The 60948-nt window shown below is 35.4% G+C and overlaps 2 protein-coding genes across 2 annotated transcripts in view; both read left to right on the top strand.

Annotated features, from left to right (window-relative positions):
• Window positions 1–1027: 1027 nt before the first annotated feature.
• On the top strand, window positions 1028–43156 carry LOC137386771 (glutarate-semialdehyde dehydrogenase-like). Its single transcript, XM_068072911.1, has 12 exons — window positions 1028–1141; window positions 4841–4940; window positions 7482–7603; window positions 10463–10546; window positions 11691–11861; window positions 12360–12476; window positions 15166–15309; window positions 20178–20358; window positions 39418–39536; window positions 39649–39821; window positions 41889–41947; window positions 42835–43156. Exons 1-12 carry the CDS (start codon window positions 1067–1069, stop codon window positions 43038–43040), a joined length of 1551 nt encoding a protein of 516 aa, XP_067929012.1. The 5' UTR covers window positions 1028–1066; the 3' UTR covers window positions 43041–43156.
• A 2147-nt stretch (window positions 43157–45303) lies between these two features.
• LOC137388440 (glutarate-semialdehyde dehydrogenase-like) overlaps window positions 45304–60948 on the top strand; it is a 20579-nt gene continuing 4934 nt past the window's right edge. Inside the window, exons 1-8 of the mRNA XM_068074926.1 lie at window positions 45304–45322; window positions 47280–47393; window positions 48763–48862; window positions 51564–51685; window positions 52929–53012; window positions 57378–57548; window positions 58045–58161; window positions 59179–59322. Of these exons, the coding sequence (XP_067931027.1) occupies window positions 47319–47393; window positions 48763–48862; window positions 51564–51685; window positions 52929–53012; window positions 57378–57548; window positions 58045–58161; window positions 59179–59322 (813 nt within the window). The 5' untranslated portion in view covers window positions 45304–45322; window positions 47280–47318. The remainder of the gene's footprint in view (window positions 45323–47279; window positions 47394–48762; window positions 48863–51563; window positions 51686–52928; window positions 53013–57377; window positions 57549–58044; window positions 58162–59178; window positions 59323–60948) is intronic.

Raw genomic sequence — 60948 nt, 5'->3', positions numbered from 1 at the left:
TACCTGTTATTACAAGCTTCTACCACTGTCTACTAGCGCTGTCTACTAGCGCTGTCTACTATCACTATTTTCTCTCACTCCCATCATCGCAATCTGCTCTCACTAACTGCCGCTAGCTTATTGTTGGTGGCTAATAGTGCCGATTACACGCAAAATTGTTGTTGATTATCACCAGGGCTGTCGGCGTTTTTGCTCTTGCTAAATATTTGTCGTTTGTGATATGAAACGATCACTAAATGGGACTTATTCAGGATAGTTTAAATTCACTTAAAGTACCGCTTGTCTGTTCGCCTGGATGTTTATTTATGACAGCTCTCTGCAGGTGCTCTATCTGACACGTAGAGGTGGATTTATCAGGAAACGAATACTTAAACTTTTTAGGTTTTTTGCAGACATGTCAATCATGTACCGGTATATTCGGAAGACAAACTTCTATAAATAGCCCCTTTTCTGGCTATGAAATTTTTTGTTACCAAAATAAACATTCTGTGCGACTGGTTTTGGTGTCTTCTACGATAGCACATTCGTTTGATTAAAAAGTTTTGAGTATTACAATGCATCAGTGTAAACTTTTTTATTATTACGTTTACCAAAGCAAGCTATCGCCATCATTTGTTACCATATACTGTATTTAGCTTGATGGTTGATAAAATTATCTATATGAGTAACCATGCTTGTAATAGGTGCAAAAACAATCATATTTCTTGCTATTATCTCACAAATCTCTATCATTAGAAAAAGTAGGAAGTTTTTTTATTGCCATCATGACCATTTATATTACAATAAACTAGTTAAACCATTTAAGAAAATCCCATTAAGGTCACTCCCCTATAAGTCTACCCTATAAGGTCACTGGTAATATCCACCCCTGAAATGATCTGCAGTCGCTGAAACCCTCCTTCCGACTTTAAAAACTGGAAAGAATTAGACAGTCGCCTGTACTGTTTTGATTGTTTACGAGACCTTTTAACCTATTTTGATAAATAGTCATGCACCCTGGCTATATTTTAATCACTGTCACTTGCAGAGCGACACGACTAGATTGCCTGCTGATTGAGCCGGGCATATGGCACTGGCTAGGTTAGTGTCGAAAGCTGTGTCTGCTTGTCGTGTGCAGTATCTATACTCTTCTTCACACCAGGTAAGTGCAGTAAGGATATATACTAGTGCTCACACGTGTATGCATAAGGGATATGCTTACTTGTATGGTTGTATAACTTATTATTTGCCTTGGTAATTATCAACAAAATTATGCTTTTCATTACATGCTAAAAGATGGAAAAAATAGAAAAACAGAAATCAAGACTTATTGAGTTAGTTGAACAAACGTGTTTCAAAAGTTGGTAATCTAATAGTACTGCGGAGGAGTTGAGATGGTGAATTGTAGGTTGTAGTAACAGAAAGTTCATAAACTGAAACATACGATGGTGGATATAGTATGTTGGTGTCACAAGATAGAAAATGATGCTTGTCATGTTTGTGGAAGGATAAATCCAAATATTTAAGGCTTAGTTTATGCAGGATTTGGAGTAGTGCTGTACGATATGACACCCTATGCTAAAACGATATATTGGCCCTGTAAGCTATCTATATCGTTCAGTATCGAAACTTTGGAGTTATGCTCTCTCGATATAGATTATTGGGACGTTTCACCAAAAAACAGAAATAAAAGGGCGATAATCGTGTCCAAACACAAAAAATAGGAGTTGTTTTTTCTCTCTAACTTTATTTAAGAAACTTTCTGTCTACTTCGCCGGTCCATTTTTAGAGGATTCTCAAAGATAAAGGAAATCCGCAGGCTCGCAAATAAGTTTTTAGGAACTAATGCTATGCTGATATTGAGTCGCGAAAGCCGGCGATAACCGATGTTGGTTCTGGCAATTAAACACATATTTATCGTCTTGATATGGTATCGAAAATGTGAATGTACCCGATTACAGAATCGACCTACAAATTGCCCCAAAATGAAATCGTCCTACACAAAATCGACACCTATCGTGCAATATCGTTTTATCGTGCAGCACTAATTTGGAGACCTGTAACATAAATTATTCAGAAATGAGCAAATTTGGTATAAGGTAATATGTTCAAAGATATTGTGATGTGAAGGGTGGAATGGCATACCGTGTTGTTTTATGTTAAAGAGTGTGAGATGCATACCAAATTAATGCAAATATTTCACAGATGCATTTTTATTAATATGCTGACATTTGCAAACATGAGAGTATGCTTACTAGTGTGAACTTGAGGTGTTCTTATATGTGTGATCCACTCAATATGCCTACTCGCTAGTAGGGGTGTACAAGGTAACTCAGGGATGTGTATTTGTATGTATTTAGACACCAGTTAGGGACACTTGTGTGTATGTAGGCATGTATGCTGATGAGAATATATAGCATGATTTGCTGCAAGATCCTTGCAGCAATCTTAACCAGCGAAAGTTAGTGATTGTGATGTGATTGCGATGTTATGCTCACATAACCTTGCCGATGTGCCAATAATCGCCCGGCTAGGATGCTGTGAATACCAGTGTCACTTTGAAAAATTTACTCTCAACAAAAGATTGGAGTTATTGTCCTCATGACTACTACGTGTGTTACGAAAGACACCACTGCCTTTTGCAACACGTCCGTAGTATCTGCGGTTCCCTTATATGTTGTAATGTCATGCAAATAAACACGGCATTGACTTGCACTAGTATAATTAATTTTGAAAAGACTTTCTGTGGCTCAGCAAAATTTGCAGTCGGCACAAACTGCCAGCAGTGGCAGGTACCCTATTGGTGGCACCCTGGGTGTAAGTTCCTGTTTCATCAAGATATTGTGGCACACCTCTTGCTGGTTGCTGCCTATATTTGTTATCAACAGGTATTATGCAACAGTCCTACTGTGACTTGGCGCTAGTAATCATGTACATTACCGCAACCTATAATAGCTGTTCTGTTTGTAATCAGCAGTTTCCTTTGATTATGCTCTTCAGTCCTTATGTATGTTGCTTTCTCTCCCAAGTGCAGCGCTTTCTCTCTCCCAAGTGCGGCGCTTTCTCTCTCCCAAGTGCGTTTTCTCTCTCCAAGTGCGGCGCTTTCTCTCTCCCAAGTGCGGCGCTTTCTCTCTCCCAAGTGCGGCGCTTTCTCTCTCCCAAGTGCGGCGCTCTCTTTCTCCCAAGTGTGGCGCTTTCTCTCTCCCAAGTGCGGCGCTGTCTCTCTCCCAAGTGCGGCGCTTTCTCTCTCCCAAGTGCGGCGCTTTCTCTCTCCCAAGTGCGGCGCTTTCTCTCTCCCAAGTTCGGCGCTTTCTCTCCCAAGTGCGGCGCTTTCTCTCTCCCAAGTGCGGCGTTTTCTCTCTCCCAAGTGCGGCGTTTTCTCTCTCTCAAGTGCGGTGCTTTCTCTCTCCCAAGTGCGGCGCTTGCTCTCCCAAGTGCGGCGCTTTCTCTCCCAAGTGCGGCGCTTTCTCTCTCCCAAGTGCGGCGCTTTCGCTCTCCCAAGTGCAGCGGTTTCTCTCTCCCAAATGCGGCGCTTTCTCTCTCCCAAGTGCAGCGTTTTCTCTCTCCCAAGTGCGGCGTTTTCTCTCTCCCAAGTGCGGCGCTTTCTCTCTCCCAAGTGCGGCGCTTTCTCTCTCCCAAGTGCGGCGCTTTCTCTCCTAAGTGCGGCGCTTTCTCTCCCAAGTGCGGCGCTTTCTCTCCCAAGTGCGGCGCTTTCTCATCCAAGTGCGGCAAGAGAACCAATTATATTTTTAGGGCTAACTGGGATTCTTGTTATTCAATTCAAGTTTAAGAACTTACACCGACTTGGTGTTTTACATTATATGGAATTGTTTACGTAATATGAGGGAAAGCTCTTTCAGCTTCCATTTTCTTGTTGCTGAAAGGATAGCGCTAGGTTGGATTTATCAGTTTGGTAACATTACAAAAAGCAAAATTATGACTATTGCTGACAGTATTAACCAGGATATCTAAGTAATGTTTAATGCACAAGCACATTGGAACAGCATAGCGGATCACCTGTGGGTGCCATTGGAGGTGTTAAAAATAAACTTGCATAAAATCTTCATGGATTTTATCAGAAAATTTTTTTTCTATCATTCGCGATCGTATATGATGTTCGGAGTGGTCTGGCTGCCATGATGTTTCAAGATTAAGATCAATAAAACTTGATCGCGCTCGGAAAAAGTTCAGATGAAGCGAAAGTGCGCTAATGGCGTGTATAGTGGTAAAGAGATCAACAGATCAGAGATGCAGAGCGCCGCAACTTGAACGCAATAGATGATATTAACTATAGCAACGATATCAACTAAAGACATCATTGCACACATATTTTTCTTTTGAGTTTTTGAAACGCAATCAAGTTTTGTCGGTTCTAATCTAGAAACATCCTGGCAGTCAGATCACCTCAAATATCAGAAACAATCGCAAATAATAAAAAATACTGATACTTTCTGATAAAATCTACTTAAAGTTTACACACATTTATCTTAAAGTATGGTGTATGAATACTCAACCTGCATGCATCTGGCCAATCCAAGTGCATTCAAGGCATGCAGCACTCAACTAATATGTTGCTAGGAGATTGAAAGGACATAGGTAACTGTAGGTTTTCATAGGTAACTGTAGGTTTTCATAGGTAACTGTAGAGTTTTTTTGCGTAGTTGGCAGCTCTCATACTGATAAAATATTTCAGCATTTGCAGATTTGTTTATACCGGAGATGACCTCGTAACCTCAGATAGAGAAAGGTGAGTTTTCAGTGATCAACTGTGCATATTTGCTGATGCAGGCGATGACCTGACAACCTCAGATAGGGAAAGGTTAGTTGTCAGCGATCAGCTGTATTCACTCTTGTTTTTCAGTGTCAACTGAGATCGCTTGCCAGTATGCCTGGTCTATTCAAATCAGGGTCCTACGTGAATGGGGAGTTTGTGACGAGTTGTTCTGGAAAAACATTTAAAGGTACGCAAGCTAAGCGCAAATAGCGCAATCATTTTTTATCATGGAGTTCTCCTAGATGATTGGATGCGCTTCTTGCAAACCGATTTAGTTGTTATCAAAGACACCTTCCAATTCTCTTCATGTACTTTGAGGGATGCGTGTAAAAGTGTTGGAAATGGATTTATTGTGAAATAGGATATGCTATAAGCATTCATTTACTCTTATGTATATTCATAAATTTGGAGTTGTCTTCTTGTGCATATCCATAAACAATATTGGTTTTTGTCTTCTCATGCCACGAATCGTAATATTTTACCCATTCGATATATCTCAGACTAGTTTTTAGTCAGTACAATATTCGAACTAGAAAACGCTTACTAGTGACATAATCTGATCATGTAATAAAGTATCTCCCAACCTCACAAACATTGTTATATTATTATTATATTATATTAAACAATGCCATTAATGCAATGACTGTTGAATGAATCCAATAGAAAATTTTATCATGTACCAAAAGCTTTTTTTAAAAGGAAAGGGCTGAGTTATTGTAGTCCATAACCATTAAAGTATTTATAAAGATCTCAGTCTGTGGCTCTTAATTATGCATTGGCAGTAATTAGCTTCATGGATGACCTTTGAACTCGTATGCAGTCTACGTATATAACAATGATGTTTACCCATTGATCATGCCCTTTAGATGGTATTAACAACTAAGACAGAATTCGCAATGGTAAACACGGGCAGCATCTTTGAATTTTGCGAAATTCATTTTTAGAAAAACAAATTAATTCTAATCAGGGGTAGTTTTTTTCTGGAACAATTTTTAATCATTCAACATGCTTGTGCACGAGCAGCAGCGCTGCTCAGTGTTAAACATGAATTCTCGCTGTTTCAGCAAGAATTGGTAGTAAGTAAGGTAGTAGGACTATCAGCTTGGCAAATAAGAGAACCAAAACAGCTTAAATCTATGTCTGATTATTACTGTCATTTTCTTGCTTAAGGCTTTTGTAGGACTTCGTTTGAGATGATCTAAGCGTTTTGATGAAAACCATTTTACTACAGTGTGATTGTTGGTATGGTGCTATTGTAACCAATAGCTTGATTGTGCAAAGTATTTAGGTTTGTTTACTAGTTGTTTACTAATATTGCTGAGGTGTGTATTGCGTTTGTGAAATTGTGTATTGCTAAGGTAGTTTGGTTATTGCGCGCTGCTGCCTGTCAATATGAGCAAGATTCTATCATTATTGCAATAAATTAAATATCAGCAAGTTTTAATTTGTGTTAAACTAATTTCAATATTACACAAAACAATTTCTCATCTTTGGCTGTTCTTGAAAAATCAAAATATCCTATTTAAAATATTTTTAGTATATATGCTGAGATGTATATGTATGCTCACATGTACTATTGCTTAGGTAGCGGTCCAAATGCATAGCGGCAGCATGTGAACATAATGGCAGTCTGAGGTAGAGAAGTCTTAAATTGGTCTTGACAAAAAACAGATTTGCAACAGTTTTTGCTATACACTAGCCCCAGCCATTCAACATTACTATACAATTGACCCGACATACGACAGACATACGACATTAATTCGTTTCGGTGTTGACATCGTGAGTCATATAGAGGGGTACAGAAACTCATAGTAATTGTTTAATGCAAACAATTCCTGAATAAAAAACAAAATTTTCTATACATACTGTACATATTAAAAATTAGTAACAAAATACCATATTAACTTAAGTAACTATTGTTACCTACAGTAATTTTAGTGTATTTAGTGGTTATGATCTGCTTATGGCTATGGTTGTGACCCACGGCTAATGAGTTAAAGTTAAATATGTAGTTATATAGTTATATGCGTATAATGAGTTAAAGATTATAGCAATTATAACATAATACGCTAAAATGCACAATAAGTTTTCACTTTCCTTTACTTTTTTATTAATTTTCATTTCACTCACGCAATATCAAGCATTTATGAAACGCGAAGAATGCTGAACTGAGAGAGAGTATTGTATTTCTTTTAGGCATTGTGGGAGGATTTTTGTGAATAGCAGTTTTGGTGGCAGTTGATTAGCTTCCCATCACACTAACGTAATACAACCCCAGTGTGACTATCTATCTTATCTATGAGTAACTGGTTGCATTAACTCACTTACTTAACACTATCTATTCAGTGCCTTTGCAAGTCATGTAGGTATGGAATTGCTTTAAATAATAAGCATATATTAGAGTAATAAACTATAATCATCATTTCTTTAATATGAGCATTAATTACCATCTTAACTGTGAAAATTCATGATCCTTGTTTAACTATTCTCATGGCTGATGTTATTGATCTAGTCAATCACTACGATTGACTAGCACAAAAAGGGGCGTGGCCTAAACGCTCCTTGGTGGCACCGGAAACGCTTGTGTAGTTATCACTCTAGGGGGAGATAACTCTATGGTCGTAACCCAAAGGTGTGTAATGATTATGAACTTCTCCAGTCATGTGAAAGTCTCTGCAAAGTTTTGCATTTTATAAACCCGATTTAACCTTGACTGTTTTTTCTGTAGTTTACAACCCAGCTAATGGAAATGAGATTGGAGAGGTGAGTGATATGAATGTCGAGGATACAAAGCTTGCTATTGAAGCTGCACACAAAGCGTTTCCTGAATGGAGTCGAAAGACAGGAAAGGTAAAGGCTTAATCTTTCAAATTCTGAGAATAAAACACTTTGGGTTGTTTATTCTTTTTCAAACTGTGAGTTCCTCAAAAAGGCTATATTTGTAAGTCATTTATCTGTTCCTAGATGCGAGCTATACACTCATGCCCTACTTTTCACGGTTAATGTGGACCGGCGTCTCCTGCGATAAGTGGAAATCCCGAAATGGAAACTATTTTTTCAAAATATACGTATGAGTCAAATTTTAACACCAGAAAATTTAAACTGCTCTTTAAACATGTTGTACTTATTTCCTATATAAGTAAATAAATTGAAGTTATCTTGATTGACTTTCAGTTTATATTTCAACCGCAGTCCCAGTATTTCAAGCCAGAGATTGAATACACCTACATAGTACGGACATAGTTCCGACTTCATCTGGTCTAAATATTCATACTTGTGATTAACTAATTTTGTTGTGAGAAGGAAGTCAAACGTTTATATAATCTAACTAACTGTGCTACCCGGCGTTGCCAGGGTAATAAAAAAGTCTGGACAGAAAGTTGATTTGTATTTAACATATAGCAACATTTACTATTCTAACTTTCAAACTACATATCATGAGAGAAGTGTTTTGAGTAGTTTAAATAAATTAAGAGAAAAATGAAATCAACTGTAAGGGTTTTAAAACTTTGTTCAACAACTGTAACTTTCAAGCTGTTAGACTGGCACATTGCCAATGGAAAATTGTAGTAAGCTGCTAGGCTTCTAATGACGGTACGCCATGACATTGCATCAGCATTGTTGTCAAGCTGCAGTTATTCTAATAATAGCTATAGCCGGAATGCAGACAGACATACGACATACACACGGACATACCTTGAGAAATATATATATATATATATTTCAACTATGTACATTTATGTATTTTTCAATGCTTTTTATTTTCAACCATCAAGTACTGAAACTGCGAAAATGGGTCGCGAAGTAGCGAGGGACTACTGAGTGTTTGGAAAATCAAATGAGGCATCTAGTGGGGTTATCAGTGCCTTTTTATGAACAGGCTTTATTAGGGTGGTGAAGATCTTACCTATTATATGACTAACTACAATAAGCAAAAGACCAAACGTTCTGTATTAAAAGGGAGACAAAGTCCAATTGACCGTTTTATGTGCAATAGAAGAGGAGTTATGAGCGTCAATCCATTGTAAGCCGAGTTAAAGGTTTACTTGCAACAAAACTCACATTACAGTTATTTGGTATCAAAACGTTCACCATGTCTTACTCTGCTGTGTTGTAGGTGCAAAATATGTACAAATGTGATTACAAGCTCTTTAAAAGCTCAAAAACGAACAGTTAATCGCAGCCATCATGAAAGCGAAAGCGCTGTGGATTGGAATCCCATTTATTTCGATGATGTACTCAAACATTTTAATTATTGATTTTGATCATGTGAAGTTAAGGGCCAATAATAGGTGCAACATAAAACAGCTCGTAGCACTAGTTTATGACAGACACTTCGGGTTCTACTGGAAATCCCTTAGTTCACATTACAGTTATTTGGTATCAAAAGATTCACCATGTCTTACTCTGCTGTGTTGTAGGTGCAAAATATGTGGAAATGTGATTACAAGCTCTTAAAAGCTCAAAAACGAACAGTTAATCGCAGCCAAAACGAAAAAGCTGTAGGTTGGAATCTCTTTATTTCGATGACGTACTCAACTCAAAGTGATTATTGTCTTGTCACGTATGTTCTCACGTGAATTGAAAGGCCAATAAAAGGCTCAATATAAAATGTCTTGTAGCACTAATTTATGACAAACATCTCGGGTTCTACCGGAAAGCTCGTATCAAATATAGATGCTCGCTACTTTTCAGTTCCGTTTCAGCTTGGTCTAATCATCTAGTCGTAATCTGATCATGTGACCCATACTTCCTGCCAAATGCCGCGAACATATTCTGCAGCATTTTTCAGCTATCACAGGAGACCAACAGGCTCCTCCTGTTCATCAGAGGATGATCTGCACTCCTTCGAGCTAAATTTAAAAAAATTAAATGAGTTTTTACGGTAGGTTTAGAGATATCAGTGCTCAAAGTGACAGCATTACAACGATGATGATGCATGAAGTATATTTGTGAAAATATTTTTACGATTGAGGTTGCATGTAAGTGTAAACAAGAGCACATCTGTTCAACTACATCCCGTTTGAGCCAATTTTGAGAGATTCCAACCTACGGCGTTTGCGTGATGGCTGCAATTAACTGTTTGTTTTCTGAGCTTTTAAGAGCTTGTAATCACATTTCCACATATTTTGCACCTACAACACAACCGAGTAAGACATGGTGAATCTTCTGATACCAAATAACTGTAATGTAAATTTTGTTGCAAGTCAACCTTTAACTATTTATTGGCTAGGTTTTGTAAAGAATTCTAGCGTATGTGGAACTAAGGCTACATATAGTTGAAAAAAATCATCGATTTCACAAATGGCTAAAATGTATAGCTAAACGTGTGCTCATTAGATGATGAGTAACTTACTGCCAGACAGATGGAGCCAACATTGATCATCAGCAACTTTGGTATAAAGTGAATTGATATGAACATCTAACCAAATTAAAAATCAGGGTTGGAAGGAAGCGTTTCGAATATGCTTTGGAGCCTAACTAGCAAGGTTGTTTATCAATGAGCAGAGCTGGTGATAATAGTTTAGGTTATTGCATTAGCAATAACCTAGGCTATAACCTTACAAACTTAACAGATAATGTGCTGTCTTGAGGAACACATGCTATTTTGTTATTTTTAGGCGAATAGTAGAATTTTTGCATTTCTTTGTCTTATTTTTGAATTGTGATGATAGATCTAATGTATGTATGCCTCTATTGGATGCCTAGGAACGTGGGGCTTATCTTCGGAAATGGTTTGAGTTGATGATGGAGAATGCAGCAGAAATGGGAGACCTGCTTACTTCGGAAAATGTATGTAACAGTTTTGTTTTTTGCTGTCATTACTGTTATTACACTCACCTTCACATTTCATTTGTCTTTACATTGCAATTCCCCTTCACATTGCATTCATTTTCACATTGCACACAGTTTCACATCGCATTCCCATTACATTCATTTTCACATTGCATTCTCCTTCACATTGCACTCATCACATTGCACTCATCACATTGCACTCTCCTTCACATTGCGCTCTCCTTCACATTGCACTCATCACATTGCACTCATCACATTGCACTCATCACATTGCACTCATCACATTGCACTCATCTCATTGCACTCATCTCATTGCACTCATCACATTGCACTCATCACATTGCACTCATCTCATTGCACTCATCTCATTGCACTCATCTCATTGCACTCATCACATTGCACTCATTCTTCACACAGTGCACTCATTCTTCACATAGTGCACTCATTCTTCACATAGTGCACTCATTCTTCACATAGTGCACTCATTCTTCACATAGTGCACTCATTCTTCACATAGTGCGCTCATTCTTCACATAGTGCGCTCATTCTTCACATAGTGCACTCATTCTTCACATAGTGCGCTCATTCTTCACATAGTGCGCTCATTCTTCACATAGTGCACTCATTCTTCACATAGTGCGCTCATTCTTCACATAGTGCACTCATTCTTCACACATTGCACTCATTCTTCACATAGTGCACTCATTCTTCACATAGTGCACTCATTCTTCACATAGTGCACTCATTCTTCACATAGTGCACTCATTCTTCACATAGTGCACTCATTCTTCACATAGTGCACTCATTCTTCACATAGTGCACTCATTCTTCACATAGTGCACTCATTCTTCACATAGTGCACTCATTCTTCACATAGTGCACTCATCTTCACATAGTGCACTCAGTTTCACATAGTGCACTTCTCCTTTAGTTTTCTTACATTGGTTTTTGCAAACTTGCAATTTGTCTACTGAATTCTTCTTATGTGAAATATGCCTTTAGGTCAAAATATACACTTTTGCTCATTAGTACATTCAAAGCTTAGTGATCTCATTTTGTCTGATCAAATGTCACTGTTGTTGCAGTGCTAATGGTATAGTCATATGCATTGAACGCGCTTGGACTTGTCTCATTTGTTCAGGGTAAACCTTTGGCTGAGGCTCGTGGGGAAGTGATGTATGCTGCTTCCTTCATGGAGTTTTTTGCCGAAGAGGCAAAGAGAGTCTATGGAGAGACAATTCCTGCCAGTCCAGCAAACAAGCGTGCTGTCGTAATGAAACAACCAGTTGGAGTTGCAGGCCTGATCATACCAGTGGGTATTCTCATAGACTCGTTGAGTTGAACATGTTCTGTACTAGAATACAGCTTGCAGTTGGGCTTATTTGTAACAACTAAACATGCAGACAGGTTCTGACTAGTAATCCTTAGACAAATAATAACTGTAACGTTCGCTATTCTTTTTATTGGCAATGTTATAATATTTTTTTAGCAAACAATTAAAAAAGATTTCATGTGTGTGTAAGTTTCAGTAATGCAAGTGCATATACATTTAGTTGTTGCTCTGTATTTTTTACTTTGTTTTCCACTCAGTAGGGTTTATTGTATTTATTCTATAGATCCACATATTTAATTCTATGAAATGCTATTTAATACGCACCATAGAATAAAATTTAGGCTGAATCTGTGTTCATTTGAAAATTTGTCTGCTATCACTGTCAAGGACATCAACTTAACGATTTGGCAGAAATATTTGGCCTAGATAAGACGATCAACTCCAATCTTGTATGCCACTTTTGTTGTTTACGTTTAGTGGAATTTTCCGCCAGCTATGTTGGCTCGCAAGGCAGCTCCAGCTCTTGCTGTCGGCTGCACTGTGGTTGTTAAGACTCCAGAAGACACCCCTTATACACCAATGGCCATGGCTGAGGTTAGTTGCTACACTGTTCCATTGATTCACATTTGCATGCAAATCCTTTTCACAGAAACATAGAAGTACCAACTTGGCTTGCAAGACAAACCATCGATGGATCTTTGCATGCATTTTTTTAATTTCTGTTTGATCTCATTGTGTTTCAACGATAAAAATCGTTTGAATGATAGGAAGGCTTTTGTTACTGAATTACTGTCTAAAAAAGTTACTGAAGTGTTTTGTTCATTGTTAGAGAGATCATATTAGGAAGATTATTTTAATATACTAAGCAATTTGCCTCTAAACAACCTCAATTCAACGTAGCCTGGTGACAGCTGCAGGCCTGTATTCCCTAGTTTCAAGTTGGGGCGGCCAATGTTAGGCAGCTAGTTATGAACATCTGGGGGTTTGGAGGGGGCGGTGTAAGCTCCCCTCAACAGGTTTCTTTCATGTACGGCCTCAACCGAGCCTCTAATGTAAAGTTTTAAAAAATTTTATCGAAAAGTATAAATATTTTCTATTACCGGTATTTGAGATTTGTCTGTTTTAGGCGATGTGACTGCCAGGTTGTTTTCAGATTAAAATATGCTAAACTTCACCGCAGTTAAAACGCTCAGAAAAAAACATATTTTTCTTTTGAGCGTTTCAACAAAAATCAATTTTGCCGATTTTATTTTAAGTTCATCCGAAGGTTTCCACACTTTCGGCCATTGCCAAGCGGCTTTTTGGTAAAACTTCACTTTTTGCAAACCTTTATAAAAGTCATTAACAAGAATATTTTGCCAATGATTATAATAATGAAGCCTAAGAACTACTAAAAGTTGATGTTTATCTCCATGGCTTGGAATGAAGTGATAGTCTACAGCGATAAAAACCATCTCCGTAGTCGTTTAGTTGGGCATATAACTGTATGAGTTAATGATGTTGAGGTCGAGTTATCTAAAGCAATTTATCATTGCTTGGGAATGGACCAAACAAATCCGTTCGAGTTAGTCATGTGTTCGAGATAAAATTTTACATTTTATTCGAGGGCGAGTTATTCGAGTTTGACTGTACTTGACCGCCGAAAAATCCTAAAAAGTTGGGGTGGCTCAGCCTGCCAGCCGCCTTAGGGAATATGGGCCTGGACAACTGCAAGCGATATTTCAGCTAAAATCATTCGAGACCACAGGTATACAATTGTCAAAGAAGAAAAGACTTCTTGTTAAACTTTAGTCTTGACTTTTTTAATCATGCTGATGGCTGGTGGTGGACATGGTTAAAAGTGTTTTATGTAGCTCTCAAACCAGCATACAGTCATACCACAACATAGGAGCTTAATGCTTTCAGGGACCGAGCTCGTATGTCAGTTCTCTCGTATCGCAAAACTAATACAATATAATTCTTGTACCTAATAACTAAATACAAATTAATCTGTTTCCACCCTCTGTAACGCCACCTAAAAACAGGATATTACGATGGAAAAATGTGTTTTCGGTTGTTTTAATTCACCACCTATGCACAAAAATAACAATTACCTATCTAGCGATTATGGTCTGCAGTAAAATGTAACATTATTATGCGTGTACACTACTGCATAGAGTTCTTACCTTAGAGACCAACAGTAGCCGCTAAAGGAGGTCTGAGAGAGACTTGAAGTCACACTTTTGTGACGCTACCCTAGGACACTTATATTTCGCTAGTATTTAGTTTCGTGAGTAGCATACAGAATAAAATTTTGCTGCAACTTAATTTCGCAGCTCTGATAAGTGCGAAAATATAGTGATGTGAAAGTAAATGCAGTGGAGCAAACATAAGTAGATTCCTTAGGTTCGGTTCACCGGTAAGAAAATTTTTTTCAAATTGGGACTAGTTTGTAATTGTAAACCGTAGGTAGAATTGTGTGGCCGAAATCGATAATGCAATTTGATTGCTTGCTGCCATTTGTTTCTTGGACTATCAATGAACAAAGCTATTTAATTCCGCGTTTTCGCTCGTTCGTTATGATAGTTTAGTTTCGCACATGAAATTTTCGCGAGAGGATGACTCGGCGAAAACGCGAAAGTTAGATGAGGCGAATACATAAGTGTCCTAGGGTATGTAACATAACACAAAGATTAAATTTAATTGAAATGAATTTAGCTTACTAAGCTAAATTTACTTACATTTGAAAAAAATTGGTCTTTATGTTACACTAAACTTCATTCTAATTTTGTGTTCTATTATTATTATTATATATTATTATTATATCATTATTATTATATATTATTATTATATATTATTATATTATTAATATGTTTATGTTTTATTATTTTCCAGTTGACACTTTTTGCTTCGTATTCAGACTCACTTTCACCTTAACCTTTGGCCTGTTTTTTTAAACTTTTTCAAACTGATTCGACGAGATGGACCGAGTGATGCTGTTCTCACACCTGTTCTCCTTTCGCACACTTGACCACTTAGCGGCCATCTCGAGAACCGTTTTGTATGCTTGTATCTTAAATTTGTATCGTTTCCGCCAAAGAAAATTCTGCTCGCAGTTGTTGTTGTATCTCCAGTTTCTCGTAGGTTAGGACACGCATATGTTGAGGTATGACGGTATTGAAATTTTTCTGTGGCTGGATATTTAAAAATAAACCCTGTTTTGTTTTGGAATTTTGCAACATCAAGTGTGATGCTGTTTAGCCCGGAAGAGATCATTTGTTTAACCAGATAATTATGCCTGCAGTTGGCTGACAGAGCCGGTATACCCAAGGGAGTCGTCAATGTCATATCCTGCAGCCGAAAGAATGTGGCTGATATTGGTTCTCTATTTTGCTCTGACCCGCGAGTCTCCACAATATCGCTCACTGGGTCTACTGAAGTTGGTCGGGTAGGTTGTTTTCTTGCTTGTGAACTTGAAGCCCTCAGTGGTTAGGCAGTTTATATTTGAATCTTTTTAATTCCTGAAATTTGAATAATTTTAAGCTGATGGGATCAAAAGTGTACAGTGTCATTCATACTCATGAATAAGATAGGTTGGGAGTAGATCAAGTTTGTATATATGTTAGCAAACTAGGTTTGAACAGTCAGTGGGTAAACTTAAATTGTATTTAGGACAACTTTCCTTTTGGTCAAATTATACTTAGGACAACAAGGACAGCTTGCTGGCCGAGTTGTATTTAGGACAACGAGGACAGCCTGCTGGTCAAGTTGTATATAGGACAACGAGGACAGCTTGCTGGTCGAGTTGTATTTAGGACAACGAGGACAGCTTGCTGGCCGAGTTGTATTTAGAACAACGAGGACAGCTTGGTGGCTGAGTTGTATTTAGGGCAATGAGGACAGTTTGCTGGCCGAGTTGTATTTAGGACAACGAGGACAGCTTACTTGAAAGCCAAGTGTATTTAGGACAAATCATCGTAGTATTTTCTACTGTTCAAAAGTAAAATGTATCGTGTATTAGGATTATGAAAAATTGAATTGAATGTAGCAAATGTAGATTTTCAACATATCCAAGCTGTGTATTTCAAAACAAACTTGTTTTAAAAGGCCTTGCAACATCTAAACTTGAGTAAAAATTTAGTTTTCTATAAGTAAGCACTGGTATAAAGACTGTCTATATGATATCATAATACATGTATATAAACAGCTATATGAAGACTGCCTATATCAGGGGTGTCCAAACTTTTTGCAAAGGGGGCCAGATTTGGCGTGTTAAAAATGTAGGGGGCCAACCTTGGCCGACATTTTTTACATATAACAGCAACTAATTTGAATAAATTTTACTCAGCCAATCTGTGTTTCATATTTGCTTTTTTATTTTAATTTCAGCTATCTCAAGCATGCGTTTTGGTTCGTTTGAAACATGCATATCAAAATTGCATGAACATCATAATTGAAATTTAATAATCACTTAACTTCACTTTTTAACACCAACTGTTTGTAACAGTTGAACAGAAGTAATTGTACTTTTGGGTACAAACTACATTTGAAACGTTAAACAATATCTCACTATGGCAGTTTAATATTTATAGAAGTTTCAAACACAATTACAGAAAAATGAACAAGTAATAGGCATATCAACAAGTGCAGGGCTTATTAAAATATGACAGTAACTATAAATGTTGAGTGGATTTTTAAATGTTTAACACGCAGGTAACAGCGCTTTTGCCCAATTTATTAACCCTTTGAACCCTGGTCGTTTTTTTTCAGTAGTGCCAGTAACCCTAAGCAATCTGTCCAACGATTCTACGTTTTTAAACTTTTATTAAATTTAACTAAAAATGCTCATAATACAATAATATTTGGTATTAGTAAAAAGGTTGAGCAACCCACATCAAATGTTATCAAACAGAAAAAAACAGTGCGGCCCCATTATTCGGGCCAAAACTATAACAGTTTGCATGATTTAAAAAAAGCTCGTAAAAACATTTACAGTAGCATCATATCCATTGAGCACATGTTCGTCAACATTTTATGACTCAAAATATAGAGGAAAATTATAGTTAGTATCATAAATTCTTTATTTGCATAACAATCATCCATGACTTACCAACAAACGAGTCGTATCAATTTTTTCGCGATACTGTTCTAATAAAATTTGTCATTAACTCGAAGGAAATGAAGATATTTGAAAACTGTTACAAATGGATGAGACATTTCTGATCAAACATCCTGTACAAGAATTAATCTAGTTGGTTTACACTGTTACTTAAAAACTGCTTTTGTAAAAAAAGTCATGTGAATGCCAGAATTCCAGCCGTTAGGAATTTTGACACACTCTACGCAATGCTGCAAAATCGGCCGTTTGGGTTCAAAGGGTTGATTCTACAGGCGGGCAAAACGTGATTGATTTTATGACAGAAACTGCGGGCTGGATAAAAATTGACCCTGGGCCGCATTTGGCCCGCGGACCGGACATTGGACATGTCTGGTCTATATGATATCATAATATCTAGATAGTAATATGAAGACTGTCTATATGATATCATAATATCTAGATAGTGATATGAAGACTGTCTATATGATATCATAATATCTAGATAGTGATATGAAGACTGTCTATATGGTATCATAATATCTAGATAGTGATATGAAGACTGTCTATATGGTATCATAATATCTAGATAGTGATATGAAGACTGTCCATATGATACCATAATATCTAGACAGTGATATGAAGACTGTCTATATGATATCATAATATCTAAATAGTGATATGAAGACTGTCTATATGGTATTATAATATCTAGATAGTGATATGAAGACTGTCTATATGGTATCATAATATCTAGATAGTGATATGAAGACTGTCCATATGATATCATAATTTCTAGATAGTAATATGAAGACTGTCTATATGATATCATAATATCTAGATAGTGATATGAAGACTGTCTATATGATATCATAATATCTAGATAGTGATATGAAGACTGTCTATATGGTATCATAATATCTAGATAGTGATATGAAGACTGTCTATATGATATCATAATATATAGATAGTGATATGAAGACTGTCCATATGATATCATAATATCTAGATAGTGATATGAAGACTGTCTATATGATATCATAATATCTAGATAGTGATATGAAGACTGTCTATATGATATCATAATATCTAGATAGTGATATGAAGACTGTCTATATAATATCATAATATCTAGATAGTGATATGAAGACTGTCTATATGGTATCATAATATCTAGATAGTGATATGAAGACTGTCTATATGGTATCATAATATCTAGATAGTGATATGAAGACTGTCCATATGATACCATAATATCTAGACAGTGATATGAAGACTGTCTATATGATATCATAATATCTAAATAGTGATATGAAGACTGTCTATATGGTATCATAATATCTAGATAGTGATATGAAGACTGTCTATATGGTATCATAATATCTAGATAGTGATATGAAGACTGTCCATATGATATCATAATTTCTAGATAGTAATATGAAGACTGTCTATATGATATCATAATATCTAGATAGTGATATGAAGACTGTCTATATGATATCATAATATCTAGATAGTGATATGAAGACTGTCTATATGATATCATAATATATAGATAGTGATATGAAGACTGTCCATATGATATCATAATATCTAGATAGTGATATGAAGACTGTCTATATGATATCATAATATCTAGATAGTGATATGAAGACTGTCTATATGATATCATAATATCTAGATAGTGATATGAAGACTGTCTATATGATATCATAATATCTAGATAGTGATATGAAGACTGTCTATATGGTATCATAATATCTAGATAGTGATATGAAGACTGTCTATATGGTATCATAATATCTAGATAGTGATATGAAGACTGTCCATATGATACCATAATATCTAGATAGTGATATGAAGACTGTCTATATGATATCATAATATCTAAATAGTGATATGAAGACTGTCTATATGGTATCATAATATCTAGATAGTGATATGAAGACTGTCTATATGGTATCATAATATCTAGATAGTGATATGAAGACTGTCCATATGATATCATAATTTCTAGATAGTAATATGAAGACTGTCTATATGATATCATAATATCTAGATAGTGATATGAAGACTGTCTATATGGTATCATAATATCTAGATAGTGATATGAAGACTGTCTATATGATATCATAATATATAGATAGTGATATGAAGACTGTCCATATGATATCATAATATCTAGATAGTGATATGAAGACTGTCTATATGATATCATAATATCTAGATAGTGATATGAAGACTGTCCATATGGTATCATAATATATAGATAGTGATATGAAGACTGTCTATATGATATTATAATATCTAGATAGTGATATGAAGACTGTATATATGATATTATAATATCTAGATAGTGATATGAAGACTGTCCATATGATATCATAATATCTAGATAATGATATGAAGACTGTCTATATGATATTATAATATCTAGATAGTGATATGAAGACTGTCCATATGATATCATAATATCTAGATAGTGATATGAAGACTGTCCATATGATATAATATCTAGATAGTGATATGAAGACTGTCCATATGATATAATATCTAGATAGTGATATGAAGACTGTTCATATGATATAATATCTAGATAGTGATATGAAGACTGTCTATATGATATTATAATATCTAGATAGTGATATGAAGACTGTCCATATGATATCATAATATCTAGATAGTGATATGAAGACTGTCCATATGATATAATATCTAGATAGTGATATGAAGACTGTCCATATGATATAATATCTAGATAGTGATATGAAGACTGTCCATATGATATAATATCTAGATAGTGATATGAAGACTGTCTATACTATAACCCTAACCTTTTTTTAATAGTTTATTCAATTTTGTATATTGACCAATACAGTATATAATTCACCTAATGAGTGCCAGGGAGATGTTTTCCCTGTTTACATAGAAAATATATAATAGTGAACAAAAATATTACAACAGTAATATTACCTATATATAATATATAGGTAATATATAACATTACCTTTCCATATAAATTTAATTCTCGTATTCATGCTAGAGTTTTCTATTTTTTTGTTATTGATCCCATCACTGATAAGTTCAGAGTAAAGAAATTTGTTTAACTTTATTACATTTTGACATATTTATAGTAGTTGTTGTGTTTTTGTCAGCTAATAAGTATATATTTTGTGATTATGTGATCTTCGTGTGATGGACTATTCACTATTATATTGCAGATACTGATGAAAGACTGTGCTCCTCAGATAAAAAAATTAAGTCTAGAACTCGGAGGTCTTGCTCCTCTCATACTCTTTGACTCTGCTAACCTCAAAAAGGCTATACCGGATATCAAAGGCTGCAAGTTTAGAAATGCTGGTCAAGCCTGTATCAGTGCTCAGAACTTTTTAATTCAGGAAGGTATGGGAGTTGTCTAGTCATGTTATTAACTAATCAAGTAGTTGTCTGTTCATTGTGAAACATTTACTTGACAATGTTGATAGGATACATATTTAGGCATAATTTTCAATAAAAATATTAACAACTAGAATTTCCACTGTCATACAGCCCACGACCAAAGTGATAATGGAAAAAGAAAGAGTACTGCTGGGTGAGAAATGCAATATTAGCAGTCAAATGGCACTGCAGTGCAGTAGGAGAACTGCAATGGTAGCTGCAATGGTAGCTGTAATGTACTGGGTGATATTATGTACAACAAACAGCAACAATGAAAGGAAAAGATGGTATGTTTATCTCTCCCTGCAATAGGAGAAATGCAATATTAGAAGTAAAATGGCAAGCTGCTGTGTAATATACATATATATACATATATACATACATATATACATACATGTACATGTATATATATATATGTATATATATATATCTATATATATATATATATCTATATATATATATATATATATATATATATATATATATATATATATATATATATATATATATAGAACTATATTTCCCAACTAGGAGGCTTCTATCAATATATAATCCATGTTAGGAGGCTCTGAAAAATTAGGAGGCGTCCAGGGAGCCTCCTAATTCTAGCAGTGTTTATAGTGCTTAACAACCCTATAGAAGTATTTTAAACATGATTCCCATAATTGCCTTATATATCTATATTCATATATATGGAAAAGAGGAGACAACTCCAACAAAAATGTGTAATTTTCTATCAATAAATTACAAACTCTAGGAGGCTCTTATATATGGAACTAGGAGGCATATATCAATTTTAAAATATTCTTACTTTTAAGTGTTTTGGTATCGTTTCAGTTAATAGCACAATCTATTTAAAAACATATTGCAATAAGCTTATGACTAATCATCAGCCAATACAAGGAATTAGCAGCTATGTCGGATACAGTCAGTTTTGCTAATATTCATGATAGCTTTATTAGATTTGGGAAATAAAGTTGTATATTAACAAACTACAATATATTACAATTTATTTGCTGACCCTCTTTATGGTTTTCAAGACTGTCATTTAAGCACTCCCTTTTTTTGCACGGTTTCTCATTGATCTGCTCTTTTTTGTGAAAATTCACAATAATTGCACATTATGGTTTCCACTGATGTTTAAGCATGGCTGTAGTAAAAGTTTAAATAAGTGTATAATCAGTACAATTCATATTTTTGCTGCCGTTGCATCCAGCCACAAAATAAATCTTTTTTTGAAACTTTTCATCCGAATGCAATACCTGAGAGATGGTTTTTTAGTCGAAGAATTGATTTTTTAAATTTATTGAAATAAAGTGGCAAAAGTATAACCACAGTATATAACAGCTAGCGAGATGTGGCTGTTATAATGTTGCTGTGGCTGTTAGGACTATTAGTTCTTCACCCATGTAGTCTACTAGAGCTTGGTAGCAGCGGAATAACTACATGTAAGGGAGCACGTCACATTTGGTAAGTTGTTCATGTTATTTTAGTCAATTTACAGTTTATTTACTTGAAACATACAGTTGTAGAAAAGCAGTATAAATTTTATTTAATAAAGAAATAGGACTAGCGTGAAAAAAGTATGTTTCAATTATTATAATTTTTAAGGAATGTAGCATAAAACACGTTTGATATATATTTTTTTACTCCTGTTTATGTCATCCAACTGCTGATATTGTTCTGCATAGAAAAGTCAAGAAAGTTCAGCATTATAATACCATAAAGGAGAATATCGAAACTTTTTGTAAAATCCTAATTTTGGACTTTATTATTGTTACACGAATGTTCGGTTTTGTAACATCAACACAGACACGCCAGCTGACAATCAATAGTTATTTTAGTGAATCAGTTAATTCTCTAACATTAATCTATTTTCAGTTATTAATATAATAATTTTTGATGCTTTTTTTATAATGATAAGTAAAGTTATTAATGTGGTTCTACCAACAGTCAAAACTGTTGTTAGAATATCATGATCATTATGTAATTGTATTATTGTTATCATGAATAGTGAGAGTTTGCGTATTTCAGTTATGATTTTGTAAGTAATAGTAGTACATGCATAGGCATAAGCAAGTAAGTGGTGTATATGCGGCCTTTGAATTTTAAAACTTTTAGTATTTAGTTTGAATCTTGTGTAGTAATTGTGTAGTAATTAAGAGCTTAGCTGTTTTATAGAGCTTCAGTAGTAGGAGGCAGACATTCAAGTTTGCCAAAAAACCTAACCAGTGAACTAAAATGTGTATTTTGCATTCATTTTGGTTTGTATATCTGTTTATGCTATTTGAATTATCTATTCATTTTTTTAGAAACTTGGTAAGCATTAATGCCAGTATATTCATCAGATGGCAGAGAGTATTAGACAAAGTTGGATGTTCTTTTCTAGAAAAGGTATGTTGCTAATTACACGTTGGTTTGCATAAAAAATATGTCAAAATAATCAAGGTTTCATCTACCGAATTTTATAATATTTTTTAACATGTACATAAGTATAGATTACAAACTATAAAACATTATATCAGTATGGTTGTATTTTGAAATGTAGTAATGTTTGACGTTTTGGCAAAGTTACTATGATAAGCAAAACTTTAAATTCACCAACACAAAATATACTGTACAAAGTTTTACTGTAACTAGCAAATGTATACCTGACGTAAGAATGTAACAGCATGCCCAAAATTAGTTTTTCTTTGTATAGTTGCAAATAATCAATGACGCTTCATAATCAAATTAATCAATTAGTTATAGATAACTGCTGGCTGAGAAGCATTGATGGCCCACACCAAAGACTGATTTGCAGACATAAAATTAAAGGTATGCGATATTGCAATAAGTTGCTGTCAACTAGCACATTATACATGGGAGCCAAAAATTAGTGTGATAATTTGATATAGCCATAGCTTCAGTAAGAAAAGTTGTCAATTTTTACAGGCATTGTATTATTTCAAACGCTTACATAAACCATTATGCCACTTTTGTGTTCTATTAATCTATTATTGGCAGATTACATAATACAAATAGCGCAAACCAATCAAAGGAATGTAGCATAGCAAAGAGATTTAGTATTGCTCTTCTTAGTTTTTATGAGTCATGGTTGCAATTGCTGAGCACTTGCATAATTATATAAAATGAATAGTTTTCCATGGTTACTCATTACCACTTTTAGTTACTCAGTCAACACTGAGAGTAATTATCAGATTTGAGATATCATGTTTAGAGGCAGGAGATTGACAAATATTTTGTTGGTTTTTACTCTTACCCTACCGTATGCAAATTTATGCTAAATCTATCAGCAACTGCCGTATGCACATTTTTGCGAATTTTCCAACAATTGCGTGGTCACCTAATTTTATTATCCGTTAAAAACATAACGGATGATTTTAAAACTTTGATGGTATTGTCAGTGTGGTTCGAATATTTCTCTAATAGATTAGTCTAAGATAACAAAGCAGTTTCAAATTTTTTATTGAGAATTTCCAAAATAAAAATGGACATTTTTGTGTAAGTTTTGTTAAGTATCGCGCAAGTCAGAAAACATATAATTACTTACATGTATGTTGATGACACTATAGCCAATTCAAATTCAGATTTTTGTGATTACACAGATAATTAAAGTAGCAGCAGTGACTCTGATGATAGTGAAAATAATAGTTTTTTAAGTGTAAGGGACATTGTAGAGCATCGTTTTAGCTTCGTAGCGATTGTAGCTTCACATAGCTTTAGCAATGCACAAAGTGAAGGTACATTGATTTTTGCATAGCACTATATGTTAACTTTTTAGCAAAATAAAATATATTACAAAAAGTTTCTAGATAAACTTTGAAGTTGAAACAAAATTGTATACATGCTTCATGTACATATCATGAAGCTAAATTGGCAATTTTCGGTGAAATGGCTGGCGGTAGGCCGGTAGCTTAGTTTGTACATGGGTGGCAGTAAAAGGGTAAAGCTATAACAGAATTAGAGATAAAAGTGTATGTATTTCCTTTTGAATGATTTAGTGAACTTTGATGATTCAAGACAATGAGTTTGGCAAATGATATATATGTATAAGATGCTGCTGAAGTTGCGCAATTCAACTCATGGCTTTTAAATATTACCTCAAAATGTTGAAAACACGCAATAGGAAGGGCCAGAACACTACTAAAACTCATAGTTACTCAAACCTGAAATACAGTAGGTTTTATACAAATTGCTATACAATAACAAAACTGCAAAACTATTGGTTAAAATATAAATAGCAATACATATTATTATTTTTGGCCTTCGGTATCGGGCAGCATGTATGCAGTTTGTTTGCTGATGTTAACAAAAGTTTTACTAATAAGCTACATAATTTGCTCAATTATTTGTGTCAACTTTAAAATTGAAAACAAATGTAGTGTTAGCACTTTTAGAATATACTACAAACAACTCAGGAACTTTTTGTGGCATCTGACTTGAATTTAAAAGTTCTCTGAAAATGCAACTTGTATTTGCCCATTTTAATACTTTAAAATGTCAAAGGGAGCTCATAATGAAAGCAACTTTAATATAATTTTAAGATGCTCAAAGCGGTACGGATGTTATGTTGACAAACATTAAACGGTCACTCTGTACTATGGCTAGTAAGTATTTACATGTATTTAGATTTTGCATTGATGCTTTCAATTAGGTAGTGTAGGAAATCTATTTACATTAGCTAAATTACCAGCATGTGCAATACCCAGCTTTGTTTCCTATCCATCCCAAACATTTTGCCAATGCTTATAATAATTCATTGCTCTTTTCAAATCTAATTTCTGAACCAAAGGTAGTTTTAGCAGTATAAGAACATATACTTCTCTTCCTATGGGTCTACTCACTTTTCTGCAGCAGCAAAGGCCATTGTTTTTAAAAGGTCTGTAAGAATTATATTACTTATTTTGACTTCCATTGGTGCTCGTAGCAAATATAATTTCAGTACAATTTGCATCAATAAAGTTATTATTACTTGTTTGTAAAGTATTTGGAGCAAAACAATATTTTATGTGCACAGCAAACATTTTTGCTGCAAGCTTACCAAAACAAAATAAAACGTTTATTTTTATGTTACATTTTAATTAAACATCATGTTCTATTCAGTTATTGCTGTCAGTACTATGCAGTTATTGCTGTCAATGTTCTTTGTGCATTCTTGGCACACTTTTATGTTAAACTTCCAATGCATTAAACACTTTAGAAATAAAGTGTCCAAACAAGGATGCATAACATGAGATTTGTCACTGGCTTGTTTTGACCTATAGCTAGCACTCTTTAGCCAAAGGTGTCTAGCTTTACTAAAAAATTTGGTAGTGAAATTGTACATAAATTCATTGCCTGCATACACGTCAATCATGATGCCTATGCTCTTATTATGTGTGTTCTACTATTGCCTGCTTAGCTAATTCACTTTCTACTTCTCAATAGCCTCAGCCTCCGAATGAAAGCTATTGTTGTTATTCCTATTCTTTGTAACTTTATAATGAAGGAGGTTGTGGTTGGGCAGCTCATTTGCTTTTCACTCTATTAGAAGTATTGCAGCACAAGTATAACTGCAGTAATAAAATCTTCACAGAATTGCATAATGTGGTCTTATTCTCCAAGGTCTTCTCACTAGCAGAAATGACCTATGTACTTATGCTATTGTGGTTTGTGCTTAAAGTGACTCATTCTCCTAATGTGGCATGGCTTGCTATCTTCTTGCATGCTAGTCAATTGATTAAATAGATTGTAAGAAACAAGCCAACCTCTCACTCCTACACAACCTAAAGACTTATCACATAAGTTCAACCTTCTAGCGAGATTGTAGCCGCTAAACATTTTGCTTTTTTCACGCGTCTAGCCATTTAGGGTTTTGCAGCAGCAGAAGAACAGACGAATCATGTCACAATTGGTATATTTGTTTGTCACAATTGTTTTATATTACTTTTGCCAATTTTGTCATTGAATTAATTGTACCATATTATGGTGAAAAAGCATCATGAAAAATGATTTTACTTCGCCTCAATACCAATGCAAAAGGTTAGACCGGTAGTGACCATTTTTGACCTGTAGGGCGAGCCACTTTAAATACTATATCAAAGCAACTTACTCATGTCATCAAATTGCGACGGCAAACAACAATGCATAGGTTTTCGCAGCTAATTTGGATTTGGATTTTACTGCCTTAATTGCAAGATCGTAATATTGTCAAGTTAAAAAGGTCAAGAAACCCCAACTTTATAATGCTAAAAGAATGAAATTATTACTAATTTTCATAAAATGATAACTTTGTAATTATACACGAGGGTAGCTTTGTGAGATTAACCGAAACACATTAAAATAGTTATGGTAACATATAGCACGGTAGCCAGCAATTGATGAATATCTGTGACTCTGTCGATGCTCCTAACTTTTGTAACTTTTTAAAAAGCATTAAAATAATTATGGATGCTTTTTATTCTGATTAGTAGTGTTAGCTGATTGATAGCACCAAACAGGCAGAATTATTAGTAGCCTATACTTCACTGCCCTGAGCAAGCAAAACGCTGTATCTTGATATTTGTAAATTGTTCAGCACAAGCACAAACGCGTTTTGGTCGAGCCTGGCATCAGTATTAGCAGTATTTTAGTTGTTTTTTTATTTATTATGGTGAGATATCCAACAATCTTTACCGAATTTTTTTTTCGTGAAACTTTAAAATCAAAGGAGTTATTTCACTTAGGGCATTTTGTTTGCTTAAATTGACAATTTACTAAGCTGGCACTAGGCAATCAAAACGCATTATCACTGCAGATAGGGCCTTTTGATTGCATAATTGGACTGGTTTCTCATTGTTAGTTTGCCACAAGACCATTTGCCATGACTGGATTATCAAAGGATTACAAGTTTAAATTCTGATATTAACCCGCAATTAGTCAACAAAATGATATATGTTGCAATTCCCATTACTCATCCAGTCAACACATGGATTAAAGCCCTGTAATAGCCATATTTAGCTCAAAAGTTAAGAGATGATCAAAGATCTAGGTATCCTTCAAACCTGATGTCATGAAATGAAAGGAGTAAGTAAAATAGTAGTTTAAAAAAGATCAAACGCTTTTATTGAAAATAATTTAGAGCAAACAACTGAGTGCAATAATGTCAGTATTTTAAAAAAGCAAAACCTTCCAATGGACATGTAATTAAAACAAATTTTTCATCAAATCTCTGAGTCGGATCTTTAAATCGAGACTTTTGTCACTTAGATATCGTCCTGTCATAATAAATATATTATGATAAAAAATATAGCAATAAGATGAGCACTTAGAAGTGCACTAGCTTGTATGAGCTGCCTTAAAACAACCAAATATATATGCTTCAGTTTCGCTTCCTTTGTTTATATACTCTTTGACTACATAATGCTGCTCATAATGTCCAACTTTGTGTATGTTCAGGCCAATCAAAACGCTGTATCTGCAGATAGAGATCTTTGATTGCCACTTTATATGTGGTAAATGTGGATAGGGCGTTTTGCACATTGTGAAAAGTGCTATTTCTGGTGGTCTCAGACATATGAAATTTTGAGACATGTTAGATCTCAACCTAAATTACATATAAGCACAAAAAAGTGAATTTTGAAAAACTTGTCAGATAGGGCGTTTTGCTTGCTTAGGGCAGTATAAAGTTATGATAATGTATTATTTTCATTGTAATTAACAAGTTGATGCATTTTAGTCGTAATTTGATACGGATTTAAACTAGAGGCTGAGTCATAAGTAAGTGACTGGAGTAAATGAAATCCTTTAAATTGCTGAAGCTTTAAAATCTATGTTTCAATTTTGTAGAAGAATATCGCAAGAGATAAAATATTACTGCTTCATAGAATTTTAGTAATGGGAGGTAGGAACACGGATTTGCTGAAAAACCTAAAAACATCAGGCATCTTTTGCATCAATTTTTAATCTGCATAACATCTGTTTGGGCTATTAAAATTGTTTTGCTTATTTTGGTAGAAACCTGGTCACCGCATCCAAGCATTATATCCACCAGATGGAAAATGGTACGAAGCACAGCTGGACGCTTTCTTGAAGGGGGTATGTTGCTGATTAACGGTTAATTTCCACAAGAGCGTGCCACATTAATAAAAGTTTTATTTCAAAAAATTTATAAGAAATAATATTACTATAAAATCTATGTTTGAATGCCATGGCACTGCATTTTTTAACCCTTCCAATTATAGTGGCAAAAATTGTCGATTGTGCTTCATAATATATGTTCAATCTTTATTAGCTTCAACTCTATCTAAAACCTTTTTGCTATAGATTTTATTTTTCCAACACGTTAAAAAATAGTACTATTCAAAAAACTTAATGCGTTCCTACTTCGTGCATTGCTAATGCTATGTGAAGCTACGATCCCTTCGAATCTCGAAAAACAATGCTCTACCATGTTCCTTACTCTTACGAAACTATTACTTTGACCACCATTGGAGTCACTATTGGAGCTGCTACTTTAATTATATGTGTAATCACTAAAATCTTAATCCGTCAGTCATCAATAATCATCAATAATGTTATCAACATAAGTAATTATCTGTTTTCAATTCTGGATGTACTTGCGAAAGCTATAATAGCACTAAATATTTCGAAAATCAGAAAGAACAAATGTTTCTTTTTATGTTGAAAAGTCCTAAACAAAAATTTAAAATTGCTTCGTGAGTTTAGGGTAATTTTACAGGGAAACTTTTGGACAACACTGTCAATACCATAAAAAGTTTTAAAGACTGTTAGTTATGTTGTCAACGAATAATAAAATTAAGTTACTACGCAATTGCCAGGAAATTCGCAACATGCACATATGCCGGTCGTCCATTGATTTCGCCTAAATGTGCATGCAGCGGTGAAAGGGTTAATAAAATATTATGTAATCTCTAATTGAATCCCCATTCATTTAAACGCCCCTCTACTAGACCTGTACTATAATAGATGACGGTTAAAGATAGAACGCCACCGTTCAAGTGAACGTTACTTCTTTTGAAAAAAACACATAAAAACTATATAACACACAAACTAAGCTGTGATCCAGTGTTAACATATACACTGGGCGTTGAGCTTGCAAAATGCCATCGTTAACTGCTTATTCTAATGCTGTAGCATGTGCAAGAAATTTTAGCCTCAAATAGTAGTACAGATTTCATCATATTTGCTAAACCGTTTTTTCATATATGCCGAACTATCAAGGCCGCTTAAACAATAAAATTATTATCAGCCTGATAGAGTTATTAATTATTTACACGGTGCTGCTTTCAAAGCTTTAACGAAAACACTGTAAAGCTTAGAAGTTAGAAAACTCGCTTCAATATGCATTGACAAAAGTATTAATTGCTATTGTTGTAACTGAGTCATTGTTAGTAAAAATTTGTCAACATTTTTCTATCCATCCTGTCCAAAATCGGATCCAAAGATCAAAGAATGTTGAAGTCGCAGTCAGCTGGAAGTGGTTGTCAATTAAAGGGTGACACTCTAGTTTTCAACACTTCTAGAGTAGCACTCAAATGAACATGGCCTTCAAATTAAGATTTTACCTTATGTCAATTTAGCTGTATTTCAGAATGTTATAATATTGGAGTTTTGGGTCAAGGTTAAAATAGCAAGCATAACTTTGCAAATATCGACGCAAAAAGATTTTAGTTTTAAATAAGGCTCTGCTTTCATATATTTGCAAATCACTAATGCATGAATTTAAAAAAGAGCCCAAGGGTATATTTCTCTTTGTGCAGTAGCATCTAATCAAAAATGCATTGATTTTAAATAAGTGCAGAGTGACATACATGGATTATCAACACCGAAGAGTGATTTTCAGACATCAGATTAAATGTGGGTGATGCTATGATAAGTGGCTTTAAACTAACACAATGTACTAGGGAAACAAGCGTGATTATTTTGCTGTAGCTCAAATGCAGTAGAAAAAATAAAGGTGTCTAACTTTTCAAGTATTTCAGTCAAATTCGTTGCCTACATAAATGCTGACACTAGTCTTTGTGTTCTGCTGCTGTCAGGTTACAAAACATAGCTCTCCTAGTCAGAGGCATTTAGGTATCTAGAGCAATCTAGGCATTAGTGGTTTCAAGGAAGACCTGAACAATGCTGTGTTTAACCACAGTGGTTGACCCCATAGGTCAAGTATTAGCCTAATTAATGACTCAATAAATAGCTATCCAGTCAGGTCACACTAAGCTTAGCAGCAATCGTTCTGAACACTGGCCATTGAGACTGCTCAATGAATGTTAATCCTGATCATTTCTCTAATAGTTTGAAGCAAATAGAAATCCAAACTGCTCTATCGCATGCACACAAGTGGCATACCATTTAGTTTCATAATTAGCTACTAAAGTAGTATATAGAAGTGGTCATCAAAGTACCTTCTACAGTATATGTGTGTTTTGAATAACAATACATCGGTTAAGTATTATATTACTAAATGAGAAATGACACTAACGAGAATTAATGTCCTTATTGTTCACTTGTATCTGAGAAACCGTCAATTCTGTTTTGACTTGCCGCACATAAACCAGCTTATTTAACTTTTGAATGGAGCTGAGCAATGATATGTGATTCATCAAAGCCATAGCTTATCAGATTTTTATAAATGATAATTCACATTATTTACTATTTCAGTCAGCAGAAAACGGTAAAGTGCAGAGGGAATAGCAGAATTTGACAAGCACTGGACTGAAAAATCAGGCAAACTGCCAACAAGATCAGTGTTGGATGCTATACACTCAACGTTGCCTAACAGAAGTGTTATAGTGATTCGGGCTCGAGCCAACAACTTGCTAAAGAAGGCTGCGAGAAAAAATTCCAGCTGAATTTTTTATGTTGTTGAACCTTCTTATTATCATTGCGTTGTATTTGTCAATAAATGTGCTCTTTTTGAAGACTAAAAGAGACCAACGCCGCAGTAATGCACTTGAATAGTTATTTTGTATCAAGCAGTCTTAGCTATTATTTTATGTACAGAAAATGTGCATAAAACAATGACTATGATAGATAATACAATACCGATGATAGATATTATCTGTTGTACTGCACTGTACACTATGATGTATTATTCAAGCAACAAGCTCTAAGATAAATTATAATAATTCTTTTAAAGAAAAACCAAATATAAGAAAATATGCCGCAGCAGCCAGTCTACTGACAACTTACTGTCAAACCGACAAGCCCAAAAAATTACTTAGAACGCTGTGCTTGACTAAAAACAATCAGAAATTCACTACACAATGAGAAATATATCTTTTTGGGTCATTTTCCAAATTTAAGTGAATGTGTCTGAGTAGAATGTTCTATCAATTTCTTGACAGTTCAGGGCATTATTATTACTGGTAAAAGGTGAATAATGGCACTCAGTATTACTATTGATCAATAAAACCACCCAAAGTCAAGAGATCTAAAGTTAGAAAAAATTTAGTACTGTGCTTGGTCAAGCCCGACTGATCATTGCTAACAATAAATTGCAGTAAGAAAGAAGTTTTGAAAAGCGAAAATGCCCTCAAGATAGAATGTTATTGTATTTTTATTGGCTCTCTATGTGACATTAAGTTTTTCCCTGGGTTCTAAATATGCACAATGGGCTTGTTTGGAATCTACCCAATTTATGGTGCTGTGATATTGCGCAGGTTTTGCAACCTGACACTCCATTCCCGAGTGGGAAAATGTTTTTACTTAACGTTCTAAGAGTGGCTTAAGATGAATAGAAAGACATTGCTGTTATTGTATGTTAGATTGAGTAACTAAGTATGTTGTGCAAGTAATTCATATTATTACTGTAGATAATATGCACAGCAAGCAAAGATGTGTGTGTTTCATTTTAGCAATCACAGTAACTGAGTTGCGTCCATGCATTGTTACCAACTAATTTTTTTAAGTTTTTGTATGCAGTGCAGCAGCGATATGTGACTGAATAAGAAACTATAACATAGACCATATTTATAAATATTGAGTTACATTATTCGTTTATTTTAGTGAGCAGAAAGTTAGCAATGATATGTAAGTTATAGAAACCTCTTAAATGATATATAAATAGCAGCAGCCTCCTAATTAATATATAATTCATTGCAGCCTCCTAACTGATATATAAATAGTAGCTACCAAATATATGAAATTCAAATTATAGTAAACTATTATGTGATCTATAAGTCATAGCAGCATCCTAAATTCTATGTAACTCATAGCAACCTCTGCAATGATATGTAAGTTATAGCAACCTCCTAAATGATGTAAAAATAGCAGCAGCCTCCCAATTTATATATAATTCATTGCAGCCTACTAAATGATATATAAATACTAGCTACCAACTATGGGAAATACAAATTATAGCAAGGTCTTAGGTGATCTATAAGTGACAGCAACATCCTAAATTATATGTAACCCATAGCAGCCTCTGCAATGATATGTAAGTTATAGAAACCTCCTAAATGATATATAAATAGCAGCAGCCTCCTAATTAATATATAATTCATAGCAGCCTCCTAACTGATATATAAATAGTAGCTACCAAATATATGAAATTCAAATTATAGGAAACTATTATGTGATCTATAAGTCATAGCAGCATCCTAAATTCTATGTAACTAATAGCAACCTCTACAATGATATGTAAGTTATAGCAACCTCCTAAATGATTTAAAAATAGCAGCAGCCTCCTAATTTATATATAATTCATAGCAGCCTCCTAACTGATATATAAATAGTACTGTAGCTACCAGCTATATGAAATTCAAATTATAGCAGACTCTTAGTTGATCTATAAGTGATAGCAACATCCCAAATTATGTGTAATCCTAAAAGAAACAAGTTATAGCAAACTCCTAAATGATATAAGTTACGGCATCTTACTAAAGGGTATGTAAGCTATGCCATGCTATGTAATGTTTCCATTGTAACTATTACATAAGTTACAATGGTAACATTCTAATTTATGTGTAATTTGTAGCAATCTGCTAACTGGTAATCATTATTTTTGCTTACTCATTGAGGTATGAATTATTTTACCTTCAAATTGATATGTAATTTACAACAACCATCTAGACATTCTCCAAGTTTTGACAGTTTTTCTAGTATGCATATATACAAAGTATGATAAGGCGATGAATATATATTGTATGATACCATATTCTCCTAAAATTTCCATAAAAATATATAATAATTAGGAGGTGAATAAATATATATATATCTACAATGTAGATAAATTAGACCATATAGGAGGCTTACCCATATATATTTGCGTTAACTCCTAATCCCTTATATTCCGCAACCTCCTAACTGGTATATATTTATTCAACTCCTAACTCGGAAATATGGGTATATATATATATATATACACATGTATATATATATATACACATGTATATATATAATGGACTGCTGCTCTTACAATGGACCTTCGCCCTGATAATGAGGAAATTGACTGGCACACGAAACCTCTTCATGGTGCTTACCACCGACAAATATCTAAGGTTGGCGATCTTCACCAGACATATATGTGGCTGAACAAAGGAAACCTAATGGCCAATACAGAGTCGCTAATCATGGCAGCCCAGGAGCAAGTGCTCCCAACAAGGCAACTCCAAACAAAAATCTATCACATTAGAGACGATCCTAGATGCAGACTGTGCAAAGATGCACCTGAGACCATCCAACACATCATCAGTGGATGCAAGCAGCTAGCAGGAAATGCATACACTGAGCGGCATAATAATGTCGCAGGTGTTGTGTATAGAAGTTTATGTGACGAGTATGGCCTTAATAAACCACAACACTGGTGGGAAACTCTTGGTAAGGTCAATAAAAATGATCGCGCTAAGATCCTCTGGGACATCTACATCCGGACTGACAAGCATGTCTTAGCAAACCAACCAGATATAGTGGTGGTGGACAAGGAGAACAAGAGAGCTACTATAATAGATATAGCAGTACCCAATGACTACAATATAGACAGCAAAGAAAAAGAAAAGGTAGAGAAGTATCTCCCTCTTGGAGAAGAGATTGAAAAATGCTGGGATGTAAGAACAACTGTAATCCCAGTAGTCATTGGGGCACTGGGCGCAATAACACCGGCGCATAAAATGTGGCTTGCCCAAATACCAACAGCAATCAACTCAGGTGAGTTGCAGAAAAGTGCTCTACTGGGAACAGCTAAAATCTTAAGGCGAGTGCTCAAACTCCCAGGTCCCTGGTAGGAGACTCGAGTTAGAGCAGAAACTACCACCCATACGGGTTAACCGGGGTGAGGAAACAATTTTTTTTTTTTATATATATAGATATATATATACTAGCTGTGCCACCCGGCTTTGCCCGTGTAATAGAAGAGTCTTTGGACAGAAAGTTGATTTGTATTTAACATATAACAACATTTGCCATTATAACTTTCAAACTACATATCATGAGAGAAGTGTTTTGTGTAGTTGAAATAAATTAAAAGAAAAATAAAAATGACTGTAAAGGTTTTAAAGCTTTGTCAAACAACTGTACCTTTCAAGCTAGTAGCCTGGCATATTGCCAATGAAAAATTCCACTAAGCTAGTTAATAAGGTTAGACTTCCAATGACCGTAAGCCATGACTTTGAGTCTGCATTGTTGCTCAGCTGTTCTAATAATAGCTATAGCCGGAAAACCTACACACATACGACATACTTTGAGAAATATATATATAATACATATATATATATATATATAGCTGGGGGCTGTATATAGCAACCATAGCATAACAGGTTATAGCAACCAATATCAAGGGGTTGTGATATTTATCTAGATTTCTGTATTTATATCTAAAATATTATGCTGAATTTAAAAATCTAAACGGATTTTAGCTGGTTGTCATAAAAATAGATGTGTATCTATGAAAAAAATGTAGGCCTATTACTTAATTTTGCAGATATTAAAAACAGCTTGGTAGTACCGTAAAATTGGGCACAGCCGTTGTACCATCAACAAATACTTTAGAAAAGAATAAACAGCAACATATTGCACACCATCGGTCACTATACACTTCGATCTTGTAAATTCGAATGATTATTCTTATAACTAAATCTTATAAAATCGAATAATTATTCTTACAATTAAATATTGTAATAATCTTATAAGAATCGTTAGAAAAATATCATCGTCATTTCCTTTACTTTCACTGCTTTGGACATCAGTTGGAATACCAAAGTATTCATTATAAGTATCCAAAATGTCAGAGTCTGGTAGAACCGGCAAGAAGAAACAATTACTTTCCAGTGCTTGTACGTTAATTATATATTGTATCGCTAAAATAGAAAAAGAATCATTGGAAAAATATCATCGCCATTTCTTTTACTTTCACTGCTTTGGACATCAGTTGGAATACCAAAGTATTCATTATAATTGTCCAAAATGTTAAGAGTCCAGTAGAATCAGCAAAAAAAATGATTACTTTTCAGTACTTCAACGTTAATTACAGAAACCTTTGGCAATTAGACATTGTGATAGACTGGTGAAATGTGCACGACTTAATAGTTCTACTCTCTGTCGCACCGCCTTATCGACGTTTCGTTGGCTGGTCCTAATTTTGATTAAAATAGGCTTGGCAAGTTTTTATATCGATTTGTAGGCCGAATTAATCTGTCTATTTATGTATAATCCGATCAGATGGGTTAGTTTTAGGCTATTGCTGTAACCTTTCAAAGACTTGGTAACATATTTAAATAGGTTTATATGTGCTTTGTATCATTATTATACTTGAACGACTTCAGAAAAATGGTTAAATTTGTTGAAGAAATTTTGGTACAAGGGTTTGGTAACGTCCATTAACGAAGAATTTTTCGAGAGTTGTGTGCACATATGCATTTATCATAAATCTCCCAACCAATCGCTTCGCTCGTGTTTGGTTGTGGGACAAAACAATAATAATGGTATTTTTGACCCTTAAATTTGTACAAACTAATAATGTTGAGCCATTTTCTTACAAAAGTTTGCGGATTTATTTGAATGACTCATGTTTTTTGGTATGTAATTTAATTAATTAATCATTGATTGGGTTACCTCAAGACAATTTATTACCTTTCAATACTAAGATGTTTGCATTTCAAGGCATTGATTAGTTCCCAATTAAATAAATAACTATAGTAACAGACTAGTAGAATCTTCACCTTTGAATGTCCATCTATAGTGTGCTCCTCATATGGTCTCTAATGTTATGGCTAGGAAAAACTTAAGTGCCAAGGCTTAACCTAAAATAACGTCTCCGCTTTGATTGATAAAACCTCTATCACAAGGGCCGCTCTCTATTTTCATTTTCTACAGCAACTTCAATATTTGCTAATATATTGCAATCCTTATCTAACTGGAAAATCTGTTTATTTAAATTTATATTCAATATGTCTAATTGCATAAATTTGTATTATTGTGGAGCCATGTCCATCTATCCAAAGACTACCTGTCCGAAGTCCATCTGTCTGAAGTCTGTCTGTCTAAAGTCCGTCTGTCCCAAGTCCGTCTGTCCAAAGTCCACCTGTCTGAAGTCCTGGAGTCCGTCTGTCCAAAGTTCATCTGTTTGAAGTCCACCTGTCTGAAGTCTGTCTGTCCGAAGTCCGTCTGTCCAAAGTCCATCTGTCCGAAGTCGCTCTGTCCGAAGTCCGTCTGTTTGAAGTTCGTCTGCTTGAAGTTCGTCTGTTTGAAGTTCGTCTGTTTGAAGTTTGTCTGTTCGAAGTCTATCTGTCCGAAGTCCATCTGTTTGAAGTCCTTATGTCCTAAGTCCTGGAGTCCGCCTGTCTGAAGTCTATCTGTTCGAAGTCTACCTGTCCGTTTGTCTCAAGTCCTGGAGTCCGTCTCTCCAAAGCCCGTCTGTTTGAAGTTCACCTGTCCGAAGTCCATTTGTCCCAAGTCTTGAAGTCCGTCTGTCTGAAGTCTGTCTGTTTGAAGTCCGTCTGTCCGAAGCCATGGTTGAGAATTGCGATAAAATATTGCTTCATTCGGTTTCGAACTCGTGACATTGGGTTTAGTAGCATCTCTAGCACCTTCACCAAGCAACCGCTCCCTATTGTTTCCGCATTATTTTGCGCATATTTATTACCCTGTGCTTCATTAGCACATATTATGGCATACAAGACTTCCAGGGTACTTGAAAGTGTCTTTTATAAATTTGTTGTTTTGTTCACCTTTTCATAGAGGAATCGTTTTCGAACCATCAACTCTCCTTAAAAAAAGATGCAAAGCGAAGAAAGTTATTGTTTCTCTGTGCGATAACATTTCGTTAACTGGGTGATATATAGGTATAGGTATATATACCATATAGTGATAATGTAAAAACACTCATGTTAGGTATATATACCATATCACAGGTGTCCTTTAGTGGGATATTGCCGAGGTCGAGCCGTAGGCTACACACACAAAAAAACAACAAAGGTCCACGTAGTTATGAGCAAAAACAAAAGTATCCATCCAAATACCTCTCCCAATCCGATGAGCAGCACACACAAAAACTAAACCAATCGACAGGACCACCCATCACGTCAAAGTATTCCAAGTTTCAAGTCATGTCTTGTACAACTCAACTCCCCTTATGGTTTCTCAAAACTTGTCTCTAAGTCCCTATTAATTTGAGACTGTCTGATTGCTGTTTTCGCAATGGTCGCGCCTAGCGTCCTGCTTCAACACCTCATTAACTATCGGAGAAAAGTTCGGGAGCACTCAGCGATGCCCCGATAGTTACTGAGGTGTTGAAGCAGGACGCTAGGCTAGCAGCGACCATTTTGAAAACAGCAATCGGACAGTCTCAAATTAATAGGGACTTAGAGACAAGTTTTGGAAAACCATAAGGTGAGTTGTACAAGACATGACTTGAAACTTGGAATATTTTGACATGATGGGTGGTCCTGTTGGATGGTTTAATTTTTGTGTGTGCTGCTCATCGGGTTGGTGAGATATTTGGATGGATACTTTTGCTCGTAACTGCGTGGACCTTTGTTGTTTTTTTGTGTGTGTAGCCTACGGTTCGGGCTCAGCAATATCCCACTAAAGGACACCTGTTTACCATATACTGAAAATATATAAACACTGATGTTAGGTATTTATATCACATACTGGCAATTTAAAAACACCCCATACTTAGACGTATGGACTATTATGACAAAGCACATACATGTATTTAATATGTGCATTGTCATGTGCAAGCCCTTCCACTATAGGGGAAGTACTTCAAATTACACTGTCATAGCATTCAAATCGAGGTTTTACAGTAGTTGTATGAAAATATGGCTTTATGATGCAACAGGCAGGAGCAGATAACTACAACGGAGCGATTATTGATGAACTTCCTGGTTGTGATAGCCTCTAATCTATAGACCCTATTGAGTGCATAACTTGCTCCTAACTTCTAAGTTGGCGTTGTTAGTTCACAGACTTGGTAAGTGTGCAAGTTTGCCAACAGCATACAAAGGGTGACTTATCGCTTTCTAAGATCACTAGTACCCTTGCAGCTCAGTGTGCTGTGAGAGATAGTCAGGTGTGTTAATAAAAACAGAGAATAAGTATGTGCACAATTATTCAAAACCCTGGAAGGCGAACAATTGACACAGGTGGTAGCATACCAGGGAGCTGTGCCGGATGTCATGGGTTCAAAGCCTGCACAAAGCAAGTTTTTCTCAACCGCCGATCGCAGCTTCAAACAGATGAGCATGGCTCTTATTATGCCAAAAAGTTGATGTGAGATTTCTGTGTTACATCTATGGCTCAACATGTTATATCTATGGCTCAACATGTTACATCTATGGCTCAACATGTTACATTTATGGCTCAATATGTTACATCTATGGCTCAACATGTTACATCTATGGCTCAACATGTTACATTTATGGCTCAATATCTTACATCTATGGCTCAACTGTCACCAAAAAGTTAAATGTAACTAATTAGTGTTTAAAGTGATTATTTTGCACTGTTGTTCTCTAGGAAAGTCTGTTACCAATACCCTATTCATCATACACTTCGTATCACCCCCTAATCTCATCTGCAGTAACAATGTTTGACTATAACCAGGAATTTACGATGAAGCGGTGGAGGCTATTAGTGTTATGGTAAAATCAATCAAACAGGGAGATCCAACAGATCCTACCACCAATGTTGGACCTCTAATCAACAAGAGAGGCATAGACAAGGTAGACAATTTCAGCTTAGCCTTTTTTTAGGCATTCATACTTGTTTTATTGTTTTTTGCGATTGTTTGATGTCATCAATTACAGCATGAGCAACTTCTGTGGTTTTCACCAGGTCCATCGATTAGTGGAAGATGCTAAGGCTAGAGGGGCTAATGCGCTAATCGGTGGATCTAAAGCTACAGATATTGGAGAACTCTACTACCAGCCCACATTGCTCACTGATGTCACAGAAGATATGGCAATATTTAAGGAGGAAGTATTTGGCCCAGTCATGTCAGTGATCAAGTAAGAGCGATGTGCCAGCTATTCAATTTTAAACATTTTCAATACTTTCATTGTCCTTTCTCGATTGAGTTTCACATGTTTGCGTCTGCGTCGCTAACACTTGCCTCAATAATTATTAACTTATTTATTATGTAACTTAACTTGTATTCAAATTATTACCTTTTTTCAACAAGGCGCCAGAGTCCATCCGCATCATGCGAATGTCCATAGAAACACTTAATTCGCATGGTAGCACAACTCCAATTAATTAATTCCAACTCCTTAATTCGCACGGTAATTTTTTGGTTGATTCCGCATATTGGAAAACAAATTTGCCCTTGTATGGCAAGGACGAAATAGCATCGTGTTTCATGGGGTAAGGCGACAAAATCTTATAACAGAGGCATTGCAACTCATTGGCGCACTGTATTGATTAATAATTTACCGTGTGCAATCGCGAAAAGAGTATACAGTATATGGTGAGAGTGCCAGGAATGGTAAGAATGATGTAGCCTTGTGGATAGGGGCGCTAGTTTACAAACTTGTGTTTGCAATCTTTGTGATTTCAAATCCAGTACCAAGCACATTTTTCAATCCTAGATTTTAATTGCCATAAACGGATAGACATCGAATGACAGACGACAATTTTTAAGATTTATATATATTCTGTAGATGTGTATATATATATATATATATATATATATATATATAATATCACAGGAAAAACATGTGTCTGAGTTCAAGTCAATTTATTACTAAATAGTTTCATGCCTCTGCGAGGCAATCATCAGATAAAATGACTTGCTCAATAAAAGCAGTAAATATACACAGGGTGTGGTCACAAGCATACAAATTAAAACTAAAGCTGAATCAGGCAGATAAGTTAAGATAAGTTGCACTACTGTTCTTAAACAGGTATTTGACCGCGTGTCTACATGTAGAGACAAGTTCATTGCGCTTATTTAGAGCCGACATGTCAGGCTTGCATAATATGAAAAACTTTTCCCATATACATAGATTGCATTTATTAGTTGCACTGCTGTATGCATTGGCTTGTTTCAGTAGCTTCCACTTAATTGAGTAATGCGTGTTAGTGTTTTTAGCTGCCAAATATATTTACTGAGTTCAGTGCTCAGCTTTCTTGCCTCGTTTCGAAAGGATGCAGTATGATTGTTGTATCGGGTCTTAAACTGACCTTCCGTTAGCCCTACATAAGTTTTATCAGTATTTTCTGCTGTTACCGTGGCTTGATATATGCAAGATGATGTTAGGCATTTCTCATTGAGTGGGCAGTTAGCTTTGACTCTGCAGTTGCACTGTCTGATGTGATGGTCGTTGTTGTTAGTTGACAGTAGTCGGGAGGTGTGTGCACTTATAATGTTCTTTATGCTAGCGCAGCAACTATAGCTGACTTTGATGTAATTACGATTAAAGATCTTATGGAGCTCGTGGTGCTGGGGGAATGCTATGCTAATGATCTTCAGAAATGTCTTTCCAATATTGGTGCATACGTTCCTGCTATATACCGGATTGTACCACAATATTGAGCACTCTGATTTCAGTTTCACAAGTTTACTGTATTTATATATATATATATATATATATTAAAACTATGTAAAAAATGTATTAAAAATCAACTTATTAACATTGAGAGTTGCCTGGCTCATTGCTTATGACAAATTTGAGTAAGCTTACTAATAAGAGCTACGACTTCTACGGGTCTACACTATGATGACTTCACGTCATGACCTAAAGCACTAGCCTATTTGCTTCCATATAGCGACATATATTCCCAGGGAATTGATCAAGCTCTGTGGCTCAATTAGTAAAGCAGTTGACTGGTGAATCGGAGGTACTGAGATCAAATCTTCTGCATTACGAATCCTTTATCCCAAAATTTTAAAAGTTATAGCTGGACACGCATATACACATACACACAAAATTTGAGAAATATGTATTTATATATAGATGTTGAATGTATTATGAATATCCACATTTTTATGAGTTCAGATTGTTTGGCATTGTGAGCTTTGTTGATTCAGACATGTTTTTTGAGTTTACAGTAACTCCTATTGGCTGATTTTGCAGGTTTAAGACTGAAGAAGACGCTCTTAGATTGGCTAATGCTAGCGAAAGGGGACTTGCCAGTAAGTGTGTATTACTGTTATTATCGCTGTTATCGAAATGAATTTGCGTGTAATAAATTTGCAGATGAACTTCAATTTGAATGCAATAGCCGATATCATTTATCACAGCGATAGCAATTAGTGACATCATTTCATCATTTCCAAGATAATGGAAATTCAAATTTTTGCGATTGAAATAAAAAATTTGGAGAAGTGACAGAAGTCTGGCACTTTCTAAATGTCCTAAGGTATTCAGTTCTCACCTTAACAATTCCTCACTTTTAACGTTAATTGGTGACCAACACTGCCCATGGTAAATTAGCATTCATGAGGTAGTGTCGCTTCCCACTTTCACATGTATTGTGATCATGTTCTTTTAAAAATATGTAACCTGTAAGTCCAATATTCAGTTTTTTTACCTGAAAGCAAGTCTGAATTAGCTTGCTTATCGTGTTGCGGCAAGGAAAGCACTGTGATGAGGTCATTGAGTTGAAACAATCTTCTTGTGAATGACCTTCACCCTTATAACCTTAAGAAACGGCTAGCTAGTCTAACAATGTTTGCTTTAAAAATTTAGTTTTTATTTAAAGAAGTTTGTAGGTTAATAGTTCAGCCCAGTTCGGTAAAACCTTTGCTGAATTTATTTTGACCCTTTCTCATCGACTTCGTACCAAGCATGATGAAAATGTGGCTTTTGGGGAGGGAAGAAATCCATGATGTTCGAAGAACATTAAAGATGAGATCAATCCACATTTGAATTATTTCTAGCCTCAGCTGTAACATTATCTCCCGTCCTTTTCTGAGTGGTTATGTTCACCATATTTGTTATTATAGCCTGAGTTTGTATGTTTGAATAGCTAGGTTTAACCTATACTTGTCATTACAGCCCGTATTCTCTATTGTTACAGGTTATTTTTACACATCCGATCTGGCACAGTGCTATCGGGTAATGGAAGGTATTCAATCAGGAATGGTCGGCTGCAATGAAACTGTTATCACTGGTGCTGAGCTTCCATTTGGTGGTTACAAGCAGTCTGGTATCGGAAGAGAGGGTGGGAAGTATGGCCTAGAGGAATTCCTTGAGACCAAGCTAGGCGTTATCAGCCTAGTTTAGGACACTTTTAGTACAGAGAGATGAGGTATTCCTTGTACAGAAAAGGCTTCCATGATATTCACTTTTATATCTTGAATAATTTTGGTATACAATAAAATGTTCATCACCGTGTCAAAAGGTACTACTGATGAAATATTCCATAGCATCTAAGTTTTCATGTTGCGTTGAGGTTTCCTAAATGTTAGTTTTGAAAAAAATGAAAGCGATGTCTGTGATAGCGACAGATAAGTATGATAATGATAGATTAAGTTTTAGATATTGCTAAAACTAGAAGAACGCCCGTCATTGCACCAGTATTAAAAATCAGCTTATGGACGGTGACAGGTAATGTAGTTGCCTGTCATTTGCCATTAGCCTGGCACATTGCCAATGATAATTTGAGTAAGCTAATGTTGCTAAACTTACTTAAAGAGCTGTGAGAGCAAGCATAAAATGACATTGCGTCATGACGCTGAGCAGTATGCGTATTTCCACCCACATAGCGACATATATCGCTCAATGGCACCAGCAATCTCGTGTAGCTCAATGGTGTAGCGTATCATCCGGGAGTGGGAGGTTCCAAGATCAAATCTTCTGCGATACGGATTCTTTATTTCAAGTTTTAATAGCTATATGTAGTCTGGTTGCCACAGGGCATTTTCGAGTCAGTTTTTTACAAAGGAGGGTCTAATGTTTACCAGGTAGACCAGAGCATTCATAACCTTTTTAATTACAGCCACCAGTGATACTATCGTTAAGCAGTGATAATTAGCCATTTAGAGGGTGAGTATAAATACATAAAGGTTCTTACATCATGCATAACTATTCAAATCAGCTCTACAGACAAAGATCTAAACTCTTTTAATATGGCAGCTATTTTGGCCCATCGATAGCAATTAGGTACTCGGTCTGCTTCAGGTGTCAAACCCCCTTCTGGTTAGAAACAGTTATTATAGTTGGTAGTAGCAGTAAAACTTAACGTCTCTACTTGAGTTGATTCTCACTGCTAGCTATCGTAGACTGCATAATTCATTACAATAGAGTACCACATCCTAGCAAGCTGACAAGCTCTGCTAATGGAAACAAGTTTGTAGTCCTTGTGAGCTACCGAGCAGTACAGTAACTGTATCTACAAAAAGCCTGAGAGGACCATTGAAAAATAGTTAAAGTGACTTTAATAAACTCGAACTGTTCGCCTCTTGCAAATACTATTGAATTCTAGGTGACATATACTTGCGGGTCAAAATATCAAAGAACTTCCCAAACCGCAAGTAATCTCAAATCTGAAGAAACTAAAGGTGAGAAATCGGCAAACTCATTCATCTGCTTCATCCTATAATAAATAATCAAATGATTAATCAATCAATTAGTAAATTCATTGAAAATTCTGCACACTCCACTTAATTACTAATCTGCAAAGGCAAGGTGGCTTATTGTTGGTTGGTGTTTACTGCAATCAATGATCAATGATATAGACTATAATATCATATGATTCCATATCATACATGTGGGTAATAGATTATACATCAAACTACTGTTCGCCTTTGATTAGGTGTTGTTGATGCACACACATGATCTAGATATCTGCAACTACTGTAACAGATGTCTCATGAACCCTGTTGTGGTCTCATTACCTGTTTCATCAAGTTCATTTGGTCATCCAGTCTGGAAAAACCAGAAAAACCTCTCCCAAGCACAAGTTTCAGAATTCTGTCTTAAATGCACCAGCCAATGAGTTGTTTGAGCAGTGTTGAACGGATTACATAATAATACAACTCAATATAGGCCTACACATTTATCATATGGCTGAGCTGTACCATTCAAACCTTGACTAAGTATATGGTAAGAGTGTAACAAAAAATACCACTCTTGGAAAAACTATTTGTGACTCAGTAAATCTCTGAAGTTGACAGAAAGTGCCTTTGAAACAGTTAGCAGCTTGGTGGTGAAGAATAGGTGCGCCAGTTGACCTGTGTATCCTGATAATCAAAACAATTGTTGTAGGATACCTGGAGAACCTGGCTCAGGTACCCTATCTGGAAGCAGCCTATGTATTCTTACAAATATGTCAAGCTATCATTGTTTTAGAAGTATGGCAAATTTAAAAGTATCGCTGCAAAAATTAACCAGTATGCAATGCATAAGCTTAGTTATGGACAATGCCCAAATCTTCCTTACAAAAATAGGAAAACAAGATAATCAGTCTGCTTTTCAGCACCGTGTGCGAAAAAGGCAATCCTGCACAAACCAAACATCTACTGTTGATTGGCTGTTAAAAATATGCTGTCAGAAACACGAAACAGGTACTAAAACTCGGGAAATATGAGATAGTCCATGTATCCTAGTGGTCCATGTATCCTGGTCTTTCTCTACCTGTTATAACTATCTGCTATTACAATCTACTACCACTGTCTGTTAGCGCTGTCTGCTATGCTCTCACTACCCGCTGTTAGCTTATTGTTGGTGGTTAATAGTGCTGTCCTTACACGAATAATTGCTGTTGATTATCACCAGGGGTGTCGATGTAGTCCGTGTTTTTGTTGTTGCTAGATATTTGTCGTTTGTGACATGAAACGGTCAATAAGTGGGTCTCATTCAGGTTATTCTAAGTTAACATAAGTTCACACTTGCAGTGGCGATCTTCGTGGGTTCAAATCCAGCAGAATGTGAGCTTTTAATTCCTATATTTTAATAGCTACAACTGGACAAACTGAATTACACACAGACTGTTATATATATATATATATATATATATATATATATATATATATATATATATATATATATATATATATATATATATATATATATATATATATACATATATATATATACATATATATATATATATACATATATATACATATATATATATATATATATATATATATATATATATATATATATATATATATATACATATACTGCTGACCATGCATGGAGCACTCCACCCAAAATCTGATACTATTAGATTGTATCTTGATAGGAAAGATGGCGGTAGGGGACTCAAAAGTGTACAGCAGACAGTGAAAGAGGAGGAGCGAAGCATCAAAGCATATGCAGCCTCCATGGCCATCTCAGATAAGTTGCTAGCTGAATTTCAATCGGCTGCTCTCACAACGGACCTATGCCCTGATGATGAGGAAATTGACTGGCATACGAAACCTCTTCATGGTGCTTACCACCAACAAATATCTAAAGTTGGCGATCTTCACCAGACATATATGTGGCTGAACAAAGGAAACCTAACGGCCAATACAGAGTCGCTAATCATGGCAGCCCAGGAGCAAGTGCTCCCAACAAGGCAACTCCAAACGAAAATCTATCACACTAGAGACGATCCTAGATGCAGACTGTGCAAAGATGCACCTGGGACCATCCAACACATCATCAGTGGATGCAGACAGCTAGCAGGGAACGCATACACTGAGCGGCATAATCATGTCGCAGGTATTGTGTATAGAAGTCTATGTGATGAGTATGGCCTTAATAAACCACAACACTGGTGGGAAGCTCCTGGTAAGGTCAATGAAAATGACCGCGCTAAGATCCTCTGGGACTTCTACATCCAAACTGACAAGCATGTCCTAGCAAACCAACCAGATATAGTGGTGGTAGACAAGGAGAACAAGAGGGCTACTATAATAGATATAGCAGTACCCAATGACTACAATATAGCCAGCAAAGAAAAAGAAAAGGTAGAAAAATATCTCCCTCTTGGAGAAGAAATTGAAAAATGCTGGAATGTAAGAACAACCGTAATCCCAGTAGTGATTGGGGCACTGGGCGCAATAACACCGGCGCATAAAATGTGGCTTGCCCAAATACCAACAACAATCAACTCAGGTGAGTTGCAGAAAAGTGCGCTATTGGGAACAGCTAAGATCTTGAGACGAGTGCTCAAACTCCCAGGTCTCTGGTAGGAGACCCGAGTTAGAGCAGAATTTACCACCCATACGGGGTATCCGGGGTGAGGAAACAATTTTTTATATATATACATGTATATATATACATGTATATATATATATATACATGTATATATTATATATATAGATAAACTGGTTAAACTTGGTACCCCGTAAGATCACTGGTAATATCCACTCCTGATACGCTCTGCAGTTACTGAAGCATCCTTCGGACTTTAAAAAAAACCAAGAATTGACTGTAGCCTGTGCTGTTTTTATTGTTCACAGGACCTTTTAACGTATTTCGATAAATGGTCATGCACCCTGACTATATTTTAATCACTGCCACTTGTAGGGTGACACGACTAGATTGCCTGCTGATTGAGCTGGGCATATGGCAATGGCTAGGTTAGTGTCTAAAGCTGTCTCTGCTTGTCGTGTGCAGTATCTATACTCTTCTTCACATCAGGTAAGTGCAGTATGTAAGGATACACACTAGTGCTCAGGGGTGTATGCATAGGGCTATGCTTAATTGTATGTGTGAATAACATGTTATTTACATTGATATCATCAACAAAATTATGTTTTTCATTACATGCTGAAAGATGGAAAAAATAAAATGGTGGAGAATTGGATGGATGGTGAATTGTAGGTTGTAGTAATAAAAAGCTCATAAACTGAAATATGAGCTGTATGTAGTATGTTTGTATCACAAAATAAAAACTGTTGTCGATCATATGTGTGGAAGGATAAACACAAACATTCTGGGCATAGTTTACACAGGATTTTGAAACCTGTAATACAGATGCAAAAGCAAGCAAGTTGGGAATAGGGCAAAATTTTCAAAAATATTGTGATGTGATGGAATGGAATGGCATACTGTTTTGTTTTATGTTAAAGAGTGTGGGATTTATTCCAAATTGATGCAAATATTTTACAGATGCATTTTTATTAATATGCTGACATTTGCAAACATGAGAGTATGCTTACTAGTGTGAACTTGAGGTGTTCATATATGCGTGATCCACTCAATATCTGCTATTTTTGATTTTATAGTATTTCTATTCTATCAGTAGGCCTACTAGATTTTATGAGAAAGTATTTGTATTGTACTATCATTTGCGATGGTTTTTGATGTTTGAAGCGATCTGACTGCCAGGATGTTTTAAGATTAAATTCAATAAAACTTGATCACGGTTAAATTTTTCAGAGCAAGTGAAAGTGTTATTATGGGGTCTATAGTTGCAAAAAGACTGACTGAATAGAGACGCGTAACGCTGCAACTTCAACGAAATAGCCGATATCAACTATGGCAACGATGAAAACTAGTGAAATCATTTCACACTCATTTTTCTTTTGAGCTTTTTAACTACCATCAAGTTTTGTCAATTTTAATCTTGAAACATCCTGACAGTCAGATCACCTCAAACATCAAAAACCATCGCAAATGATAGTACAATATAGATACTTTCTCATAAAATCTACTCATATTCTGTGCAAGTTCACCTTTAAGCATGGCGTATGAATCCTTGACCACCATGCATCTGGCCAATCCAACTACATTCACTGCCTGCTGCACTCAACTAATGTGTGACTGGGAGATCGAAAGGTCATAGGCACTGCAAAGTTTTTGCTTAGTTGGCTGGTCATATACTCGTTAAATGTTTCAGCATTTGCAGATTTATTTATGCAGGCGATGACCTCATAACCTCAGATAGAGATAGGTTAGTTTTCAGTGATCAACTGTGCATATTTGCTGATGCAGGTGATGACCTGATACCCTCAGATAGAGAAAGGTTAGTTTTCAGCGATCAGCTGTGTTCACTCTTGTTTTTTAGTGTCAGCTGAGATGGCTAGCCAGTATGCCTGGTCTATTCAAATCAGGGTCCTACGTGAATGGGGAGTTTGTGACGAGTTGTTCTGGAGAAACATTCAAAGGTACACAGGCTAAGCTCAAATAGCGCAATCATTTTTTATCATAGCGTTCTCTTAGATGATTGGATGCCCTTCTTGCAAACCGATTTAGTTGATACCAAAGGCACTTTCCAATTATCTTCACATACGGAGTGCGTGTAAAAATGTTGGAAAAGGATTATTGTGAATTAGAATATGCTATAAGCACCCATTTACTCTTATTTATATCCATAAATTTGGAGTTGTCCTCTTCATGCCCTGCTTAGTGATTTGCGACTGATACCTGTTGTAATAGTTATGTTCACGTCTAATCTTGTTCTTTTTCCCCGTGTTTAAATATTGGCTGTTGTCGTCTCATGTCATGAAGCGTAATATTTTACCCATGCGATATATCTCAGACTAGTTTTTAGTGATTATAATATCTGGATTAGAAAAAACTGACTAGTAGCATAATCTGAGCATATAATAAAGTATCTCCCAACCTCGCAAACGCTATTATAGTATATTATCGTTATTGAGAAAAATGCGTCACAGAATTAAATTGCTATTGTTATTGAAAGGTCACAGAAGGTAATAGCAACTGGCATAGAGATTAGCGATCAATCATTGTTAGTGACTACTCGTTGACCAAGAGTAGAATAACGAGAGAATTATATTATTGTTTTATATTTTATTTTTACTTTGTATTGTTATATTATTATTTTATATTAGTATTTTATATTATTATTCCACCGGTAGCATGCGTCGTCACTCATAAATAGTAGAAAAATAGTAATAATATGAGGTGATAAACTTGATACTGAAAGGCAACAAATAATTTAATATTGATATCATACATTCGTGATTGAACACAAACTTTCTACAACTCTCGCTTGCATCAGTCCAAGAATATTTATGTAGGTAAAAACACCATAGACATCGATAATGCTGGTGGGTCTATGAATATCGATAAATAGCGTGCGATGTATATGGTGAAAGTTACTTAGGCTTTTGTACGTGTCTTTTTAATTTATAAACGTTTAGCGCGCTGCGTACATAATAGATGAGTTGAGTGTTTTAGCGATCACTTTCACTTCCATTTGTCAATCTACTTCATATTATATTGAACAATACCACGATTAATCTAACCATAACTATTCAATGAATTCAATAAAACATTTTATCATGTACCAAAAACTTTTGCTATAAGGCAAGTGCTCCGTTATTGTAGTCTATAACTATTAAAGTATTTATAGAGATCACAGTCTACGACTCTCAATTATGCACTGACAGTAATTAGCTTCCTGGATGACCGTTGAAAGGTTTAGGGATAGTCAAGAACTGGTGTTTGGGGTACTCATATGCAGTCTATATAACAATAATGTTTACCCATTGATCATGCCCTTTAGATGGTGTTAAAAACTAAGACAGAATTTGCAGGTGTTGAATACTGGCAGCATCTTTGACTTTCGCAAAACTTTTTTCGACAAGACAAATTAATTTTAATCAAGGGTAGTTTTTTTCTGGAACAATTTTTAATAATTCAACATGCTTGTGAATGGTGCTATTGTAACTATTGTTTGGTTATGCATTGCTAAGGTTTTAGGTTTATTGCGCGCTGCTGTCTATCAATATGAGCAAAATTCTATCATTATTGCAATAATTTGAAAATCAGCAAATTATTATTATTAATCTGTATTAAACTCGTTTAATGATAACATAAAACAATTTCTCACCTTTGGCTGTTTTTAAAAATCGAAATATTCTACTTAACATATTTTTTGAATTAATATTCTTATGCTCAGATATAATAATGTTTAGATAGAGGTCCGAATAGGCAAAGGTCAAAGGTCAAAGTGGGCAGCATTTGAACGTAATGGCAGCCTGAGGTAAAGAAATCTTAAATTGGCCTTGACAAAAAAACAGATATGCAACAATTTTTGCTGTACAGTCGACCCGCCATACGACATTAATTCGTTCCAGTGTTGGCAACATGAATTGGAAATGTCGTAGAGAGGGGTATAGAAACTTTTATTAATTATTTAATGCTAGTAATACTGGTGAAACCATCAAAATTTTATATACATATTGTGCATATTAAAAATTAGTAACAAAATATCATATTAACTTTGATAACTATATTTGCCTACATTAATTTTAGTGTATTTAGTGGTTATGATCCGCTTATGACTATAATTATGGTTGAGACCCACGACTAACGGATTAAAGTTAAATATGTAGTTATATAGTTATATGCGTATAAAGAGTTGAAGATTATAGCAATTATTACATTATACGCTAAACTGCACAATAAGTTTTCACTTTCCTTTACTTTTCATAAATTTACGTTTCGCTCACACAATATCGAGCATTTACAAAACATGGAGAATACTGGAATGACAGAGAGCAAACATTGTACTCTTTCAGGCACACTTTTTAGCGTGGTGGAAAGGATTTTGGTGAATAGTATATCGACATGTTTGTTATTCAGACGTTTTCAGCACACCGACCACCAAATGTAAATTTTGAGATACATTTTTGCTGATGTCATATGCCGAAAAAATGACACAAGGGAACGGAAAAATATCGTGTTCCACATCGTAAGGCAGAAAAACCCATAAAACAGGAACATCGTAACCTGAGGGTGCGCTGTGTAAGGATTATGAACTTTGCTTGGCCTGTGAAAGTCTTTGCAAAGTTTTGCATTTTAGGAACCTAATTTAACCTCGACTGTTTTTTTCCGTAGTTTACAACCCAGCTAATGGAAATGAGATTGGAGAGGTGAGTGATATGAATGTCGAGGATACAAAGCTTGCTATTGAAGCTGCACACAAAGCGTTTCCTGAATGGAGTCGAAAGACAGGAAAGGTAAAGGCTTAATCTTTCAAATTCTGAGAATAAAACACTGAGCTTTTTATTCTTTTTCAAACTGTGAGGTCCTTGAAAAGATTATATTTGTGAGTCGTTTATCTGTTCCTAGCTGCAAGCTACACAGCTATACACGTTTCATGGTTAATTGGGACCGGTGTTTCCTGCAATAAGGAGAAATCCCGAAACGGAAACTAATTTTTCAAGGTATATTTTTCAAGGTGAGCCCGATTTTAACACCAGAACATTTGAACTGCTCTCTAAACATATTGTATTATTTCCTATATAATAAGTAAGTAAATTAAAGTTATCTTGATTGACTTTCAGTTTATATTTCAAGGTCAGTCCTAGTATTTCAAGCCAGAGAATAAATACACTTACGTAGTATGTACTTCATCTGGTCTGAATATTCGTACTGGTGATTGACTTGTTTCGTTGTGAATGTATTTTATGGTTTCGTTTATAAATTTATTTTGAGTATGTAAATTTGTATTTTTGTTTTTAATGATTTTTATGTATTTGTTTTTAACATTTTTATTTTTATGAACAAGCTTTATTAGGGTAGTAAAGATCTTGCCTATGTGACTATCTAAAATAAGTCAAAGACCAAATGTTCTGTACGGAAAGGGAGACAAGTTCAAATCACCAGTGCAATAATATTCCTTTTAGGATTTAAAAAACTGGATCAGCCAGTTTCTCCAACCTGAGCATGTTGCAAGTAAATTAAATATATTTATTACTTAACTATTTGTTTGCTAGGTTTTGTTGAGAATGTTAGAGTATGTAGAGCTAAGGCTACATATAGATGATAAAATCATCGATTTCACAAATGGCTAAAAGGTATAGCTAAACATGTGCTCATTAAATGAAGAGTAATTCACCGACAAACAGATGGAGCCAACTTTGATCATCAGCAACTTTGGTATAAAATGAAATACAAATGGAGCTGAAGCCTAATCGAAAAAAAACTCCTTCTAACCAAATTAAAAATCAGGGTTAAAAGGAAACATTTCAAATATGTTTTGGAGCCTAAATAGCAAGGTTGTCTATCAATGATCAGAACTGGTGATAATAGCCTAGGTTATTGCATTAGCAATACTTAGCTGACTAACTTAACAGGTATTGTCCTGTCTTGAGGAACGCAAGCTAATTGGTTATTTGTAGCGAATAGTATAATTTTTGCATTTCTATATCTTATTTTTGAGTTGTGGTAGATCTATGTATGTCTCTATTGGCTGTCTAGGAACGTGGGGCTTATCTTCGGAAATGGTTTGAGTTGACGGTGGAGAGTGCAGAAGAAATGGGAGACATGCTTACTTCAGAAAATGTATGTAACCTTTTTGTTTTTTTTACTGTCATTACTGTTATTACACTCACCTTCACATTGCATTTGTCTTCACATTGCAATTCCCTTCACATTGCATTCTTATTCGCATTGCATTTTTTTCACATTGCATTCATTCCTCTTCACATTGCATTCCCCTTCACATTGCGTTCATGTTCACAGCACATTCTTCTTCACATTGCGTTCACATTCTTTCACATTGCACTCATTTTCAAATTGCACTCAGTTCCATATTGCACTCGGTTTCACATTGAATTCAGTTTCACATTGCATTCAATTTCACATTGTGCATTCCTCCTTTAGGTTTCTTATACAGTGTACCCTCGAGATACGATTACCCTGATATACGATTTTTTCACCTTACGAAGTCGAACATTGTGTGATCTTCACCTCGCTATACGAATTTTATTTCACCATACGATTTTGAAAAAAGTTTCGCCCGTGTTAAAATTTGGCGGTTGGTGTGCTCATAACGCACGTCGAAATAAAAAAGACACCGAAATATAGTTTGCCAAAAACATTTTCAGAATGTTTAGAAGAGACACGATAATCGACTTCTCTCATGGCAGCATTCCGCGTGGAAAATTTCGTGTGAAATTCACAAGCGAGAACAAATATTCATTTGTAGCGTTATAATATATTTTGCTATAAGCTTTTAGTCAGTATACAACTACAAGTATTTATATTTCATTCGTTAGCTATAGAAGCTGAGACCGATACAAACGTTACAAAACGAAGGAAAAATGATTTCTATGTCAACAAAGTTGGACGTCGTAAATAAGAAGCAGGCACACGTATTATTAACATTGTCAAGGAATATGATCGTAACCATTCAGCATTTGCAATTATTATCAGAACAAGAACTCTATTAAAGCAAGCACAGGAAGGAGTTTACGACTGAAGATTCGAAGGAGTTAGAAGGCCATGCATGCGACCAGCTTTCAAAATGAGCAAACATTTAGCAAGGGCGAGGAGGTAGAAGATACAGAAAACCCCACATCGGCAGAAATATTTCAAGTGATTAATTTACTGATGTGGACTGGTATATTAAAACAATGCATGTATAATATTTTATCTCTTGTGTGACATGTTGTTTATATTTTATTCATTTTATTTGCATCCTTCTGATTTTATGTTTTATTTCCTTGTTTAACCATGTCTTTGCAGGTGGGCTTGTTATCTCCTACGTGAATACAATTCATCTTATGTATGTAACTCATATAACTAACTACTCAAGATAGTTGACGCATCCACATTACTTTCTGAAACTTGTTAAAGCCCTGTCATCTACGGTATAAATACGTACAAACTTTGTACATATGGTTACATTGATTCTTGTGCACATTTCATACAAGAGGAAATACTGTAGCACATTCTCTGGATCCTTCTACAAAAGTTATTTAGCTAGCAGTTTTTTTTCTTTTAAACCAGAAGAAAAATTGGACAGGACTAGACAACTTTTAGCCTGCTAAAAATTCTATTCCATTACGTATTAAATTAATCTTCAAGTGTACAGCAACATATTAGTATTGATACGTTTTTGCCTCCTCTCTGCTTTATTTGCTATATGTATCAGCTAAAGTCAAGTTACTCCAAAGGTATGTACGTCGTGTATAGTAAATAAAATATCATTTTTCTTTTCGGTAGCCATTAAATGGTCAGGCGTGTGAGAGGCTGCTTTCGATAACTGCATCGCTCGGCCTTTCTTATTTAGTCTGGTTGAAAAAGGTTTCAACCAGACACGCTAAATTTTATAATGAAAGTGAAAACAGAAACTTACGAAGGATAAAACTTCGTGATAAAAAGTTGAAATTCAGTAAAATAGTTCAAAATACATACTAAAACTCAGTTTAAAGTGTAAGTTTAGCAAGCCAAACTTATTCGAAGTGAATTCAATGTTTATGTTATGCGTACATTTTGAAGGTAAGAACTTCTTACCGTACGATCTGCATTTGGTAATGTCAAGGGAGAAATTTGTTATTTAGTATTTAATAAATGTTTAAAATTGAATTAATAATGAATATAAAAAAAAGGCTAATAATAATAATTTGATATTTAAATAATAATATGAAATGTACTGTTTTTGTGCGTTTCCTTTGAGTGAAATACTACAATGGTTCTATGGTTCTATGTGTAATGGTTAGCCTCTGGACCTTGAGTTCAATTTCTCCCAAGACAAATTTTGACCGCAGACAAAGTGGCACTTCTGCCCCACAAAAATCAGACCGTTGCTATAAAGCAAAATTGAGCCAACAAATCAATCAATGGGGATGGGTACTACTATAATTTCCTTGAAATCAGTTTGACAGTATCACACTGTTGCCAATAATGAGCCCAAGTATCAATGCTCACAACAAGTAGTGTTAGGATTGTGAGATTATGAGGCCTACTATCTCTTGTGGGTAACTCTCTGCAGGTAATTATCCTACAATTGACAATAACACGCCAGTGGTTTGTTTCTAAGCGTCTGGGAACTCTATTTTTCTCCAAAGGTCAAAATAACAATTATTCTGTCAAGGCTTACAAGCTCAAGCAAAAATAACAATACGCTTATATACTTAGCCCTATTTGTTATGGCCTTACTAGGTTAAATGGGTACGTATCTGTTAGACGCGTAGCAGTAGCTCTTACTGTAAACAGGGGCGGCTGAGTTAGCTTTCTTCTCTCAGGGCTTTATGGCTTCCTGGCTTGCCACCTCTTTTGGGTGAATCGTGTTTGTTGAGTCTATCCTCAGCGAGCTGGTTGCTGCTGGCTCCTTGGCTATTTTGGGCTTATGTTAATCCTCCTATCTTGGCTCTTCTTTGCGGCTCCCCTTTGCCGTCTGGCTCGCTGCCAGCTTCTCCTGCTCTTCCCTTGATTTTGCCCCTCTTTTATACTTGTCCTTGAGCCATTGTCGAATGTCATTGGTTGGTTGTGTTTTACTTGCGGTCTTTGCGTAAGCTTTTGTTTAATTTATATTTCAGATTCTTTGCGGTGAGCTAAAATTCCTAACTGTGGTTGGGATTCCATGATGACAAGCGAATGAGAAGTGAAAAATATTTTAAGTCCGGTAACAAATTGTACAAAACTGGCCATAACTCAAAAACTAACAGTGGCAGCCTTATAAAATTAATTTTACAGTAATCCTCGTCCTAAGACGCTACTAGCTAGCTAATTTATATGAAGCAAGAGAAACTATTATCATATTATGCCATTCTTTTTACAACCATTTCGTCAATATTTTCTCATAAAATACAATATCTGAGTTAATGAATAATTATGCTATATTTTTTTACTGCTCTACAATACAACATTTTCTAGACTATAATGTTGTTATAAGCTATAACTAAATATACTAAATAAAGTGTTGTAAATGATTCTTTCACTGATGGCTGGTTGCTGATCTGGTGCATGCCGGCTGCTTCTTCGCTCCAACAAGTCATAAATTTGGCTGGCTCCTGTAATATTGGCGATATACCTCCATTTTTGCCTGATACTCTGTAGAGTTGTTTGCTTCGCTGAATATTCATTAATAATTGTTGTAGCCAGTTAGTCTCTTTCATATTAAGTGGTGTTGGTCAATAATAATTGTGATTTAGCAACAATTTTATGCTGTTTTTCATTCATTAAGCTTTTCATTATAATGATCAGACAACTCCCAATCGAACTGATGTCCCATATATTCACATTGCATCAGCTGTGATGGTTGGACAACTCCCATGATTGATATTTCTAGCAGCATAGCAATTGCCATATAGTTCATGTCTGCTTATTGATGCATCACAGTGCTTGTTGCAATGTTTTGCAGCAGTTGTGGTATTAGGTGATCCCACAATTTATTATTTCTTTTGACTTTTGGTCATCTATTGCTTCAAACCCTAACAGTAAACCGATTATAATTTTTGCATTTTACAGTATTGCAGATTATAATCACTAGGTGCACTTAATACAATGCAGCTACTGTATCTAACTATAGTTACTAAAGTTAACATACTATTTTGTTACTAATTTTCAATATGTACAGCATTTTTATAAAATTTTGAACGATTTTTACCTTTTTTTTTTCATTGTATAATTACAATGGTTTTTATACCCGGACATACGATTTTTTCACCATACGATGCAAACCTTGGAACGGATTAATATCGTATCTCGAGGGTGCACTGTATTGATTTTTGCAACTTTGCAATTTGTCTGCTGAATTCTTCAAAAGTGAAATATGCAATTGGGCTTAAATATACACCTTTGCTCAATAGTACTTATACAACGTAGTGATCTCAATTTTGTCAGGTCAAATGTCACTGGAGTTGCAGAGCTAATGGTATAGTCATATGCATTGACTGCGCTTGGATTGTCTCATTTCTTCAGGGTAAACCTTTGGCTGAGGCTCGTGTGGATATGATGTACGCTGCTTCCTTCTTGGAGTTTTACGCTGAAGAGGCAAAGAGAGTCTATGGAGAGACAATTCCTGCCAGTCCAGCAAACAAGCGTGCTGTCGTAATGAAACAACCAGTTGGAGTTGCAGGCCTGATCATACCAGTGGGTATTCTCATAGACTCGTTGAGTTGAACATGTTCTGTACTAGAATACAGCTTGCAGCTGCGCTTATTTGTAACAACTAAACATGCAGACAGGTTCTGACTAGTAATCCCTAGACAAATAATTGACTCTTTTTATTGACAATATTATAATCTTTTTTCAGCAACCAATTTAAAGAAATTTTATGTGTGTGAAAGTTTTAGTAAGGCATATACATTTCGTTGTTGCTCTGTATTTTTCACTTTATTGTTTTCCACTCAGTAGGGTTTATTGTATTTATTCTATAGATCTACATAGTTAACTCTATGAAATGATATTTAATACATACCATAGTATGAAACTTAGACCGAATCTGTGTTCACTGAGGGTTCATTTGAAAATTTGTCTGCTATCATTATCAATGACATACACGTAACAGCTTGACAGAAACATTTGGTATCGGTGTGAAGATTCGATAACTCCAAACTTGTATGCCACTTTTGTTATTTGTATTTAGTGGAATTTCCCGCCATCTATGTTGGCTCGCAAGGCAGCTCCAGCTCTTGCTGTCGGCTGCACTGTGGTTGTTAAAACTCCTGAGGACACCCCCTACACACCCATGGCCATGGCTGAGGTTAGTTGCTACTGTTCCATTGGTTCACGTTTGTATGCAAATCCTTTTCACAGAAACATAGAGGTACCGATATGGCTTGCAAGACAAACTATTGATGGATCTTTGTTGTTTTTTAATAATATGAATTCACATTGTTGTTTTATTTCATTGCGTTTCAACGATAAAAATCTTCAAAATTATTGATACAATTCTAAAAATAACTGAAATGTTTTGTTCATTGTTGGAGAGATCATAGTAGAAAGATTATATTAATATGCTAAGCAATTTGCCTCTAAACAACTTATAGGCTAAAGTAGCCTGGTAACGGCTGAAAGTGATATTTCGGCTAAAACCATTCGAGACAGTGTGTGTGTGCGCGTTTGTATCTTACTGCATGGAGTTCCTACCTTAGAGACAGACAGTAGCCGCCAACGGCGGTGTGAGAGACTTGATGGCAGCACATTCGCGAGGCTACACTTTTGTGACGCTATATAACTTAACACAAACTTTAAATTTAATTTAAACAGATTTACATGTACATTTACATGTACATCGGAAAAAATACATTTTCATCTTATACTAAACTTAATTCTAATTTCGTTTTCGTGTTTATTGTTTATTATTTTCCAGCTTGACTTTGTTACCTCGCATTTAGTCACACTTTTGCTTTAACCACTAGGCTGTTTTTTAAATGATTTTTCAAACTGATTCGACGAGATGGATCGAGGGATGCTGTTTTCATATGCGCCTTTTCGTACATTTGCCTACTTAGTGACCGCCTCGAGAACCGTTTTGTACGCTCGTATTTCAAATTTGTATCGTTTCCTCCAGATAAAGATTTGCTCGGAGTTGTTGTTGTATCTCCAGTTTCTTGTATGTTAGGACACTCGTATTTTGAGGTACGGCTGTAATGAAAGCTTTCTGCAGCAAGATATTTAAGATTAACCCCTGTTTTATTTTGGAAATTTGCAACATCAAGTGTGATGCTGTTTAGCCCCGGAAGAGATAATTTGTTTAACCAGATAATTATGCTTGCAGTTGGCTGACAGAGCCGGTATACCCAAGGGAGTCGTCAATGTCATATCATGCAGCCAAAAGAATGTGGCTGATGTTGGTTCTCTCTTTTGCTCTGATCCGAGGATCTCTACGATCTCGTTCACTGGGTCTACTGAAGTTGGTCGGGTAAGTTGTTTTCTTGTTGTGAACTTGAAGCACTCATTGAGTAGACAGTTTATATTTAAATCTTTAATTTCTGGAATTCGAATAAGCTGATGTGATCAAAAGTGTGTATTTGCTTGATATATGTGTCGTCCATACTCATGACTAAGATAGGTTGGGAGTAAATCAACTTTGTGTAAATGTTAACAGAAGTTGATAAACTTATGTTGTATTTAGGACAACTTGTTTGTTAGCCGAATTGTATTTACGACAATAAGGATGGTGTGCTTGTTGGCTGAGTTGTGTTTAGGACAGTTCACCGTACTATTTCCTTCTGTTCAAAAATAAAATATAAATGTATTTTGTATCAGGCCAATTCAGAATTACAAAAAATAAAATTTAGAAAATGTAGATTTTAAAACTAGAAATTCCCCTGCCATACAGCCCACGACCTGATAATGGAATAAGTGATAATGGAAAAAGTGATAATGGAAAAAAGAAAGGGTAGTGCTGGTTGTTGAAAAAGTAGTTGTCAGCAGGAATTGACAGAGTATAGTTTAAATGAGGGTTGTTCGAGATAATATAAAATAAATTTGAGGGAGCACGACTTCAAAAAGGAAATTCTAGTAATCTAGGAATTTGACAGGAGAACTTGTTGGCACGTATGACATAGTTGCATTTGAGCATTATATGTAATGAAATGTTTCTCATTACATCCAGTACATGTGAGCTGTGATATGTTTTTGTCAAGTCTGCCTAGAAAGTTGTTACGCAGTTCTTGAAAATCAGGACAATGCAAAGATTGAAAATGAGGAATGTGATGAAGGGGGGCAGCATTGGGGGGAGCAATATTGTTTTGTGCAATATTTTCATGGTCAATGATGTCCATAAAATCATGATCATCATCTGGAAACAAAGGGGCTGCCAAGTCCATGTCATTTACATCGCCTACAACATCTACTAAAGAATTATCTGGATCAGATGAGTTGTTGTTATTAATTTGAGTAGCGTGCTGTTGAACATTAGCATTTGATGTTGATGGTTGCTGTGAGGACCTTCTATTTATCCTCCTATTGAGCTGTAATAACTGAGAGACACGTGGACGGCCGCTGCGTCGGCCACGACGTGGTGTTTTGGGAAGTTGTATGTCCATAGTAGTTGTCAAGTTATTTTGAAATTAAATTCACAAAGTCAATTATGCAAAACAAAAGGTTGTAAAAATTCACACCTAATCTACCACTATCTCAGACCTGTTTTACAACAACAAAATGAAGATTAATTAAAGCTGTAGGCCTAACCTACTGTAATGTATGTAATTTAACAACAGCAATAAGGAAATATGTTTATTATATCTCTGAAATGCAATATCAAAAGTAAAATGGCAAGCTGCTGTGTAATATACACAGTTTGAAAGTTGGTTGTGTTGAATGTAGAATGGTTTTGATAGCAATCTAGCAGAAAGCAAGTATGAGCGTTAACACGTCTGGAAGTTTTCTGCAAACTGGAGCAAAATAAAAAAATGATCTCGTCATAAAGGGTCGTTGTAGTTCGACCTTAGCTTGTACATAAGATGTAAAAAATTTTGGCTAACGTTCTAAATAATTTAATGAAACCTTTGGTAATTGGAAAAAAACATAGGCTGATAAACTG

Source organism: Watersipora subatra, chromosome 2, assembly GCF_963576615.1.
Source record: "Watersipora subatra chromosome 2, tzWatSuba1.1, whole genome shotgun sequence".
In the NCBI taxonomy this organism is placed as follows: Eukaryota; Metazoa; Bryozoa; class Gymnolaemata; order Cheilostomatida; family Watersiporidae; genus Watersipora; species Watersipora subatra.
Note: the sequence above shows the minus strand (reverse complement) of the source record. Positions and strands in the feature narration are given on the sequence as shown.

Coding starts and splice junctions, on each gene's coding strand:
- LOC137386771 (XM_068072911.1), top strand. CDS start 1,067: ATGGCACTGGCTAGGTTAGTGTCGAAAGCTGTGTCTGCTTGTCGTGTG. Junction 4,941..7,481: donor TTCTGGAAAAACATTTAAAG/GTACGCAAGCTA, acceptor TTTTTTCTGTAG/TTTACAACCCAGCTAATGGA. Junction 20,359..39,417: donor GAACTTTTTAATTCAGGAAG/GTATGGGAGTTG, acceptor GACTATAACCAG/GAATTTACGATGAAGCGGTG.